The sequence below is a fragment of the Puma concolor genome, chromosome C1 (assembly GCF_028749965.1).
Source record: "Puma concolor isolate L17-30 chromosome C1, mPumCon1.1.hap2, whole genome shotgun sequence".
NCBI lineage: Eukaryota > Metazoa > Chordata > Mammalia > Carnivora > Felidae > Puma > Puma concolor.
In genome coordinates this window covers 181,432,003-181,504,091 of record NC_141674.1, presented here as the reverse complement: position 1 = coordinate 181,504,091, position 72,089 = coordinate 181,432,003, and positions in this window count along the sequence as shown.

The following is a 72,089-nucleotide window of genomic DNA, read 5'->3' as shown; positions in this document are numbered from 1 at the left end:
AAGGAGAGAAGCTTAACTCAAATTTACTGAAGTCAAAATAGCAGCTGCTTTGTCCACATTGGTTAGTGGTTACAAACAGTTCAGCTAATCATTTCTGAGACAGGGAATGGGAATTTATAGTTTGTATCTCTCTGATCTTGTCCTAAGTAAATTAGGAGACATCAGTGAATGTTTACTAATCATTGAAGAGGAATGGTTCTTTGTAATAAGCCATTTCCTGGAAGACACAAAGAATGGGGAGATGGCTCAGGTTTAGACTTAGACTTTAGACTACATTTACTTTAGACTTTAGACTACATTTCCAAGCATTTGTTTGAATGAAAAACACCCAAATAATTATATTAAAGTTATTTAAATTATTATTTTTCATAGCTAAATTTATTTTAAATTTGAAATAGTAAACATTATGTAAGTATTATAAAATGAGACCACCACTGGGGAGTACAGAATGGTGACGATAGTTAGCAATACTGTATTCCATAAATGAAAGTAGCCAGGAGCATGGATCTTGAAAGTTCTCAATATGAAAAACTAATTTTGTGGTAACAATATAGATTGATGGATGTTAAGTAGAATAATGGTGATTACTTTGCAATATGTACAAATATCGAATCATGTGTATACCTAAAACTAATATAATTTTGGATATTATAGCTCAGTGTTTAAAAAAAAAATTAATGTTTATTCATTGAGAGACAGAGAGAGAGAGAGAGAGAGAGCATGAGTGGCGGAGAGGCAGAGAGTTGGAGACACAGAATTTGAAGCAGGATCCAGGCTCCCAGCTGTCAGCACAGAGCCTGATGCGGGGCTGGAACTCACCAACAGACAGATCATGACCTGAGACAAAGTCGAACCCTTAACCAACCAAGCCACCCAGGATCCCCTCAATATTTTAAAAGTAAAAGTATATTTCAGTATTTCTATCCATAGTATAATAAAACTTGACAAATGCATCCAGTTGTTTTTGAAAGTAAGGTTAAAATAAGATAGGATAAATATATTCTGATGTGCAGGCCTATTTTAGATATGAGAAGAATATGAAGTTCTTACTGAACAACTGTTTTTTGTTTATTTGTTTGTTTGTTTTCCAGTAGGTGATTTCTGAAAGGGTTTTGAGGTCTGAAATCCAAACTTTCATGAAAAACTGGCTTAACTTTCAAAACATAAATGTACACCTCATGTTACCTACTGTCACTACCAGTAGTCAGATCAATATCGATTTTTTCAGAACAATTTATCCTATAAACTGTACAGAAATTATAAGTGAATAATCGTTGGAATTAAATGCTAAAATGTGATATGACTCACTGATACACACAATAAGATTTCTTTTAGGAAAAAAAGTAAAAGTGAAGGGAAACATTGACGGAAAGCCAACTGATAGAAATGAACATCAGTTTGTTTGTTTTTTAATGTACTGAAATATCCAATCTAGGTTGGACAGCTTCCCTAAGAAATCCTAAATAAGATGATATTTCAGCAAATTCAGGCATCCAAAAAGACATGTTGCCAAGTAAATGGATCACCTTTAAACTATTTGAACATGTTTTGAACTCCCAATCACTTAGCTTTAAAATAAATTGTCAAGTTATAAAAAGGAAGTATACTTCTGGCTTCAAAACTTTTCTGAAGACACTAAATTTCAAAATAGATGACCAAATGCTAGCAACGTTTTTCATTACTTATATTTCATATGCTGAAAATGTAATAGTGGAAGGCAATTTAGGAGATAATGATCATGAATTGGAAGGGAATGAAAGAACCAGGAAAATGGACTTTAAAAATGTATGCATCAGCAGGCTCAGACAACTGGGTGGAAAGAACACATTGACAGAAAGTCTATAGAAAAATTGGATGCTGGCAGTTTCTAAGATGTAATAATAAGGGCAAAGAAATAAACTATACCCATGAAAATAAAATATGAAAGAATCACCTGGCAGATGATTTGAATAAGGTGTGAACTTGTATAAGAGGATTAGATTGGGAAAATCACAAAGATAAGTATGTCCATGTAGTATAAGAATTTGTGGACGGTGTTGGGAGAACCTAAGTCAAAATAAATTGCTGCAGGCATAGGGTCTTAAAAGTAAAGAGAAACGAAAAGTTAAATTAGGCATGGAAAGATAGGTAATTACGTATGGCACCAGCAAAGAAAACCTGCAGTTATAAAATAAATAGCTAAAACTTCTATTGAATTAATAGTTTTATCCTTTCTCCTAATTAAATTCCTATGGTATATAGGATCAGACACATGAAAATTACTTCTTACAAAGGAAGCATTTAACAATTTATTTATCATCACTTAAACTCTCTAAAACATCAAGTGTTTACATCATATGTTGTGCAATTAAGTGCTAATTTTAAGAACATTAAATGCTTGATGAGTAGTTAAGGTGGAAGCTGGGAAAGGCAGAGAATAAAATTAAAACCTAATTAAAGATTACTTCTTAGAAAAAAAATGTTGTATATGATAATGAAAGATAATGAAGATTTTAGTTCTAATTAAAACAAAACAATTAATAAATGTCATTTGTCATTACATCTCTATACTGTATAAAGTTATAGGGAGAACAAATGAATTAAGCTTGTCAATAGGCAATTCATGTATTTTTCCTTAGCTGTCTTGCTAACTTTAGAAATTGTAAAGACTATGGGGCATACAAACAGTTTAGAGCCTGGCAGTCAATTAGCAAGGCCATTGTATCCTGGATAATTGATAATTGAAAACTGACCTTAAGAGAAAACTAAAGGATTGAGTATCTCAATGCTTTGTGGAACACAAACCAGAAGATCACTACCTAAGTCAAAATCTAGAGTCGGACACATCACTGACTGAGCCACCAGGTGCCCTGAAATTACCACATTTCTATTAATTGCTGGGGATAGGAACCTTGTGACTGTCCCCGAATCTGCTCTCTACACATGATCCTGTTTATAGAGAGAGAACTTAGAAGTAATATGTTGAATAACTTGTTAAAATGATTTGACTCATCACGAAGCATTCTAAATATTATTTTTATTGACTTTGCCTTCTATACACTTCTAGCATATCAAATTCCAGAGGTGATTGTGTTTCTTTCATTTTTGTATCTTCAGAAACCAGAACTATGCATTTTCAATGAACATTTAGAGAATAAAAAAGTGAGATGTAGTAAATTGGAACAATGTTTAGAAAAGTTAAGATAATGAAATCTCTTTAAGTAATCCAAACTGTACAGGAACACTTCTTTAGATGTTCATTTACAGGCTGATTAACTTTTAATGAACATACATATTCATTCATTAATTAAAAGGTATCCGGGAAGGGGCGCCTGGGTGGCGCAGTCGGTTAAGCGTCCGACTTCAGCCAGGTCACGATCTCGCGGTCCGTGAGTTCGAGCCCCGCGTCGGGCTCTGGGCTGATGGCTCAGAGCCTGGAGCCTGTTTCCGATTCTGTGTCTCCCTCTCTCTGCCCCTCCCCCGTTCATGCTCTGTCTCTCTCTGTCCCAAAAATAAATAAAAAACGTTTGAAAAAAAAAAAAAAAAAAAAAAAAAAGGTATCCGGGAAAACTTGTTTCTAAATATGGCTGAGGATTAGAATCATTTAGGGAAATATTTTCAAATGCTGATTCTTAGGCCACTGGGTTTAAATTTCAAGATATGTGGCCAAGAAATGAAACTTTGAATAAAATAAAATAAGAACAAAAACTTTTTTTTCAACATTTCTATTCGTTCTCAATGCCAATAGAAACTGATTTTTGGAAAAAATGACCCAGGACCCTTATATAGAACAATTTTATTAGTGTATTGAAGTGCTTATTTTACTTGACAAGAAATCTACTTTATTTCATTTGAACTATTCCATAAGTTTCATTTTTAAACAGCTTTTAATTTCACTTCTTCTGTTTCAGGTCCTACAAATGGATTTTAGGACCTTAAGAGATTTACAACATCAAGTGTCTAATATAATGGTTTTGTTTTGATATCAAGCTTCCGCATCTGAAAAAAAAAAATAGAACTGAGTTTTGAGGGGTGGTTAGAAGTTTTCTAAAGAAAAAAAAAATCGCACTAGAGAGCAAAGGTTCAAAGGTATGAAAGAGCATTACATTTTCAGGGAATGTTGAGATGTACACAGAACACACGGCCAATGGGAAATGGTAGCAAATGAGTCTCCAATGAATTCTGTGAAACCTCTAGTCATCATCAGACAATATAATCAAGGTTTTATGTAGGGGAATATTGTGTATATAGCTATAGCTATACATGTAGGTGATACAGGTATAGATAAAGATAGAGATCTCCAATTTAACACTAGATTGGGCAAACTAAAAATTTTATACGTCTTTGTTCAGAAGACTAATTAATTTTATTAGGGCATAAGTAAATTCAGCAGTGAATGAGAACCTAATGACTTTTTGATTCAGAATGAATTCAGCAATAAAAGCTAATTAGAGGGGAAATGAATGCCTAAAATATCCCTTGTGTGCATAAAAGAAAAGTGTAAAGATTATTAATTGAAATTAAAATTTAACAGTATACTAATGTAACATGACATAAAATTCCATCTGTTATACAGCATCACAAAAACAAAAACACATAGGGAATAGTTCATCTTTCTTAGGTTTTGACTGGTTAACTGCTGGTTCATAAGAACGTATTTGTATAAAAAATGGTGTTGAGGGGCGCCTGGGTGGCGCAGTCGGTTAAGCGTCCGACTTCAGCCAGGTCACGATCTCGCGGTCTGTGAGTTCGAGCCCCGCGTCGGGCTCTGGGCTGATGGCTCAGAGCCTGGAGCCTGTTTCCGATTCTGTGTCTCCCTCTCTCTCTGCCCCTCCCCCGTTCATGCTCTGTCTCTCTCTGTCCCAAAAATAAATAAACATTGAAAAACAAAAAAAATGGTGTTGATAGTAAGAATTCCAATATACATTTTATTTGAATTTAATTCTAGTGTAGTTAACATACAGTGTTATGTTAGTTTCAGGTGTACAATATAGTGATTCAACACTTCCATACAGCACCCTGTGCTCATCACAGCAAATACACTCCCTAATCCCCATCATCTATTTCACGTTTGTCTCCACCCATCTCCCCTCTGGTAACCATCAGTCTGTCCTCTGCCCTTAAGAACCTGAAGAATTCCAACATACATTGTTGTAAAATTTTTTCTTTCTCCTTCTCAAGCCCAGTCTCTTCTAAGAAAAGACATTCAGTTAGCAAAGTGTAAGGATAAAAAATAATTTTAACATTAGAAATTGCATGCTCCCCAATAATATATACATATATGACTGAATATTATGTACATTTATATGCATACATATGAATTTTATATAAATGGTAGACCTTAACATTGAAGATACAAATGAAATCTAAATATTTTTAATGTTTATTTTTGAGAGAGAGAGAGAGAGACAAAGTGTAAGCAGAAGATGGGCAGAGAGAGAGAGAGATGCACAAACACAGAATCTGAAGCAGGCTCCAGGCTCTGAGCTGTCGGCACAAAGCCTGCGGGGGGCTTGAACCCTCAAACTGTGAGATCATGACCTGAGCCCAAGTGAGATGCTTAACCAACTGACTCAGCCAAGTGCCCCAGATTTAAAATATGGTCAATAAGGAAAGTATGACACCGTTTTTTTTTTCTGTTCATAAGGCATACGTAGATTATTTGAATTAATAGACTTTCTACATTTTTCAGTTTTATATAGTATCATATGAAATATACCTCAAATTTTCTGCATTTGCAACATGACTAAAGTGTAGCATTTTCGTTTTTCTGGCTGTATATAATAACAAACTGTAGAGCAACAAATACGTCTCAGTATGAACCATTATGGGAAAATAATCAATCATATTTAGAATCAATAAGAAGTTGCCAGATGATTTGGTGCTTCCATGAAGCACTCACATTACGTTTATTTAAGGAGGAAAAATAATTTTTGAATCTCCATTGTGTTGGACATAAGCAAAGTATATGTTCTAAAATATTAGGCCATATATACTGGCACCCATGAAAACATGGCATCAGTTCAGAAACAAATATTTAAAGGAAGATCATACCTATATGAATAAATATGTTAGTTTTAAGATCCTTTATAGCTGCTAAAAAAACAAATAAATAAAAAGAACCAAAACCCAAATAATAGAAGCCCACCTAAATTTCCAGTCACAGGAAAGTAATCACCTATGTTAGTAATACCTAACATAGGTATATAGTATTTTAAGCCATTTAAAATAGGTATATAATATTTCTATTCCCAGGTATATAATATTTTAAGCCATTTAAAATAATAAATGTTTAAATATGCTAACATACTAAATACTAAAACCTGGAAGTAGAAAAAAAAATAAGCTACTTCATCCTGAACGTTTGAAATGCAGGAAAGAGATAGAAACTGTACTATGATTGGAATTGGTATAAGTAATTTAAGTTACATGTTACAAAAACAAGCTCTATGGAATACAACGAAATAGAATGTATTTTGGTCTCCACCTGCCCTTCATTACTCCCATCTTGTTTCCTTCCCAGTCTGTATTTTTGTGCAGTGTTTCAAATGACTCCCCACTTCCACTTTCACATAGCTCACATTTCTTGCTTTCCCCGATGGTGAGAGTGCACTTTTTACATGTAGAATGTTATTCTTTCTTTTTTCTTTTTGTTCTTTTTTTTTTTTTTGGCCTCCCAGTAGCTGCTTTAACTTTCTCAGGAGTAAGTCCAACACAGGTCCTGACTGTCCTCCGAAAGTAGAGAACATACGTTACACTCTCCAGGTGGGCCGGTTGCAGCCTGTCTTTACCTCCACTGGACTTAATGCAAGGGTCAGACTCCCTGCCTTGGACGTGGGAAGCACAGCCTCATCCAAGGAAGCCCTCCCTATAGAATCCTGGAACCTCTATACATTGATTCATCTTGTACATATCTGTATATCCTTGACCTACCTGAGGGGTACCAGAGTTAGCCCCTACAACCTTATGAATTCTGCACCTCACTTTAGTATTCAACAAGAATGTTTTTCAGAGATGCTGCAAGGTACTCATGAGGACATAGTGAGAGATTAATATCTCCAAGAACTGTGTGATTTCCAGAAGCACTAAACCTTTGAACTACCTCTTGTGAATCACTGGGCATTTCCTAAATTTCACAGAGTTTTAAGGGAAGTTAGATCTCCAACAATTTTTCAACTGGGACTTCAGCCATAAATATACTCTTATAATTCAAATGTATGCCTGTGAAAACATAGGGTACCCATTTTAATGACAAGAATTTTCATGAATTCTCACAATAGCATTGTGGGCCATCCTGTATGAGTAAGAATCCCATTTACTTTAGAAGATAAGCTAGACTATCATAGGGACAGAACATTAGATGACTTATCAGGTGTCATGGATTTATCTCCTATTTCCAATATGCAGTAGTTGAGGAACAGAGACAAATCACATAATTGCTTTAAATCAAGTGTATCTACAAAACATATCTAATAATTTCTTTTTTGCCTATCTTAGAGGTTTGTTTCACAGGTCACAAAAGAAAATGTATGAAAGTGATTTGTAAATTGAGTTACTATATAATGGATGCTCCCAGGTATATAATTAATATTGGTTGGCAAATAATATGGAAGAAAAGTATATAATTTAACAGATTTCCAAGTTTAATTTGTCAACTAATTATACTAGAAATTTAAAAATCTGTGCGGCATTCATCTGATGCTGTTTTCATTAATGGTATGATGAACTTGAGTGTCCTGCTCTCCTGTTCTAAATTTAAAACTAATTCTAACAGTGGATCGATGGTCACCATAATCTACTAGTTCTTTATTTTTCATTTTGTAAAAATCTTCCCCAGTGTTCTGAGGACTTCTAATGTGCACATGGATTCACAATACTGCAAGTTCTATGAAGACAGTGTATTTGCCTGACACATAGAATTAACAATCACAGGTAAGAATCACCTTGACTTTGTCAGTCACCAGTTTTCCCCAATACCTAGCATAATGTGCATATGGTAAGTGTTTAATAAATATTTATTAAGTGGCTTTAAAATTGATGATAAAAATTAACATGAAAAAGGTTTCCCTTTATCTTTAATTCTAAGAAATTTTACATACACTATAGCAGTTTTAGTCTAAATTAAACTTTCTTAACTCAAAAAAGTATTAAAGTTCATAATATATTTCATTAAGACAAAATTGTTTTTTACTGAACTATTTTCTTGGAAAGTATTAGGTATATATATAACGAATTCAAGTAAGTTACAGACTTTGCCATATAACTTGCCCTACTTTCACTAAAGAGGGGAGTCCTTTTTTTCTTCCCATGGATCTGTGCTGCCTTATAACTTGCAATGGCCGTTATAATGTATCAGAAGTGATCAATGTCCAGTTCTGAGCCTAGCGTTCAGAGGCTTTGTATGTGTTCACTTGCTTGTACATGTTCCTCTACCTCAACACAAGAACATGGTTAGGTTGGCCTGTTGAAAGAGTCCTCATCACCCTAGACAGTCTAGACAATAATCAGACAATAGGCAGCCAACAGACACCCAGACATTAAATGTGTGAAGTAGCCCATCTGAGATCAGAACAACTGCCCATTGAGTCCAGTCTATGTGATTGACCTGCTGCCCTTTGTGTTACATAATTAGTTTTAAGCCATTGCTTTTGATATTTTTTTAACAGCGTATTTATTTATTTTGAGAGAGCGAGAGAGAGATAGAGAGAGAGAAAGAGAGAGAGCCAGCATAAGCAAGGGAGGAGCAGAGAGAGAGGAAGAGAGAGGATCCCAAACAAGCTCTGCGCTGACAGTGTGGAGCCCCACTTGGGGCTTGAACTCACAAACATGAGATCGTGACCTGAGCCGAAATCATGAGTCAGACACTTAACTGACTGAGCCACCCGGGTGCCCCAAGCCATTGATTTTAGAGTAAATAATTATATAGTATTATTGTGGTAATAGAGAACTGATACACAAACTCTACTGCTTACTTTGATTTCTCTTTAACAATCTCTAGATATTAATCAGTATCTAGACAAAGTATACATATGCATGAAATTTATTTAAATGAACAGTAAAAAAAAAAAAAAATAGCAAATGACTCAGTGTTCCAGGGGAATTGGAAAAGTACCCTGCAATAAAAATCATCTGTTCCAAAGTGAGATAATGAGCTATAGGGTAGCAGACACTGTGAAATGAATATTCACACGAACAGAGAAATATATGCTGCCGAGTTACTGCTCATTTTCTTGCTCAAGTTGCAGGACATTAATTCAACCTTTACTTTCCACTGCTGTGTTTGGTTTCATTGTGCACAGTTAAGTTCAAATAAATATTTCTTTAGCAAATGACTTTCAAGCATTCAACTAACATGCTTTCTAAATTTGGACCTGCAAGGCTTGCAACTCTGGTCTTTGTAAATACTATTGAAAAAAAAAAAAATTTTTTTTTTTTTTTTGCAATATACGAGGTTGCACTAACATCTCTATTTCTATAGAGTATTGTTTTTTTTTTTTTTTATTTTAATCTACTTATTGAGACAATCATGTAGAACACCCTTGATGGTAGAAAAAAGCTAGTATTTTTTTACCCATTTCAGTGCTTTGGACATCTCCAGAGATTTCGTGCTAAGAGGATTTGCTACCTGTGGAAAAGAGAGCATTGCAGTTATATGGCAGAGAAGACTTGACTGAGGAGAAAAAAAAATTAGCCACGCTGTCATCATACTAATTTATGTTTAATTTCAGATCAAAGGAACAAGGAAAAAGCTAGGGCATGGGAACTGAAGCTGTCGGTGCAGCGATTATTACAAGTAATGGCATGGAGGCTATTGGTTGATGTTTGAACTCTGCCTCAAGCCTCCCAGTGGCCAGCTACTTGACCCCCCTGAGCCTCAGTTTCTTCAACATTATAATGAGCTGTGCAGCCTTAGAGATCGCTAAAGTCCCTTCAGTTATTATGTAGAGAAAAAAAAACAGAAGATGTACGTTTTGAGAACAGAAATATGAATCATGGCTGGCATTCAACCAGCTATGTGACCTTGTATAGGTCCCATTTTCACATTGAGCCTCAGTTTTGTCATCGATTAAATAGATCAAAAAGTTACTAAAACAGTTGTATAATTAAAAAGGTGTACTGAAGCAATGTAACCAGTAAAGCTCTACATAAATATTAATTACTGCCATAATTTCTGTATTTGAAATGATCTGAAAATTAGCAAAAAAAATGGTAGCAATTTAATGACAGGATATTTCAGATTCTATAAGAAAAAAAAACAAGGTTAAATAACTAAATAGCAGATTGACTATGACAAATTGTCACAATGAAAATAGTGGAACTAGTAATTTTACTTAGCACTTTGTAAAAAGAAACTTTTAATTTTGAAGTAATTAAAGACTCACAGGAAGTTGCAAAAGTAGTTAAACTAGTATACCTAATATTGTTTTCTTTTCTTTTCTCTTTTAAAGAATTTTTAAAAGTTTTGATTTATTTATTAGAGAGAGAGAGAGAGAGAGCGAGCGAGAGAGCAATCACAAGCAGATAGGGTCAGAAAGAGAGGGAGAGAGAGAATCCCAAGCAAGCTCTGTGCTGTCAGCATAGAGCCCAATGCACAGTCCCAAGGACTGTGAGATCATGACCTGAGCTGAAATCAAGAGTTGGATGTTTAACGGACTGAGACACCCAGGGCCCTAGTATATTGTTTTCTTTTAAAATTGCATCTCATTTATTTCACGTCCTTCTATAAATTGTAGGTTTGCTAACATTTAATGGAATTCTGCTTCCACGTTTTAGATGCTACAATGCTGGTAACATCTGACGCCATCACCCAGTCTGTGCTCTCTCATAAAAAAGGCTCGCCTTTTATAACAGACCCCCTTAATCACAGGCACAAGGCTTTGGAGAGATAGTCCAATTTTAAGAGATTCTTCTTTAGCAATAGACCTCTTCCATCTTGGTTATGATGAGTAAATAGATTACTATATGTGAAACCAGGCCAGATGAAGTCTCTGCTCGTGGAGATTGACCTGTCACTAAACATCAGAAAATTGAGAAAAAAGAAACACGTATGTGCACACACATGCATACATAGACACACACACAAATAACATAGAGAAACTGGTAAAATACACGATTCATTTGCCGTGTGAAATGTTTGAACTCCTTGTGGTGAAGAGTGAGAAGGTCATCTGCAAGTTTCTTTAGGAGCGAGCAAGGTCCCATACAGGGTTGCTCGCTTTGGCTCTTCAGCGGGATTTCTTGGGGGAAGCTGACATCAAGTAAAACCAAAAATATCCTGAATCTAACAGGGTAATTTGATGTTTTTGTTGCCCATGGGTGACAGGAGGACATGCCAATAATAGGGCAACGTCACTTAGAGTTACCTTAAAGCCTAAGCTTTTTTTGAAAGTTTTTCTCTCTGTTTTAGTGATGTGAGATTAAGAACACACAGGGATCAAAACACACACACACACACACACACACACACACACACACACACATACACACACATGCATGCTCGCACGCACGCACACATACCCAGGATCCTTTCAGCCAAAATTAAAACTAGGCTTTTCGTCAACTTCACTGGCCTCATGGCATTCATTGAGACAATGTTTTTAAGTGAGATTGTTGTACTGTGGTAGTGAAGGTTTGATTGTGTTAACAGTAGCAACAACAGAAAAGGCTTTGGTGGTAAAGTCACTTAATGAAGCAAAGTGGGATGGTAAGGAGACTCAGTCCAAGGAGACCCTGTTGTTGTTGTTTGGGTACCAAATTCAGACCGGGACTTATGAGCATTACTTCTCTGTGATGCAGTGAGGAAGGAGTTTCACCAGAGCCTGAGACAAGAGTGTGTCCTCAGTTCAGGTCGCGGGTATAGCTGTGGTGTTCTCAGTGCTTCTCTCCTTTTCACACATACAGGTCACCCGCTGACTACTAAGGAGTTAAAATTCACTGCAGAGATTGCTAACCCGTAATATGCCCATCCCTTTCTGCTACACTTTAATGTGTCTCAGCCATGTACAGCTTCAGTCCAAATGAAAAGAAAAAGTTTCCTTTTTGAAAAATGCTTATCATCATGTGACTTATTAAGCCTTCTATCTAGTGGTGGAGACCTTCTCTCTTAGGCCAGCCTACCTACACTGCTGCTTTGAAACTTCTTGCTAATGGAATTTAGTTCTGCTATTCAAACACCCAATACATGCACCAGAATGCATTTTCTTCTATAATGGAGCTTTGCTTCCATATTGATGTGGTCTATGATTCATTTCTTATCAGTCACGACAGAGTTCGCAGACACTGACAAGACTTATCAGTATGTTTGTAGCCATTAGGTCGTTCGAAAGATGACGTTAGTACACTTTCTAACCAACAAGCATGAGAAGAATCAAGGATAAACAAGTTGGAGATTTTAAATGTAAGGCTATAGCGAGTATCTGTAAGCGTGACAAACCTCATCATATTCAAGAAATATATGAAAATGAGAAAAGCAAGGTATGAGAGAAGAAGCAAGCATATTTACAAAACTAAAAAGACAAAATCCATGAACTGAAGAAAAATATGTATATATGTTAACAACTTGGATTTAAATAAAATGAAAAAATAAAATAAATAACAAAGTAAATATACCATTGAAAAGCCTTATAAAGAAGAAAATTGTAGATAGAAAGACATGGGTATATGTATATATAAATATATTCATAATGCTTATGATTTAATCACAGTATCTGAGCTTAATTCTTCGTAGCAAAGGTCCTTAATGAACATGTTGAACATTTCTTTTTAAATAATATTTAAACTTCCTGGGTTTTTTTTCGCATCAATGAATTAACTTATTTACTACTGGGGGTGCCTGGGTGGCTCAGTCAGTTATGGGTTTAACTCTTGGTCACAGCTCAGGTCTTGATCTCAGGGTTGTGAGTTCTAGTCCCATGTTCGGCTCTGCCCTGGGTGTGAACCCTACTTAAAAATAAATAAAATAAAGTAAAATAAAATAAAATAAAATAAAATAAAATAAAATAAAATAAAAAAATAAATAAAACATATACTGCTGGTTAGAGATCCTAGGAATACCACAACATAGGTTGACAGCATATTTCAGATTTAGCAGTGGAAAATGTTGGGTACATAAAACTTAACTGACTCGTTCCATCTTATTCTTGTATGATTTTTGAGCCACTTAAGGTGAGCTAGTCAGATTCCTCTATGATGAGAAATGAAAAATAAATATATGAGTAGAAACCATTACATTATACTAAGAATTTAAAGCAATAACTATCGGAATGATTCTTCAGAAAAAAAAATAATAGTCAATGGAAAGGAAAGACTTTGAGAAGGAAATAAAAATGGAGTATAAGACAGCACTTTAAAACCAAGGGTTTGGGGAGGAAATGGACAGGTTCCAATACCATTTCTAATCAGTACCATCTGTAGGACCTTAAATAAAATCCATAGGCATTCCTAACTTTATTTCCCTGTTTGAGGGATCCTTATCTCATAGAACCCTGTGAGAATTAATAAGATAAGAGCCTTTGCTTAGCACAAGCTCTGACAGATTATAAATATATAGTAGATAATAAGTTTTATTATCTAGAAATCAGTTGATTGGATTATCTAGTCTTTATTCATTCATTTTTTTCCAACAGAATTTGTTGGGTACTATCTACAATATGCTAATCAGTGTTCCAGCTTCTGAAGATACCAAACCGTAATTGAAGCTGCTTTCAGAATAAAACCTTAAAATTGCTAAATAGAAATACATCTGATTTAATCTTGTGAAAAGATTGAATGTGAAAAAACATTTATCTATTTTGATAAAATTTCTCAGATACTCTCCATTTATTTTTAAAATCTTTTAAATTGAGAGCTTGCCCTTGATTCAATTATGTTTCTTCTTAGAATTTTATTGCATCAGTAGCTAATTAATAAGAATAGTAATTGCTTTTGATATTATGGGCTTTATTATATTAGTAACTTCAAATTGACGATGTACAAAAGTCATTAATGTATTTGTAAATATTGTTGTTACATTAGAAATAATTAGCTTCTTTTATTACACTATTGATGGCAAGCTGATATGTCACCATTATCTGTATTCATTAATATATGTACATGTAATTGCAATTCATTAATTAGTTTCTTATGAAGTATTTACTTAGTATAAAAGTTAAGCATTGGGTACTATAGAGAATAGAGAAGCTATATAAAATATTATCTTTTTTATTATTTATTTAATAACCTAACTTCATATAATTACATTATGTATTTGAACTTCAAAACCCCTTGCGGCTGAGTTTGTTTTTACTTGTTTGTTTGCTTGATTTTCATATTTTTCCTTCTTATATTTCTTCTATAGACCCAAAGAATAATTTGAGAGGGTGATGGTTTATGGAAAAAAATAATTAGAACATCAGCCAATCATAGGGGCGCCTGGGTGGCGCAGTCGGTTAAGCGTCCGACTTCAGCCAGGTCACGATCTCGCGGTCCGCGAGTTTGAGCCCCGCGTCGGGCTCTGGGCTGATGGCTCAGAGCCTGGAGCCTGTTTCTGATTCTGTGTCTCCCTCTCTCTCTGCCCCTCCCCCGTTCATGCTCTGTCTCTCTCTGTCCCAAAAATAAATAAACGTTGAAAAAAAAAATTAAAAAAAAAAAAAAAAACCATCAGCCAATCATAAATGATGGCTCTTCCGTACCCTTCTTCCCACTCCTGGGGTTTTTTTTTTGTTTTTTGTTTTTTGTTTTTTGTTTTTTGTTTTGTTTTTTTTGTCTGTTTGTTTTGTTTTGTTTTGTTTTTGCAAGATCACAGTTTCAGAATATAATACCTGGACTTCATAGTCCCAGCTATGCCATCCTTTCCAATTCCTTTAAGTGAACTGCCTGTGATGCTCTACAGAGGCTCTCCAAAACTCATCAGATTTCCCTAAGGGAATTAACCCTTCCATCCCAGTTTCCTGTTGATAGCACAGTTCTCCCACTTACGCAGCCTAGAACCATCTTTGATCATTTCCCTCCTGCCTTCTTTACTCAGTTCAGTCAGACTTCAGATGACCTTTGTACCTGAAAAATTCCCATGATGGCACCCAAGTTTACCCTTCATTCTTGCCTAAATTACTAACGGGTTGCCTGATCTGTTTTGTCCTATTTCAAATTAGCAAGCTTACAGTTCTAATGAGATCACCTCCCAAAATAAAAGCATTATTGACTCTTCATTGATTAGCAAACTGAAAAGAGCATTCACATTGTTTTTGATCCTCTTGCATTAATTCCAGCCTATGTGTCCAAACATTTCTTTCACTTGTTAATCTACACTGTCCACAAATCTGACTGTAGCTTTGCTTTCCCTCAACATGCTGTGAACCTTGATCATGATTATATGATCTTCATTTATGAAAACCCCATTAAGGGCCATCTTACCTGAGGTATCTCCTTTTATGCATTTTTTCATGTAATTGCCCTTGACTGCAATCCATGTGAACACTATTCTATCACTGACCGTACTATAATGTAAATAGTCACTTGCACACTTATTTAAGCACCCTCCTCCTCCTTTAAAGGTATTATATTACCAGGTACAAAATTCACTTAATTTCATGGCTTATAAGAGTTACAGAACATTTTGAAACAAAGGTCTAGATTATTACTTTAAAGTTGTCAGTTTATAGTCAGCAATTAATGTGCGTCGATTTGCCTATGTTATGAAAAGTTTTACAATATTTTCAAGAAACTTAAATCCATATGAAGATGATATTTGCTTCCTTTCCCTCTGTTATGTTTTCTCTGAGATCATTTCAGCACTTACAGTTTGGTCATGGCATAATTTTATAGTTACCACTCTGCCTTGTAGTCTAGACTTAGTCAATATGAAGTGTCACTCTGAGGTCCAATTTCCGTAACTATTATAATACTGATGCAATGGCTAGGTTTATTTTGCTATCAATGCAGATCCTGAAGAAAATAATTGCCAGTTTGATTAGATGCCTAAGTGGCAGACAAATTTCCATAAGTCTAATGAAATGCATTCTATAAAGTGCAAGGATGACTTTGATCATTCGTTATCACTTTAGGCTTTTATATCATTTCTTTCTATTCTGTCTGGTAAGAACTGTGTGAAGTCTGTTACAGAAAACTACAAGTCCATTTTATATCTGCATATTTAAGTGATATGAGAAATTGAATCATTATTAAAATATTAGCTCAGCATTCTTTTCCTTTTGAGTAAAAAAGAAATTATCAAAGGGTAATTTATAAAGTGAATCAATTATATAAAGTGGCATCATAAGGCAAAAGCAGAAAATGGTTTCAGTGCTTTGAGTAGTTTTTGAAATAATCGTTTAGTCAGATATTTGTTGAGATGTAAAAACAAAACAAAACAAAATAAAACCCAGAAAGACTAGAAAGTGCTTAACTATGATTTTGATGAAGACTTCCAAGTCTCTATCCTTAGGTCCAATGGGAGCTTCTAGATTATACTTTTTCCAAGGGTGAGAACCAAGCTGTGATTATTTTTGTAATCCCAGGTCCTAACGAAGTGCTTGCTACCTAGAGTCTTCAATCTTCTATTTGTTTATTTATTTTCTTGTTTATTTATTTATTGGCCAAGATTGAAACTCACTGATAAGTTTTGGCCAAACTTTATCAAACTTTTAACCTGACATTATTTAAAATTCTACCAGAATCTCACACTCATTTTTCTACAAGCAAATCACCTGTTCTATCCACACTCTTTACCAAAATTGGTTTACTTTACTGTCAGTGTTCCCACTAGATATATTTTTTTTTTTTTTTTGAATTATGAAGTACTTCAAACATACTATCAGTTAGGGAACTAAAATAATCAACTCCAAAATGCCCATCACCTAAATTCATCAGGACTGTTATTTCATCTATCTTCTCTCTCCTTTTTCCTCTCTCTCTCTCTTGCCTTCCGTCCTAATGAATTGTTCCATAGCAAATGCCAATCATTAGGTCATGTCATTTTACTGATACATACTTTAGCACACATCTCTAAAAGCATGGGCTTTGTTCTAAAGTCCCGATGAGATGTAGGTTTCACTAAGCAAAAATAATCTATGCTGTATACTTCATATTGTATACTTCAGGGATATAAATCTTGTCCCACTTTTGGTTAAAGTGGATCAGGGAATTTAGGTGGTGACATCCATTGTTGTCCATTGTAAAGCTTTCAACTAACAGCTTTACGCACTGAGAGGCGTTACCCAAATCTCTTATTAAGGGCTATAAAATGTTGATTTTCTAAGTTAATTATGCCTTCTATATTTATTAGTTGCAATGTAATTATAAAAGAGATTTTTACTTATCAACTAAATGATGTTTATTCTTTTTTTTTTTTTTTTTTTTTTTTCAACGTTTATTTATTTTTGGGACAGAGAGAGACCGAGCATGAACGGGGGAGGGGCAGAGAGAGAGGGAGACACAGAATCGGAAACAGGCTCCAGGCTCTGAGCCATCAGCCCAGAGCCCGAAGCGGGGCTCGAACTCACGGACCGCGAGATCGTGACCTGGCTGAAGTCGGACGCTTAACCGACTGCGCCACCCAGGCGCCCCTAAATGATGTTTATTCTGTAGGGCATGGTATATACTGTAAATACAAAATTAATGCTTCAGTTTTTCCATTTAATTGAAAATGTTAGCTTATGTAGTTATTATTATAATTACTTAAAATGGTGTTCCCTGCATCTGTTTGGTTACCTTTTTTGTCTTGTGTGTGTATTAATATGAGCTCATGGAGTTTTTTTTGTTTTTGTTTTTGTTTTTTTTTTTTTAGTTCAATGCATTTTGATCAATTCATTATTGTTATTATTTTGATGCTCTACTTTTTAATCTTTGGTTAATGAGAACCCCTTCAAATGGACTCACTTTTTAAATTTCACCCCATTATTCTTTGCTTACTTTGTTTTCTGGTACAACAAAATGTCTCTGGGTCTCTTGAATCTTTCTTGCCCCCCTGGATCAGGTTATTTTCTGTCTTGGTTTATTTTAGAGGGAAGTGATAGAGAAACCAATTTCTATGTGAAGTATCCACATCGGTATTATGTTCCCATTGCTTCTAGACTTTTTCAGTTGATTAAATTAGAAAATAGGTATTTTTGAAAAGAAAGAAAACTAACATAAATTCATATGTGAAATTCCTAATTCAAATTTAATAGTATGGTAGCGTATGGCTGGTTCAGTCGGAAGGGCATGTGGCGCTTTGATCTTGGGGTCATGAGTTCAAGCCTCATGTGAGTTCGAGCCTCACGTTGGTGTAGAGATTACTTAAATTAAAAAAAAATTAATAGTACAGTATGTTTCTTGATTTTTTTATTTGATATACCTTTTCCAGTTTTTACTGAGGTATATGTTAGTCCCTCTTAATGTTACTATACTTATTTATACGTTCTTAGTTCAGAAAAATATTCACAGTATTAATATTAGCATTACCTTGTAATGATCGGACTAATAAATTAGATGTAAGTTTTCTTTGCAGCTGTGTGTTTATATTTAGAATCTATTTTATTAGGATACATAGTTAAAACAATATCTAAAGTCATCAAAAAGTATTCTGTTTGTGTGGTTACATCAGTAATTTGGGATACAAAAAATTCTTTTCGTTTTAGTTTATTCTCGATATTATGAGATTGAGAGATCTTTTTGAGAGGAGAGAGAGAGAGAGTGCATGAGCAGGTGAAGGGCAGAGCGAGAGAGAGGGAGAATCTTAAGCAGGCTCCAGGTCCAACGCAGGGTTTATAGCAGGGCTCAAACTCATGGACCTTGAGATCATGACCTGAGTTGCAATCAAGAGTTGGGTGCTTAAGGTGCCTGGGTGGCTCAGTCGGTTAAGCGTCTGAATTTAGCTCAGGTCATGATCTCATGGTTTGTGAGTTCGAGTCCTGCATTGGGCTCTGTGCTGACAGCTCAGAGCTAGAGCCTGGTTCAGATTCTATGTCTACCTCTGTCTCTCTGCCCCTTCCCACTCATGCTCTCTCTCTCTCAAAAATAAATAAACATTAAAAAATTAAAAAAAAAAAAAGGATTTGGATGCTTAACCAACTGAGCCACCCAGGATCCCCAAGATTGAGATTTTTAATACAACTTTACCTTCTGAATGTTAAAAATCATGATCAAAAAAGTGAAATATATGTGAAAATGTATGCAGAAATGTTAGTCTTCCATACCTGTCCCTTCGCCCTGTTCCGTTTCTTCTGGTAAATAACCATTTTCAAAATCATTTTTATTTCCTATTCCCAGTGTTTATATTTTTATTAATTTATTTTTTACAAGTAAAAGAAATGCATATATGTATCTATATATATGCTCACCCTTGTTTTAAAAATGGTAAAATATTACACATACTGTTCTGTAATTTGCTTTGTCACACATACAAATATGTATATATGTACTTGAGATTGTTACGTATTATCACATAAACATCTTCCTCTTTTCCTATTGCAGACAGATAATGTTCCGTTGTGTTGATATATAGACTCTCTGATGGTGCAAGCTACTTCTAAACAAAAGACTGAAATAAAATCATGTGTAACAGAAGGTGATAAAACATTGTTAGATGCCTAAGAAACAACTTTGAAATTAGTAACACGAACATTCAAAATTCCTAAGGGCTAGGGGCGCCTGGGTAGCTCAGCTGGTTAAGCATCCAACTATTAATTTTGACTTGGATCATGATCTCACCTCAGTTCATGATCTCACATTTCTTGAGATCGGGCCCTGTTTTGGGCTCTGCACTGACCGTGCTGAGTCGGCCTCAGATGATCTCACTCCCTCTCTCTCTCTGCCCCTTTCCTGCTGGTGCTTGTTCTGCGCTCGCTCTCTCTCTCTCTCTCTCTCTCTCTCTCAAAATAAATCAACTTAAAAAATTCCCATGGGTTAAAAATTTCTGAGATTCAAACTAAAAATACTGCAAATTCATGATTCTGATCCCATCCTTTTATTGTCAGTGATTAAATGTTTGTCTTTTCTTTCATTTAGCATGAACGTAGTGAATAATTTACTATTTGCTAGTAGCATATTAACCCTTGGGATTCAAAAATGAAATATTTGACCTTGGTTAATCTAACATTTATCTTTGTAGATATAGAAAGGCATGTTTACTAAGAAATTTAACTATAAATGCAAAGTTTCTTAATCTATGAAGTTCACAAATTGCTGTAGAATTCAGAAACATGGACAGAAGACTAAAATACATATTGTCAGTTGATGGATACTACGATTAGGATATTTTAAAAAGGCTATGTGAGCAAAGAAAGGTGTTACTGACTTTCACTAAGGGAGTTGAGATTTGACAAGTGAGTGCTCTCTGCAGAAGTTTTCTAGAGTGAGACTTGTTAAAATTCTTGCATACTTTCACATAGATAAGCTCTGCTTACATACACATATAACCCAAGCATCAGTCACCCTTCCTACCCTTGCAACCTCCCCATTTAAGAGCACTCCATGATCCATTGGCTTATTTGTCTCAGATCCATTCCCCAGTGGCAGTTAATTATGATGTTCACATTCGTTCATGCTTCTCCCACCTCTGACACTGGCCACTTCTCATTTTCTTACTGGTAATTCTCTCTCCTCATGCACCACTGCTACTCTTCCTCCCCATGTACCACGGCTATTTTCAAACAGACAATTTCTGTATGTAATTACAAAATATAAAACCAAAAGAAATTGGAGGAGGGAAGGAATTAAATGTATATAATAGATACAACTAACCCATTACGTAGATAAGCATCACATACACGAAGTTAACCCTTAGAAAAATATTTGCAAGTTTTTGCAGACATGGTCTTATGAAAGGTTACGGGTGACCGTTAAAGAATTTTAGTAGAAGCAGGAAATAAAACCTGTCTGACATGGGTTAAAAAATAATTGGGGGGCGCCTGGGTGGCGCAGTCGGTTGAGCGTCCGACTTCAGCCAGGTCACGATCTCGCAGTCCGTGAGTTCGAGCCCTGCGTCAGGCTCTGGGCTGATGGCTTGGAGCCTGGAGCCTGTTTCCGATTCTGTGTCTCCCTCTCTCTCTGCCCCTCCCCTGTTCATGCTCTGTCTCTCTCTGTCCCAAAAATAAATAAACGTTGAAAAAAAAATTTAAAAAAATAATTGAATTTGCAGAACAAAATTGAAGAAAGAAATATATTTAACTTTTTTATTACCTGTTAAGGGAAATGGGAATGGAAAGCAGTAAGCACTTACTACACACTGATAATATTTCTAAAAATGTATTGACTTGGTTAATTTCTATCTCCAGCAAAGCCTCACAAGGATAAGGAGGTAGTGTGTCTTCCCAGTGTTCAGCACAGCAAATGCATACCATGTAAGTGATTCAAAAATATTTGTTAAATGAATATATACATTATGTACAACACTTCTGATGCAATCATAATGTATTTTGATCAATAAAAGATTAGTTGGACACAAAATACCTTAGGATTTTTATACTTTGAAAATACAGATCTTTGTGTATTCGTACCTATTTTCTGCTCAGAATATTGAATTGAATGCTTCTTGTTGTCAGCGAACAAAAATTAGTATTTCTTTATGAAGAGGATGCTTCTGTGCAGCAATTCCGACACAATAATTATGTTATCTATTGCACAAGAATTGAAAATGCTTACCCTCAAAAGTCTGAGTAAAATATTTACTTTGGATTTCATTATTTTTTTTTCTTCTCTGTAATTTAAACTTTACCGATAAAAAGAAAAGGTCAGCATGACCAAAATAATATTTTCTGTTAGTAGTTTTCCACATTTAGGGCTCAACCCTAATCTCTTTTTACTACTCTAAAAATCTTAGTGAGCTTGCTTTTGGCAAGGCAGAATGTGCCTTTGACATTAGAAATTATACACTAATGGAATAAATAACTTTTTTAAGAAAAACAAAGTGAAGCATGGAATTATATTGGAAATTAGAAGCCAAGGCATTCAAACAAAATATTCCTGGCTTCTACGCTAGACCATTTTTATGGAAGCTTCTAAAAACTTTAAAAGGTAAATAAAGAAGTAAAAATAACCAAACTTCATTTCTATTCCGCCGGCTCACTATTACGAACTGAAAGCCACTATCTGCTTCTAATAAATTCTATTTACCAATATTTCTCATAACCTGCCCTTGCTGCCAAATATAAATTACCATGCATGTAATGTACTTGAAGCAAAGATAATAGTAAAGTCTCTTAAAATACTGTTTGTTGGGGCGCCTGGGTGGCGCAGTCGGTTGGGCGTCCGACTTCAGCCAGGTCACGATCTCGCGGTCCGGGAGTTCGAGCCCCGCGTCAGGCTCTGGGCTGATGGCTCAGAGCCTGGAGCCTGTTTCCGATTCTGTGTCTCCCTCTCTCTCTGCCCCTCCCCCGTTCATGCTCTGTCTCTCTCTGTCCCAAAAATAAATAAACACTGAAAAAAAAATACTGTTTGTTGTGGCAGCTGTTATTGGTGAACAACCATAATGCATAAAATTTGGGAGACCCAAGATTTGAGGACTCACAGGTTTCATCATAGATCTCAATTTCCTGTGTTAACAATGGCTGGCAGTGACTTTTACTTTCTTCCCCTCTGTTATTATTACTTGGATTGTCTAGATGCGTGTACATTATCTTTAACATTTCATTAGTATGTAGCATACAACAGACACAGAGGAAAGGAAGTAACAGCCACAATGGTGGTTGGACGAGTGCTTCTACCATGGAAGGAATTCTCAGTCTCTTCTCCTCCCCCTAATAGAATCTAATTCCCTTTCCTTTTTTTTTTTGTTTTGTTTTGTTTTAATATGTATTTATTTATTTTGAGAGAGAGTGAGAGAAAGAGGAGAGAGACAGAACACGAGCAGGGGTGGGGCAGAGAGAGACGGAAAGAGAGAATCCCAAGAAGCCTCCACACTGCCAGCGCAGAGCCCAAACCGGGGCTTGAACTCACAGACTGGGAGATCATGACCTGAGCCAAACCCAAGAGTAGGAAGCCCAACCAACCGAGCCACCCAGGCGACCCTCTCTTACTTTTCTTTTTTGTCAAGATTTACGTATAAAGGGACTGTGTAGAATGCAGTGTCGTTGGTTGCCTATGTTTTCAAACAACAGTCATTTTTGTTAATAGTGTGGATGCAGGTGAGTTCACAGAAAGGCATGAAGGAGGCAGGAAAATACCTTCTTCCACAAAGTTCCAGGTGTAGCCATTGAGTCGCAGGTTTTTGGTGTGTCGTTGGTTATTTGGTAAGGACAGCAAATACTTCAACATTTCCTTTCGGTTTCTTTTCATCTCTCTGTATCTTTATGTCTAGATGGGATTCTCCTTAAAGGATAGGGCCCAGGGGCGCCTGGATGGCTCAGTCGGTTAAGCGTCCGACTTCAGCTCAGGTCACGCTCTCGCGGTCCGTGAGTTCGAGCCCCGCGTCGGGCTGATGGCTCGGAACCTGGAGCCTGCTTCCGATTGTGTGTCTCCCTCTCTCTCTGCCCCTCCCCCGTTCATGCTCTGTCTCTCTCTGTCTCAAAAATAAATAAAAAACATTAAAAAAAAGATAGGGCCCAATTTTTCTTTTTTTACATTTTCTTAACATTTATTTATTTTTGAGAGACAGAGAGAGACAGAGTATGAGCAGGGGAGGGGCAGAGAGAGAGGGAGTCACAGAATTCAAAGCAGACTGCAGGCTTCGATCTGTCCGCACAGAGCCGGACGCAGGGCGCAAACCCACAAACCGCGAGATCATGACCTGAGCCGAAGTCAGATGCTTAACCAACTGAGCTGCCCAGGCACCCCGGGGCCCAATTTTTCTTTTTTTCTTTCTCTTTTCTTTTTAATTCGGTCTGGTACTTTCCGTCTTTTAGCTGAAAAGTCTCATCCATTTACAGTACTATGATTAGAGAATTAAAGTTTGAGTTCATTTCCAAACTCTTAATGTTCAGCCTTGGACCTTCTCATCTGCAGTTTGGCCCACTCTTTACGTTTGGCATTGCAAATACACACACACACACACACACACACACACACACATTCATTTTTAAAGATCGCACTTGATACACACACACACACACACACACTTGATTCCCGTTCCAGACGGCGTCCTCAAGAAATGCATAATAGCCAGATAGAGTTCAGGTGTTTTGAGGAAAGGTTTTGGAAGCAGGACTGGGCAGGGGACAAAATGGGCGTGTAAACGCAGGCCTGTTGAAGATTCGGGCATCCTTCCCGGGGAACTCTGAAACAAGCCTGGCCTGACAGAATAGCCCACGTGGAGCGGGAGCGTGAACCTTTACGCTCTCACCTTGACCAGCCAGCAGCCTCAGGTTAACCCAGGCAGAGGTAACTTCAGGTGAAGCTGCTCTGTCTGCGGGTGACCAGACCTCAGCTGGAGGCTGTCTGCTGACCTAGTTCCCCCCACCGGTGGGCAGTGAGTCTGCAGAGTATCTCCGCAAGCCATCTCTGTGTCCCGAAAGAAAACCAACCCCAGAGTGGGTAAGTAAACACTTTCTTTGTTGTCTTCCCGAGGACAGCCTTCCCGGGAAACGGTCTTTCGGACCGCTCCAAAAAACTGCTGCAAAGTTTGGTGGTCACAGGGAATTACACACGCGAAAGTGGAGAGTGGATATTTGTGCTTGCCAGCCGCTCTCCAAATACTTGTATGTCACAAAGCAGAATTTGTTACAGTTCTAGAGATTGAGGTTTACTGATTTCCACCTAGACCTGACAAAGACCCTTTAGGTCATCTTAGTACACGGGTTTTCTGGCCCTTCCCATTTCTGATGTCTTGTGAGGTCCCTTGAGACATCGCAGACACTTCAGTAAGGGCCGTTTCAGTGCTCAGTTAGGTGCACAGTCCCTATTTAAAATTTTGGTAGTCACTTGTTCCTTTGTTAGGCATTTCTTTTATTTTATTTAAACCCAGTGGGGTTTTTTTTTAATTTTAATGTTTATTTTTGAGTGAGAGGGAGAGACAGCGCGAGTGGGGGAGGGGCAGAGAGAAAGAGAGAGAGAGAGAGAGAGAGAGAGAGAGAGAGAGACACAATCCAAAGCAGGCTCCAAGCTCTGAGCTGCCAGCACAGACGCGGGGCTCGAACACACGAACCGCGAGATCATGACCTGAGCTGAAGTCGGACACTTAACGGACTGAACCACCCAGGCACCCCGGCATTTCTTTTATTTTAAAAATCATACTCTTACCTCAGTATTTCAATATTTTAGTTTTTTATGGTTATGATACTGTAATTTATGTTTTCCCTTATAAGTGAAGGATGTATTCTTATTATTAATTTGTATTTCTGGAACCTTCATCTCAGATAACTTTTTGAAGGCTGGATCTCAAGTACAGTTATTCATATAGAGTGTTTGCTTCTTCCACAGGCCTGAAGTTAAAAACCTAAAATTTAGGACGACTTTGTTTTGTTTTGGGGTCTTTATCAGAGACTTTGAGTTATTTTTTAGCTTTACCAAGAAACAAGACCCAGTCTAGTGTATATATCCATGCGATCTTCTTGTGGGGAAGCTTTCTATCCATTCATATCTAGAGAGCGACTGTACGAGAGAGGTCCTGATCTCCAGCTATGCTGGTCTCACTCCTTGGTCCTGTTGTATCTGTCACAAAAATTCGTCTCATCTCTTATTACTTTCATCAGACAGAACAAAATCAGACTTTGAAGAATGTACCTATATTTCTCAACTGCATACAGCATCCTCCTCTAACGTAATATTCCAGCTGACCCTTGAACGGTGTGGGGTTAGGGACACTGAAGGCCTTGCAGTGAAAAAAATCCACGTATAACTCTTAACTCCCACAAAACTTAACTTCTGATATCTTAATATTGATTGGAAGTCTTGCCTATGACATAAACAGTTGATTAACATATATTTTGCATGTTACATGTGTTATATACCATATTCTTACAATAAAGTCGTCTAGATGAAGTAAAATGTTTAGATAATGATGAGAAAATATATTTACACTGATGTACTGTATTTACAAACAAGAATGCATAGAAGTGGACCCATGTGGTTCAAACCCATGTTGTTCAAGGGTCAACTGTATAATCTTGTGAAGTATTCACTGAATAATTTAAAACATTTGTATGCCAGAACAAAGAGCATGTTAACACAAAATAAAGGTTCATGAAGAAAAATGTCAATATGCCTTATCTCCTTCAATCTGTGCCCTATTTGCTAAGACTATGAGGGAAATTAACATCTAGAGAATGGATATCAAAGCTTCCAAACTTTTAGAATTCCTTTGTCTCTGGTATATACCCCTTCATTGCATGGTCTGAATTCCAGAAAAAAAAAATCTCTTTAAAAAGTAAATATCTAGGGATGCCTGGCTGGCTCAGTTGGTAGAGTTTGCAACTCTTGATCTCAGGGTTGTTAATTCAAGCCCCATGTTGGGTGTGGAGCCTACTTAAAATTTGAAAACAAGTATCTTGAGCCCAAATTCTCATAGAATATTTGTGATATACACCTCACGCCAGTCAGAGTGGCCAAAATGAACAAATCAGGAGACTATAGATGCTGGTGAGGATGTGGAGAAATGGGAACCCTCTTGCACTCTTGGTGGGAATGCAAATTGGTGCAGCCACTCTGGGAAACAGTGTGGAGGTTCCTCAGAAAATTAAAAATAGACCTACCCTATGACCCAGCAATAGCACTGCTAGAAATTTACCCAAGGGATACAGGAGTACCGATGCATAGGGGCACTTGTACCCCAATATTTATAGCAGCACTCTCAACAATAGCCAAATTGTGGAAAGAGCCTAAATGTCCATCAACTGATGAATGGATAAAGAAATTGTGGTTTATATACACAATGGAGTACTACGTGGCAATGAGAAAGAACGAAATATGGCCCTTTGTAGCAACGTGGATGGAACTGGAGAGTGTGATGCTAAGTGAAGTAAGCCATCCAGAGAAAGACAGATACCATATGTTTTCACTCTTATGTGGATCCTGAGAAACTTAACAGAAACCCATGGGGGAAGGGAAGGAAAAAAAAAAAAAAAAGGTTAGAGTGGGAGAGAGCCAAAGCATAAGAGACTCTTAAAAACTGAGAACAAACTGAGGGTTGATGGGGGGTGGGAGGGAGGGGAGGGTGGGTGATGGGTATTGAGGAGGGCACCTTTTGGGATGAGCACTGGGTGTTGTATGGAAACCAATTTGACAATAAATTTCATATATTGAAAATTAATAGAATATTTGCGATATGTATTATGATTTGTTATTCACTTCATAACAAAGAAAATATTATAGCGTAAGTTTAAAATCCTGCCTTAATCAATTGTGGGCTGTGTGGCCTATTCAGATTGCATAATCTCTTTAAGACTCAGTTACTTTATCTAAAAAAAATAATAATAAAAACAGTTCCTTTCACTCATTGCTATTTAGCTTCAAAACTGGCAGGATATTTAGGTGTAAAATATACTCTCTAGAGGAAAGCATGTGTGGCTTCACTGAGAAATTGAATTTGGAAGATATAACAGGACCATGGCCATAAATTTAGTAAGTCACATCAAGTTTGCTCTCACTCATATGAATATGTCTTTTGGGGCAAAGCTTTCATGATAAGATAAAGATTTCAACCTTCCTGTAAGTTTCCTCCTTTAGGAAAGTTCACCTTCCCTAGCACAGCATCAGAATTTTACACATTAGCAAAAACTGACACAACAGGTACACATTTAAGTAATATATCTTCTCTGTTCCTAATCGTGTGATAGGGACTAAACTGTAGTGATGATCAATTAAATCAATCCATTATAATATCTCATTAAACATTTTATTCATTTTTGAGATAGCAGTGAATTGTTTTATATCATGATGTTTGTATCCTAATTTTTATAGTCCTCAATCAGGGTTTATTTACCAGGAAAATAAAATGAATGAATGTTGCAAGTATGCTGCAAATATTAATATATTTTAAGGTACAAGTTAGTTTATCATTAATCTATCATAGACATAAATGACAGATGTCTAAAAATACCAATAGTAAACTAATATCTAGAAAATGATGTAACCTCTAACTTCTCTGGGAATACCAATAACTTTTTGTGCCTGATGAATTAATAGAGTCACATCTGCAGATGGCCTGAGATGAAAATTATCTATTCAGTGGCAATATTATTTTACTGTCATTGTGTTAGGAACAGTAATAAGCATTGTTAGTTATGAAAGCTTTGCTTTTTCTTCTTTCTTTTGAAATTCACACACACACCCAAGGAAAAACCTCCTGTTTTAGTAGCTTCTATAAATACACGTTGTTAAAATAAATTATGCCTCTGTTTAAACACTAGAAATCATATTCACTTCATATTCACTAGAAGTGAATTCACATATGAAGTTTTCTTTCTTATGTAAGAAAACAATCATTTCATATTTTACCATCATCTGCATTATTATCATGCAAATGAATAAGCCTATAATTTTAATGATGTAAATGTGCTAGATATTTTATATTTATAACAGAATTGGAATACAAACCTACACTATTCTAGGAATCCCCCAAAATTCAATAAAACCTTACTTCTCTGAAAGATACCTATTCAGAAAAAAAGGAGGTAAAAAAGAAATTTTCAAAATAAATGCTCCCATATTAATGTTAAATGTGCAGATGTCCAGGACAGAACTGAGCATTGTTAAAATAGCATTTTATAAGGCATTTTGCCTTCCCTAGTGTTGTTTACTCTGAATAACCAATTACGTTTGATAAGAATTAGGTGGACTTTGTTTAGCCCATGTATCTGTCTGAAAGTAACTTGCAATTTTATGGATGGGAGAGAAAAATATTCATTACCTAATAGACTTTTGAAAAAAAAATCCTCTCTTCCTCTTAAGTTATTCATAGTATATGTGTATTAAAGTGCTTGTACAGTTTGTGGAAGAATTTATGAGATCAATACAGCAATTATAATTGATAATATAATGATATTACAGTATAATATACTAATAATATAGAATGATAAGCATAAATACTGTTAAGTACATTAAAACAAAAGGGTTTGTTTTGATGCTCTAGCATGTGTAGTCTAGAATTCAGTTTCTAGTATTTCTTTCCTTAAGTTACTTTTGCATATCCTCTGTGAGCGTGGCTAAGAGGATAATTTCCTTTCCTGCCAGGGTTAATTCTTACCAGTTATTATTTTTTTTTGTTATCTAAGTTTTACTGAACCTCTTCTAATGTTTTTCCCCTACTCATAGATATCAGCCACACTATCATTTTTCTCATTCCTGGCTTTCTCTACATTTTCAGTAAGTTTTTAGTATTTGCTTTAAACGCAAAGTTATTTCAGAATATACTCTTTAACACTGCTCTCACTATAGAAGATTCATTATTCCCTCAATATCCCTTTCAAAATATGAACAGCTAATTTCTCATCAGTCTATATATGGCTTTCCCTTGTGGTGAGGGGTTGGACTTCAGACTGGTTCAAATCTGAACCTGCTATATTTTGTGCTCAGGATTTCTGCTCTCTTGGAGGCAAGGAATATCAAATATCATATATATATATATATATATATATATATATATATATATATATACACACACATACACACACACACACACACACACACACATATATATATATATGATAAAACCTTGTCTTCTATTATAAAGAAGTGTGCAAATTGTTTCCTATGTTACATAAAAAATGTGCTCAGAGGCTACCATTTTTACCAGGTAATGCAGCTACAAATAACTAATGTGTTTTGAATGCATAACATGTTTTAGGTAGGAACGTATAAACTTTGTAGATGTTTCTTCTTATAATACTTTCAAATATCTTTCAAGGTAAAGAAAACACACATTCTTTCTATAGTAGGGGGACTCCAGGGAGGAAAAACAAAAACAATTAAAGGTTTCTTACCTGCATTATTAGAACTTCCTCTTAACTACCCTGCTTTAGAATAGGTGAACAAAAGTTATCTGTTTTATATAGTGTAGCAGTACAATTATTCCTCTGGCATTCAGGATTTCCCAATATCTATTGTTGGTTATGGTTATCAAGGAGCTAACTGGAATCAGAGCCCTTTTGACTTTTTTGAAGCTATATGGAGAAAATTAAACACCTATTGAGGTGCATTTCATAAATATTTGATAGATTTTCTAAAAACAGGAAAGCTATCCTGTACAAGTTTGAATCATTTGACACAAAAAAGTAACTTACTTAAAGAATTAGACTCATATCCAATCTATTCCCCTTTTCCTTCTACACACAGCTTTGGGACTTGAAAGGTCTGGAAAGAAATAGTGGGTGGTAAGGCTTTAGTCTGCCTCCTTTACCTGGTCTTGCCCTGATGTCAGCGATGGGACTGAGAACTGGTGAGGCCACTGGGAAATCTCCTTGCCCTTCTGGTCACTCTGGAATGGGAGTGGAGGGAAGAATGAATGGGAGTGGAACAAAGGACAGATGTCTCTCATTTAATTTGTGCCTTAATAGTTTCTCTATTAATTGCTGTTGTTAATCTGACCGTCATCTGTTCATCCATGCCTGTTGACAGGGTACCATCAAAATGTTATCTGTCTCATGGGTGTCTCATACGGATTCTTCAAAGGGCTGTCATTCTACTGTGTCTTAGTATGAGAAATACAGCACAAGTTTTGCCTCCATTTAGTAGTAATCCTTCAGTAATAGTCCCAGTGGCCTCTTGCTCCTGAAGTCCCCTTTTGGCAGATAGTTCTCTAGAATGGAAATGGTAAGAGTACTCAAATATAGCTGTCTTCACTTGCTCCACTTAATCCTTGGAAACCTTACTCATCCTTGTTACTCTAAACTGTAGCGGTTGAGACCATTCATCTACAACCCCATCTCTTTTCTTACCCTCTCTCCTCAATTCTCTTCTCTTTGCTCAGGCTAAGCATCCAACAACCAATAGTTTTGCTTTCTAGGAACTGTCCAACCAGAGAACAAATGTGAAATACCCTAGATGGTTATGAATGCATGGAGCCTGGAACTAAGTATCATCTCGAGGACACCCCATGTTTCCTACAACAAGTTCGGTAATGTGAGGTTCAGGACCTGATTCCATAAACCGAGCAGACAGAATTGACTTTCAGTGTTATTACAAGGCCTGCTAGCATAAATGTGGGTGGAGCTCAGGAGACTAATAATGAAGTGATAAAAGTGACAAGGTATGCGAATACCAAACTGACTGCTTGTATCTGAGTTTGAATGTTCTAGTTAATGACTTGCTCATCATTTCTTTAGAAATTGAGCATCTGTGGATGAAGAGAGGCACGTCTATTTTTCTTTGGTCTCTCACCTTAAGTTCCATGGCAAAAGTGGTGAGCTTTCTATCTAGATTGGACACTATTACAAGTAACCTGTGAATAAAATACACGTTATTCCTAGTTCTAACACATATGTGGCTTAAATGCCTACGTGAGTGCAGGTGGCTTAATTCAATTAAGTTTTTTTTGTTTTTTTGTTTTTTTTGGAATGGTAGAAAAATGCTTCAAGTCCTAGTTTAAATGTTATCCTCTCAGAGAGACTTGATTCACCTCAGTTTCTTTTATATTATCTCACTGCTTTCTTACATCATACAAATCAACATCCATGTTGTATTCATTTATTTACTTACTTATTCACTGCCTTTCTCCTCCATTTAAAATATAAACTGTTTGAGGACAGACAGATACCAAATCTAATGTATGCAATATAATATACTCAGGACAGTGACTCACATATAGCTGGTATTCATTAAGTATCTGTTAAATGAATAATTATAAGCAGGGATAAATGGACAAAGGCTGCATATCGAACTCTTAAGAGTGTTAGGAAAACCAAGAGTGTGATTCTGTCAAGTAGGAACTCAATAAATATTGATGTAGTCTCTTATTTCACCCCCTAATCTTACTAAATAGTCAGTGCTCTGTGAATTTGTGCTGGTTGAATAATCGAAGTGCGAATGATTGGGTGAATATATTCTCAGCTTTTGTCTGTTGAATTCTCTTTTTCCTTGCATTATCCCACGTTTGTGTGTATAGTTTGTTCAAAAATCAATCAAAAAATCTTCAACTTCTCCCATACTTCAATCATATTTGATAATGGAGTTAATGATATATTCCTTATTTACTTATTTGTTTGTTTGCAGACTCTCTTGAAATGAGTAAGAGTCAATTTTCTACTTTTTTTTTTGAGGAGTGGGGGTGCATTAGATAGCATTCATATTTTCAGCAACTAATTTTACAATTAAATAAAATGCAACTTCTATTATGGGCGGAGAATAAATAGGACAATAAATAAGAGTAAATATATTTCTCCCATATATAGTTTTATTTTTTTTTAATTTTTTTTAACATTTATTTATTTTTGAGACAGAGAGAGACAGAGCATGAATGGGGGAGGGTCAGAGAGAGGGAGACACAGAATCTGAAACAGGCTCCAGGCTCTGAGCTGTCAGCACAGAGCCCGATGCGGGGCTTGAACTCAAATGACTGCGAGATCATGACCTGAGCCGAAGTCGGCCGCTTAACCGACTGAGCCACCCAGGCGCCCCTCCCACATATAGTTTTAATATATTGTCTACTTACTGTTTAAAAATTATAAGTTTTTCTCTTATTTGGAAACTGGTTGGGATCTCTCACTCTAAATTAGGTAAACAGTATAACAGATATAATAAAAATATGAAAACATATTGAGAAGTCATCTGTAATCCTCCTTCCCTAAATGACTTTTTTTTGCTTAATTTCTTCTAGTTTTGACTCATATATATGCATATATTCTTTATAGTTATAATCACTGGGGCGCCTGGGTGGTGCAGTCGGTTAAGCGTCCGACTTCAGCCAGGTCACGATCTCTCGGTCCGTGAGTTCGAGCCCCGCGTCGGGCTCTGGGCTGATGGCTCAGAGCCTGGAGCCTGTTTCCAATTCTGTGTCTCCCTCTCTCTCTGCCCCTCCCCCGTTCATGCTCTGTCTCTCTCTGTCCCAAAAATAAATAAACATTGAAAAAAAATGCTAAAAAAAATATAGTTATAATCACTAACTGTACATATATATCTATCTTGCTTTAAAAAAATTACTATTACTGAACAGTCTACCATGTGGACACATGGATTCTAGAGTTATTGCCTAATAATGATTCCAGTCACTGGATGTATTTCTATATTTCTAAGTAACTATTTCTATACTGTTGAAGTCTATTGGCTTAAATAAGTACATGATGAACATACATATGGCTTTTCCTATTCTTTGAATTATTCTCACAAGTTCCTATAAGAAGAACACGATAGCAAAAGACTAGAAGCAGCAAATTAGGTCAACTAAGCTTATAAATATCCTATTGTTGCTAAAGTTTTACTTTTTAATATTGGATACTTCATCTCTGATCCTAAATAGAAATATAAGTTCTATTTGCTAATTATTTCAAATAACATAATTATTTACATCATTCTGAACTCTAATGACCTGATCACTTTACCAAGAGCAAACGAGTTTTATATTCTCTTTATATTTAAGACATAGCAAATGGACATTTTACTTTTACCAAAAGACAAGGGTTTGATATGAAATAGGATACACTCAGAAAAATTAGAATTCTACTTATTTACTTAATGGGACTTTGAGGAGAACTAAAATAATTAATTATAATTTTACAGTAAAGTAAAATGAGGAAAAATCCAAAGAAGTAATTTTATATATATAAGTGATTTCCAAATCTATTCTTATGAATGAAATAATTGAACAGGTGATCTACTTTATCCAAGTGAAGAAGCTAGAATGTATTTATTGGGAAGTTAAAAGAAAATTTATCTGTGATAAATTTTAAAACATCCACTAATAGGAACACCAATCCAATAATCCAACTTCATAATAGACAAAAACAAAGCAACAGAAATGACCTTTTACTTGTAAAGTCTTCTCTGGTGTATGTTCAACTCTACATTTTATTTGATCAATTAAAGATATTTTACCATGAGAAAGCAATTAATGTTTTAATTCTTGTGGGTTTCTCACATAGGATCCAAGGAGACTTAACATTGAATCTATCACTCTCAATTTTACTAAACATATTATTGCTCAGAGCATTCACCCCAATCCTCCATCACAGCTAGATCTTTTTTATTCTTATTTTTAAAATTTATTTTGAAGGAGAGAGAGAAAATGAGAGTACAGAAGCAGGGAAGAGGGGCAGAGGGAGAGAGAGAGAATCCAGAAGAGGTGTGGAGCCCAATGTCGGGCAAGATCTCACAACTGTGAGATCATGACCTGAGCTGAAAGGAACATTTTTGTTAGTATTTTAGTACCTCAAAGAGTTGGCAAGTTTATATTTAAAACATTACATAGATAAAGGACAGAAGAACATAGTGAAATTAAATAAATTTGGCCTAGCTCAAAAAGCATGTTATTAACAGAGCAAAAAATAGAAAGTTACCACGTTTATGGCTTTTTTCATTTTACTAATACATCATTATGCATGACACATACTAAAGTGAGATTTTATTCACTACAGAGTTTTAGTGAAGTTTAACTTTACAGGTATCTGTAAATTCCATTTTAATACTTGGAAGGAAAACTTAAATCCTATGTGAAATGATTAAGAGACAACAGTAAAAACAACCAAATATTTCATAAATCTAACTTTCAAATCTATTGGGAAAATGTCCTGTTTCAAATTGTATACAGCCTTTTGACATGGAATGATACTGCTTTCTTAGATCTCATGTTTTCCTATATATCTCTAGAAAAAAAAAATGATAATTCCCTAGATCTGTAATAGGGAGGAAAGCCATCAAAATAAGGGTAATTAGATGTTTCAAGTCTGGAGAATAAACTTAAACCTTCCTGTTTGGGTCAAAGAACAATTGACCCCATCATAGCTTTTGACACATCTCCTCTTGTGTAAACAAACATGTTTCACAAATCATGTCAGAACTTGTAAAAAAAAAAAATAAGGCTATTTGGAATATTCTGAGAAAACGTTTTTTCTCTAGGGTCATAATGAGGAGAAAAAGAATGAATATTGGACTCCAATGAAGTCCACTACTTATTGTATGATACTGATAAGTGACTAATCCAGTGTTTCTCAAAATATGGGCCACAGTCACCTGTATTGGTATAATCTATGATATGTGTTAAAATGCGCATTCCTATGCCCCATGACAGGCCTAGAAGATAAGAATTCCTTGGGGATGAGTCCCCAGATATATTTCAGGTGATCCTTATGCAGTATCCTTACTTTACATTGAGGAATAAATCCTACTTACAGATTTGTTATAAGAACTAAATAATGTTGATAAAGTGATTAGTAGAGAATAAGTCTATACTAATTTAAGTAATATTTTGTTACACTTTATTTCCTTGACAGAGATTTTATTGTATATATTTTCCTTGCTCCTTTTTAAATCATGCATTTCTCTGTTCAATTATCCAGTTTCCGGGACAATGTTTTCCACATGTAACCATGGCAGTGAAAGTCCAGAGGGAAGAATTGATTGTGAGATCATTGGGCTTGTTCTTCCTAATTTATGAGAGAATGGTTTGGTCACTGAATTAGATAAACATTTGAAGGACTCATGGGAAAATGGCATCAATGTAGAAAGTAGGGTAGTTTAAGCTCTGTTGTCATTGATCTACCCAAACTAGGAGCTAGGAGTTCTCCACAGGATCAGATCATAATTCAGAAAGATTAGTAGTCAGGTTAATGGATGAGATTGGAAAATTAGGAGGAAGGTATGTGTGTGATGCATATTCCTTCTAACTTGTTTTCTGAGGATACAAGTTCTACTTTGGAGAGGAATTATAATTTTATGCTTTTGTCCATGAATTCTTCTCCAGTCACAAACTTATTCCCCAACCACATCCCATGGCTCCCAGGGTCTCTCATATGCCTGAAAATAAACTTTTTTAAAATTTTTATTTATTTTCTTTTGCCTAACATTTTATTCCATCAAACACAAACTGCTGTGTGTGAGCTTATTAAAATCCTATTCATTTCTCAATATATTTTAGAGATCACCTATTTAGAAAGCCTTTTCCATTGTTTCCCCAATTTAGAATTTACTATCTCTTCCTTTTTGATCACATCCTCTTTTGTGTCCACATTGTATTACCAAGGTCTTTATTTTCTGTATTCTAATGTTTTGACCACTGGGACCTTGCTGACCCTGGAAGGACGAAGCCCCCAGGGTAAACCAGTTCCTAGAGACACTAAGCAACTTACCTGCCAGCACCCTTTTCAGATACATATCATTAAATCCAGAGCCCCAAACACCTCCTCCATGGGCTGGCTCTCACTCTCTGGGCCATTATTTTCCTTCCTTAATCACCTCGGTAGTATTTCTAGCAGACTTTCTAATGTTGCTGTGATACTGTATTGCAATTTTACATAAGCATATACACACTTAAATTTTTATTTAAAAATTTAACATGTAATCCTTACATAATTATAAACTAAACATATATCATAAATTAAAGACAAAGGAAGCTCCAAATGGAATAGAATTCAGCAACATAGATTTACTATAAAAAGTGTTGATTTATGGAAACTAAATCACAAATGTTAGATTTAAAGCAGAAATGTGTTTTTTGCTGCTATCAATTTAGTTCATTACTAGACCTGGTATGCTTATCGCTGACAAAATGTTCTTAACAACTAAGCCATTGTTTTAAAGGGCAGTCTCCAAACAGCACACATTAAATAAGTCATTTATAGAAAATTTTTCATTGAGATTTTGTTGCTGAATTAATGAGCTCCTCTTACAAATTGATAGCTATGACATACGTTTTCAAACTATGAATGTCTAACAAAATATGTACGTATTTTGCTTTTGGAATGCCTACATGTCTACATTCTTTTATTAGGCCTCAGTTATATAACATGTTTCCCTATTCATGTATCAGTCAAACCAAGTTTTATTTGGCCTAATATGCATGCATGTGTGTATATATATATATATATATATATATATATATATATATATACACACATATATACATACATATATATATACATACATATATATGTGTGTGTGTATATATATATATATAACACATTTATATGTATATATGTATATATATGGCATTCATATATTTAAATTCAAATATATTAATTTTCTGTAGTTTACCTACCAATTAAAAATACTACTAAATGACATTTTGATTTTAAATATTAACATGAAGTTAAGCATGGAATTATATGGCAGCACTTATAAAGTTTGTGTTAGGGGGTGGGTTGTGTAATATTTTTTCAAATGTGAAGACAAATGGAAATAATTTTGATAATTCTTAAACATCTAAGAATAGTGCCATAAACCAACAGAAATCTTCAAAACCCATCTGAAACACCAGCCTATGGATTATGGGAGTCACTGACCTATTTAAGAAATGGAAGGATAAGAACAGATATGCCCTAAATGAAGGATGAAAACTATAGGTGAAATACGACCAGCATTAGCATTTCTTACTTTACAGCACAACACTCCCAATTTGCAAATTTAAGTACTGATGAACCTGAAATCATTAATCACATTGACTGGGAAATGACCTCAGATCCTTTTGGGTTAATGCTTCAAGTTTGTGCTTTTGCCATTAAAAAAAGAAAATCAATTAATGTAACCATAAGAACCGTGGTTAGAATATTTCACTCATTTTGAATTATTAAATTGATTTTTGCTTATTCTGTCTGGTGCACTTGCGACTTATTAGAAAGGCAGAAGGTTATAGTAAAGGCTTCCAGATCTATGCACTTTGAAGGCTTCAATAATCATTTTTCACTCAATATCAATTAATCTCACTTTTCTGTTGATGCCAACTTTACTGTTACTTTAAACATATTTTAAATTGTAGTGCAATCATTAATATAGAGAGAAATAATAAGACTTTCCAGTAAATGTTGCACCATATAAGATGTTTTGAATTGATCTGTTCACCCATCTTAATCTGAAAACACCGTACAGTAAACAGAACATACCCTATGGCAGATTTGTGTTCTCTCTTTGATAGTTCTCAATAATAGATATATTTATTGCTTGAACACAACCAGAGCTTTAATAGATGTTTATACCTTACCCAAAACAACACCCCTCCCAAAATATATAGTTTAGTGAAAGTTTAACTATAAACTTTGGAAACAATTTTTAATATATGATTTTAAAAAATCTGCTTTAGTCCATTATCACATATGAATTACTTATATACTAGAGTTTGAACATATTTAGTGATATATTATGGTTCATTATTGAGAATTATAAAAATTAATTATGTTGAATTACTACCATTAAATCTGTCCAAATATTATATATTTTTCTCTCAGTTGGTTTGATATTGGTAAACTGACCCAATAGTGTCAGTAAAGATTAATTTTTATTTTACTTTGAGATATTTACTTGACTTAACGTTTCTTTGTCATTGAATATTTTGCATCTCCTAAGTTGAAAAACAGAAATATATTTGCTTTCTCTCAGTTAGTGTTCAATCTCACAGGTCTTTTTTTGCAATGATTTCAAACCTCTAGTTGTGCTTGAAGAATACAATTAATTACATTTTGGTGCAATATAAGAAAATAATTCACCTTCATACTATTTAACTTTTATTCCTTTGCCCACAGAGCTCTTTTAAAAATAAACATTATTTTAGAATAGTCTTAGATTTGAAGAAAAGTTGCAAAGACTATATGTGTCTGCGGGTATCTTATATAGCCCATATTTAATTCCCCCTACTATTAACATTTTACATTTGTATGGTACATTTGTGACAACCAAAAATCTGACACTGGCCTGTGATTATTAAGGAAAGCCATTTGTTTTCACCTAGTGAGTCTTTTTCCATCCCAGGATCCCATCCAGGATGCTATATCCCTTTTAGTTGACATTTCTACCTAGATTTCACTATACCAAGATTGTTTGTCAGATTTTCGTTGCTTCTGATGACTGTTGCAGATTTGAGGAGTATCAGTCAACTATTTTGTAGACTATCCTTCATTTTGGATAGTCTGATATTTTTCTAACGATTGGACTAGAGGAAGGGGTTTGAAGAAAAGGTGCCATTCTCATCACATCATAGCAAGGATACCTACTATCAACATGACTTGACCATTGGTGGCATTAGCCTTTATCAGCTGACTAAGATAGTGTTTGCCAGGTAAAGTTACTCTTTTTCTCTTTTTTATACTATAGTTTCTGGTAGCAAGTCACTATGTACAGCCTATACAAAAGCGTGGAAAATTGATAACCACGTTCTTGAGACGCTAATATTTACATAAATTATTTAAAATTATTCTGCACAAGAAATGTGTCTATTCTTCTCCCTTGCCACCTCATTTGTTCAATTATTTATGTATATCAGTATGAACTCCTAGGTGATTTATTTTATGCTTTGGGTTATAATCTAATATTATATTTTATTATGATTACCATTATTATTATCATCACTATTACTATTATTATTAATCTGTATCCATTGTTTCAGCTTTGGCCATTAGGAGTTCTTTCAGTTAGCTTCTGTGTCCCTTTATCATATCTTCAGTTTCTTTTGTTTGTTTGTTTGTTTGTTTGTTTGTTTTGAGTACTTCCTTATTTTCTGGCACTACAAGGCTCATATACTTTCTGCCGTAACCCTAGAAATAGCCATTTTGCCAATAAGACTGGATTCCTTTCATTGAAAACTGGCATTAGAATCCAAGAACTGGGCACTGGATGTCCCCATTCCCACGGGAATGTCATTTCTTTTAGGCCTTCTCAGTGAACAAAGATAGGGGATTTACATGTATGTATCAACTCATGTCTACATGTGTTTTGGTGATTATTTCTCTCTCTGTTATATGTGTATAGGTCTGTGTTAGGATAAACATAAATTCATACTGATGTTCCAGTTCTACTTTAGTACCCTATAGTTTATCCTAGCCTTCTTACTTTCTTATAATCTCTCACTCCAATTGTAAGATACCTGGCTCCCACATCATCCATCCATTTATTTATCTGTTTATTCCCAGTATACATGGATAGTAGTTTCAGAATTGTTAATCTATATCCTCTTGAGGGAATTTTTTCCAGAGTGTAGTACTTATGTAGAGTTATTTCATTTTAGTCCTCAATTCTACACTCATTTCAGCACCGCCCAGTCAGTGGGGTTGTCTCATACATTATAACTTAGTTAAATTATTTTACTGCAGCCTACATTACATGCTGGGATGCCCTAATTGATTTTTTAAATTTGCACACATTAAGGTTCACTATTTTTTCTGTAAGGTACTAAAGGAATTGACAAATGTACAGTGCTATGTAACCATCACTACATTATCACATCGAATAATTTCACCTACCTAAAATATCCTTTACACTTTATGTATTCAATTACCACTTTCCTTCCTAAACCCTGGCAACCATTGATCTGTTTTCATTTCTATAGATTTCCCCTTTCTAGAATGTCACACCAATAAAAACATTCAAGTATGTAGCCTTTTCAGACTTTTTTTTTCATTTACCAATATGCATTTAAGAGTCATCCAAGTTGTTGTGTGTGTTGATTATTCAATCTTTTTCATTGTCATATAGTATTCATTTGTATGGATGGACCACCATTTGTTTATCCATTCACATAGCAAAGGGCATCTTGGTTGATTCTCGTATTTGGCAATATGAATAAAGCAGCTATAAATACATATGTGCAGCTTTTTATGTTGAAATAACCTTTCACATCAGCTCAGTTAATACCTAAAACTCCACCTGCTTTGATGCAACTATGGCTAGGATGAAGAGACTGCTAGATTTTCCAGGCTCTCTCCTTCAATGATATGTTTAGCTATAGCATCTCTCTATTGAAGAAATTCTTTGAATGACAGAAACACCAGGGCTCTCATGTTAAAGTAATGACTTAATTTGTTAGCAAAATAACTATTGACACGTAGCAAAATAGACATAATTAATATCTATTAAAATTAAACACATTTTCATAATAGCTTTAAAGTATCTTATGAAACTAAGGGAGGAATCCAAGATAATTTGGTCATTATATTAACCCAAAGCTAACTATGATATTGAAAAAAATGTTTCCTTTACATGTAGTACTACCTATCACAAGAGTTCCTGTGGTACAGAATAGGTAAAATAGTCCTGAATACCTAAAAATATATATCATTCTTTGGACAATCACTATACAATATTACAGCAATGTTTCTGATGAAGAAAGTGTTTTGTAGGCTACATTTCTCTGAAAAGAGGAGATTAGAGTATCTATACTGCTCTGTGATGAATTGAAGCTATGTACTTGCCAATTTACTTTTTCTCTAAATTTATTAGCTCAGAAAGGATAAGGGAGAGCCAATCTACATCTGTTCAGGACATATGAAATTGGAGAGGAAATCCTTACTGTAGTTTTTTTTTTTTTTTTTTTTTTTTTTAATATCCTACCCTGTCAGAACACATATATACCACTTATTTGAATTTATTCAGTTTTAACTGGTTAAAAAAAACCTATTAAATATCACCTTTTAATTTTAAATTCACACCTAGAAAATGATTGACTAATGTGTAATATTCAAACTTATATGCATTTCAAAATTAACCAGTAGAAATCCTCTTCCTCACAATTTTAAGTATTTCATTTTGTAATTATTAGAGTATATTTATTTTATATTATGTGTCAGACCATAAATATTTTGCATTCATTATCAATATTTTTATTGATATTCAATATTTTTAGCTGTTGTATAAGGCAAACATTATTCCCTTTAACAGAAGAGGAAAATGAGGCATAAATACAGAGGTTAGATACATTGCTTATTTTGCAAAGCTAGAAATTTATAGAGACAAGCTTGTCTGTTTCCAAAGCAAACTGAATTCTTACCTCAACCTTATAATTACACTAAGCATGTTCCAGAAAACATAACAGTTTACCTTGATTTATAGATAATTATTTGGGGAGTAAAATACACTCTCGTGCTTTTCTTGGCTTTTGATTTTCTCTGATTTTTTTTTTTTTTCTGTGATTTCCAAACTCAATTTTCTGGAATCATACCTACTTATCTAGAAAAATATTAAAACAAGAAAAAAATTTCTTCTTTCTTTTTTTCTTCCCTAGTTTTCCCTTCCATTTGGTATTTAAAACTCTCATTTTGATTATTGCAGATATTTAAAAATATTGATACAGTGTTTGTCTTTCTTGAGCTAATAACATAGTTGGGGAGAAAAAGTTTACAAATATTTTATAATTCAGAATCAGCATAAATATATTAAAGTATAAATAGGATAGTTTAATATTGTGTCATGAATATATAAGCAGATACATGGAACAAGAAAGAGAGATAAAGAATACATAAACAAATATAAAACAAAATAACTTCTGAGAGATACCATCGATCATTGGGGAAAGATAGATTTTTAAATTTTTAGCTGTAACATTTCCCCTCCCTCCAGGGAAAAATTAAAAGCATATTTCTCTTCAAACTAGATTACAAAATAAAATTTTGTATGAATTAGAGGTGTGTAAAAGATAATTCTTTAAAAGTTTCAGAAAGAAATAAATATAAAGGCTGTGTTTATAATTTCAGAAGGTGAAAGGATTTTTAAAACAGGAAATATCAAATCATTAAGGACATTATTGAAAAATGTGATTATGATAAAATTAAAAATGTCTATATAGTAAACAAAGTCAAAACACTAGTCACAAATTTGGTGAGGATAATTACAGAAAAATTTTACATACATTAGATATCAAAAAACTAAATGTGAAAAATCAATAAGGAATATAACAAATTACCTAATAGAATATGGGTAAAAACCTGTGAATAAGCAAATCATAGAAAATAAACTGGGGGTGTCTGGATGGCTCCGTTGGTTAAGAGTCAAACTCTTGGTTTTGGTTCATATCATGATTTCTTAGTTCGTGGGATCAAGCCCTGCAGCCCTGTGCTCTCAACACAGAGCCTGCTTAGGATTCTCTCTCCAACTCTCTCTATGCCTCCCCTGTTCACTGTCCCTTGAGCTCTCTGTTAATGTTATTTTTTTTTTAATTTTTTTTCAACGTTTTTTATTTATTTTTGGGACAGAGAGAGACAGAGCATGAACGGGGGAGGGGCAGAGAGAGAGGGAGACACAGAATCGGAAACAGGCTCCAGGCTCTGAGCCATCAGCCCAGAGCCTGACTCGGGGCTCGAACTCACGGACCGCGAGATCGTGACCTGGCTGAAGTCGGACGCTTAACCGACTGCACCACCCAGGCGCCCCTCTCTGTTAATGTTTTAAATAAACATTAAAAAAAAATAAACTGGAATAAGTATATTCAAATATTTTCAATTTAAGTAGAGGTGAAAAATTGGAAAAAATACAACATGAGACACCATATTGCACCCATAAATTTGAAAAAAATGATATTCTGACAGTTATTTGAGGGTTGGCAAACATGTAAAGAAAGATGGACAATTATATCCTGATAATGGGAAATAAATTAAATCAACTAATTTGGAAAATCATTTGGAATTATCCAGTAAAACTGAAGATGCAGATACTCAATTATTCTGCCTATATAACCTATAGGAAAATTAACTGCACATGTGTGCACAAGAAGGTGCTCATGAAACATGAAACAGAAGGTTGTATCAAGAGTTTGTATTTTTTTTTTTAAAGACACAGGTAATTACATCCAGCTGCTTCTGTCAAAACACATCACGTTCACCAGAGATGTTTGCTGTTTATAGCCACCAAGGGGCCATTTCTTTAGCCTCTTGACCTCGTTTCCTTTCTTATTCTTGTGTTACTCAGCCAAATCTACAACTCTATCAGTGGGATTTTATAGTTTTTGTTTTTGTTTTTTTGTGAAGATATTGTTTCTTAGCCTTCTATTAACACTGCAAGTAATGGTTTGCCTGTGCTATCAGAGGTCAAGGGAGAGGATTGGTATCTGCCTGGTTCAAAATAGCAGATCATTGTGAATGGAAGATAATAATTAAAAACATAGCACTGGAGGGGCACCTGGGTGGCTCAGTCGGTTACGCGTCTGACTTTGGCTCAGGTCATGATCTCACGGTTTATGGGTTCGGGCCCCGCGTCGGGCTCTGTGCTGACAGCTCAGAGCCTGGAGCCTGATTCAGATTCTGTGTCTCATTCTCTCTTTCCCTCCCTCACTTGTGCTTTGTCTCTCTCTGTCTCTCAAAAATAAATAAATGTAAACAAACAAAAACATAGCATTGGAACTTAAAATTAACTTTTTTTTATTATCTAGTCAAAAATGATTCTCAAACTATGATTTTTAGAATCTAAGGCTTCTGGTGGGATATTTTAGGAAGTAACTGCTGGTCTGTGTTACCTTCAGGTATCTTTGCTTTCAAATGTCTAATGTATTAGAATCACCTGTTTTGAAAAAGGCTGTTGAACAGTTTTAAAATCACCGATACAATCAACTCACTCCTTATGTGTCTGAGGAAACTGATAGAATCTAAGTGACATGAATAGATAAAACTTAAGTTTATTCAGGTCTCCAAGTGAGCAAGGAGGGCAGTAATCATATGGCAAATACTTAGTGGAAATGCAACTATTGAATCCACAGAAACAGACTTTTGCAGGGAAGAGGACATTGCCTTATTATGTGGCTGTCATGGACAAGAGGCCTTAGATTTATTTTTAATACCCAAGGGAAATTAATTACAGATGGGTAGAACTTTCCCTTTCTAATAATAAGACCTGTAAATAGCAGATGAGTAGTATTTGATGGTGATCATCTGCCTCCCATTGGGTTTCAAGCATTGGCTATACATTCACTTAAGAGCTGTGGGGTATGGTAGAAATTTGATGGCGGTGCAACTTTGTTAAAATTTACATTTACATTTTCTACTGATAGAACGATTTTTTTCTCATAGCAAAAATATGTTTTAATATTTTGTCATAGCCAAGGAGAAAACTGCCTGTGCCCTTCCGAGCTTGAAGAAAAGGATTATATTAAATGGATTTTGCATGCATTGAACCTGTTTAAATGATCTTCCTGAATTATTTGAACTTTTAAATACATACACTGATTTTTAAAAGGTCCAATCCCCTAAATCATTCTATTGAATTTATTTATTTTTTTAAATGTTTTATTTATTTTAGAGAGAGAGAGAGCGAGAGCGTGCGAGCGTGCTGAAGTCAGACACTTAACTGACTGAGTCACCCAGGCACCCCGAATTTATTTTCCTAAACCTTTCTCAGCATACTGTTTCCTTACTCAGAAATGCATAAATGATTCTGTTGTGCAGAGGAAAAAGCTCAAAGTACTTACTACGGCATTCAAGGTCTACCACTGGAAAATGACTTTTCTAAAAATATTTACCACTCAGCAGCATGAACACTTCACTCCTAACAATAATCCATCCATAGTCCTTCAGATAAGTCTTGTTCTTGCTCATTTCTCTATACTTACCTCTATCATTTTCTATATTTCTGTCTCTATCCACAAATCTATCTCTCACTTTGTTTCTATGCTTCATACTAAGGTGCTTCATCTCTGTGTTTTTTTTGTTTTTTTTTTTTCTTTTCTATTTTTTTTTTACTTCTCTACCTGGAGTTCCTCCAGGCTCATTCCTGGTGTGTATTTCTTCTATTGATATACTATCTCTTTAAGCATTTTTTTTTCTTTCCATGCTTTAAATACTACCTAAATGCTGATGTATCGTAAATTTGTATTTCCATCGATGACATCACAACTGAGCTCAAGCTGCCAACTTGTCTTCACTCCCATGTCTCTCAGGTGTCTCATCAAAGTCACAAGATACACCGCTGTGCTTTTGAAGTTCTTCCCCCCAAATTGTTTCATCCTAATTATTCCCCCCTCTCTGAAAAAGGATCGCCACACAGCCATTTTCTCAAGTCAGACACCGATGTGTCAGATGTTGTGTTGCTACCCGATGTCTAGCTTTCAGAAAACTTCACTTATTTGATCTCCAAAACATATTTGAAATCTGTACACGTCTGTACATCTCTCCTGCCAATGTCCTTGTCCAAGCAGCTCTCATTGTTTGTCTGGAGTACTAAACTAAATTTATATCTAGCAGTTTTATGAAGCTATGATTTAAATAGCATAAAATTCACTCATTTTAAGTGTCTAGCTCACTGATTTTTAGTAAATTTACAGAGTTCTAAAACCATCACCTCTATCCAGTTTTAATCATTTCCGTTACTCCCTAAGTTTCCCTTGTGCCTATTTGAAGACAATTCCCATTCCTGTCCTGGCTCAGCCAACCACTGATCTGCTTCCTGTTTCCATAAAATTAGCTTATTTTTATATTAAACATAAATGGAATGATATATTTTATGTGTAACTTATTTCATGTACCATAGTTTTTGAAGTTCCTGCATGTTACATTTTGTTCATTTTTATTGTGAATAATATTCCACTATATGAATATATCATAGTTTGGTTGGACACTTGAATAGCATCCACTTTTGGCTGCTTTAAAAATTTATGCATAATTTGAATAATGCTGCCATGATTACTTACATAAAATTTCTTTGTGTGGATATAGATATACACTTACCTTACATATTCTTAAAAATGATACTACTGTGTAGTCAGGTAAGAGTATATTTAACTTTTTAATAAATTGATAAAATATTTCCCCAAGTGTCTATACCATTTACATTCTACCCAAAAATACATGAATTATCCAGATTGTCAATATATATGCCAATATTTTATATTATGCTGTTGTGGGTTAAATTGTGCACCCCTCCAGGAAAGATATGTTGGAGTTTTAACCCCCAGTACATCAACATGTGGCTATTTTGGAGACATGGCTTTTACAGAGATAATCAACTTAAAATGAGGTTCAAGAGTGAGCCCTAACCAAATATGACTGATATCTTTAAAAAAAAGGAAATTTGAACGCAGAGACAGGCACACAGTGGGAGAAAACCATATGAAGATGAAGGCAGAGATCTAAAAGTCAAAGAAAGAGGCTTAGAATAGAATCTTCCCTTACAGTGGACAAAAGAAACCAACCGTGTTGAAACATTGATTTCAGACTTGTAGCTTCCAGAACTGTTGGATAACAAATTTCATTTTCTTAAGGCACACTGTTTCTGGTACTTTGTTGTAGCCATCCTAACAAACTAATACAATCCGTCTTTTTGATTAGAGGCCTTCTAGTAGGTTTGTAATGATAGCTCACTACAGTTTTACTTTGAATTCTCCTAATGATTAATGTTGTTGAGAATCTTTTCATGTACTTGTTAGCCACTCATATAATTTCTCTAGTGAAATGTATACTAAAACATTTGGCCATTTTAAAATTGGGTTGTCTTACTACTGGGTTGGAATATTTCTTTTATATTTGGGATACAGACTTTTATTAGATATATGATTTGTAATTATTTTCTTCCAGTCTGTTGCTTGGCTTTATAATTTCTTAATGATGCCATTTTTTCCCCTACTGTTTAATTATTTTCACTATTTTTCAAAACAGCTTCATTGAGGTATAATTGCTATATAATGAATTGGCCTTATTTAAAATGTATAATTTGATAAGTCTCAATAAATAGACACCCATGGAACCATCACCACAATCAAGATAATTAATTTATGCATCACCCTCCAAATGATTCCTTGTAATCTTTTCATTCCCTAATCCTGCAACAATGCAAGACAAGTATTAATCTGTTTTCTATTACTATAGATAAATTTGTTTTTTTCTAGAGTTTAATATAAGTGGAGTCACGCATTATCTACATCTTTTTTTTTTTTTTTTTTTTTTTTTTGCAGGGGGGAGAGTAGGTTTCTTTCTTTATTTTGAGATTTATCTATACGGTTTAATTTATTACTAGCTTTCTTTTTATTATGGAGTAGTATTCCAGTGTACAATAATACCACAACATGTTTATCCTTCATATATTGGTGGTACCCTACCAGTGATGTCTTGTTATACTGGGTCTCCCAGAATAATAATAATAATAATAATAATAATAATAATAATTTTAAAAGCTCTGATTTATAGTGCATATTGACTTCCATGTTGTAAAATGTTTCCAACATGGCTGACTTCAACTGGTTAGCAAAACTCCTGAATACTTAGCTCTCGGGAGCTTGTAGGAGCTGTCTCCACCACACCATTGTCCACTTCAGCTGCATCCCATGTGTTTATGTTGGAAGTCGTCCCCAGTTCCAGCTCTAGTATGGCTCCAGTTTGACTCAAGCTAAAGAGCTATAAAAAGAGAAATTATACTTTACAGCTGGCTAAATAAAAACAGAAAAGCATATAGCCTTTAAAAGCTGTAGACAACCAAACCCTAACAAGAAAGAGAGCTGGCCTTAAGATGAAACACACATTCTGTATGAAGAGATGGCTAAAGAAAGTCAGTGACTAAATGAATCCTTGCCTGAAACCCACGTTTTCCCTGACTTCTCAGTTACGTGCACGAATCGTTTGTCCACATTGTTTAAGGCAGTTAGTTTAGAGTGTATTTTGTGACACGTCCAGTTGAAAAATTTTTACAATGAAAGTTGAAAAATTTTTACGGTGAAAATATAGTGACAAATTCTAAGATGTTTTGCAGGGTTATGCTGATAGGAGTGACTATCTTTTGAGGCTTACCAAATGCTGGGTATCGGATCATTATGAATCCTTTCTTATGATACAAAATTTGTGATGAGAGATTTTGACACTCTTAAACTTTAGAATTTGAAACTTCATTTCTCTTTCATAAGATCTGGCTCTTTCATTTAAAGACGTGGTTTTCGGGACCATGGTTTTTAAAATCAGTTTCTTTCATTTGGAAATTGGAAGCCAGGAAGATAACTTTTCTGTAATAAACCTTAAATTCAAAATCTATATTAAAAAGCAAACAAGGAATCCCACAAAATCTACATTTAATTGTGGAAAGGTTTCTGGGTAGGAAGGAATCACCACGAGTAAAAACAGATAGATTAGAGATATAAATATAGATAAAGAACTGATATGAAAATGCCTCCTTATTTTATTAAAGGGGAAATTTTAAAATTTATGAGACATCATTATAAATAAATAGCACGTATATTCTAACATAGCTGAAACACGTGTTCTTTAGATTCATGGCCCAAAGTCCATTTTCTCACCTTCCAATTAAAAACAGATCTGGCCCTCTTTAAATCTCAGGCCAGAGTAATTTGCCTCTCTTTTGAAAACAGCTAGTACTTTCTGCAATTTTTAGTTGACTTTAATAATTCATTATCTTAGATTGATATTTTGTTTTGTCTTCTATTTTCAAATTGATTGTGACTTGCTTGGAAGGTTATCAGATTTTCTTTGGCATTCACTTTAACATGTTTCATAGTACATAGTAGGCGCTAAGTTTTTACCTGTTAATTTTAGGTATACTTATTACTTTTAATTCTGATCTACTCCATGAAAATCAATGTTTTTTTTTCTTTTTAATTGCAATTCTTATAATCCATGTTTCTCTGCCAATGAAGTACCATAGATTGTAACAGCCAAAATGTAGAAAACATATTTTAAGGGAGATGGAATCTGGTAAACTAGTTTTTATAGAGTTCTAATACTTGTAAAACAGTCTTTAAATACTGTGAATATCCTTTACTCAACATCTATAAGGACATGAATACTATTTTTAATAACATCATCTATAATTATTTTTGTTTTCATTTCATCCACCCTGTATACCAGTATCCTTTTATATCAAACAATATATAAATACAGTGAACTTCTCTTAGAAAGAGTGTTAATGACATCAAACTGAATAATATTTTTGGTAGTTCCAAGGATATTTATGCATATAAAATTTTATCTGTTATTGAAAGAATCATCATATTTTATAATCAGCAAGTGTTAGAAAATATTTTTGAACCACTTGTGTTAAGTGAATTCTTTGCCATTTCCTAATCATTTGGCACCAAATTTAAATTAAAAGAACTTTTAAAGAAAGACTGCTTCTTTCTCACCACATATTCATGTGGATATTATCTTAATGTTACTTTCCAGAACCATTTTGTATTCATGAAAATCTCTTATGAAAAATAATCTTTTTTTTTTTAATTTCTAGCTTCTTTTCTCTAGGTAGGATCAGCATATGTTCACAAATATTTGTGGCTAAAAATTTTCAAGGTGATAAGTTTCATTTATATCTTAAAGGAATAAACACCTGAATGTGAAGAACTAGGGATTGCCTGAAGATGACTGATAACGAAAAGAAAATTGAATAGAACAGAACAATTATCTATTTATTTCATACATGAAATCTACAGTGCACAAATAACCTGAAATCTGATCTTTTAATGTGAGGGTTTTAGTCGTTAACCCACCACATTGACTACACAAAGCTCCTGATATTGGAATACACTGGAGAGAATCATACAGTAATGCATATCGTAGTGATTTGCTGTCGAGCAAAGGGAAGTCTTCCTCAGGTTTAGCCATGTAACCACACTGTATTACCGCACATGGGGTTCTTCTCAGCACTTTGCCATCTGAAATAAACATGAGGCCAACTCCCATAAAAATGATTTATTTTCTTTTTTAAAGAACATGCTTATCAGAAACCAGCATACTATAGCATGTTGAAGAGGAAGCCTAGGTTTCATTTCCAGTAAGAATGGAATAGTCTATCTGCCTTATCATATTTATGCTAAGCCCTATATAAAATATAGAATTATTATTTATGGTCCCGTCAAGCTCAGAAGATGCCAAGAAAAAAAGAAAACTCCATGAAACTCCAGAAATTGAAATCATTGTGTTGAAGGTTGTCCTTGTTAGGTTTTAGAGCCCAGGCCTCTTGTGCCCATTCTGTTTGTTATGAAAGAGGAAAATGCCAGAAAGGCAATGCTAGTGGTTTTATTTAGCTTGTTCTGATTGCTTAATTTAATATTGAACGTTTGTGATTCTTTCTTTTGATATTCATTGCTTAGAATATATGTTCCCAATGTTTTCAATTAAATAGCTAGCTAAAAGAAACGTGCAAAATGAGTGACAAAACTTGGGGTGCACTGGAAAAAAGTTAGGCTTCATTTTTGTCCCCCTTAATTTGGGTGAAAGCTTCTATTAATGCAAAGAATATTCTGGAATCCTTTAACATTAATGAAATCTCATAATTTAATGACATGAATAAAAAACTTAAGGCACTCACTCATTAAAATGAAAAGAGTTTACCCACTCCCTACTGTAGGATTATTCTATGTGTGCACTGGGTTCTCTCATTCACCATTTTACTATTTTTTTTTTTTTTTTTCTGTCTCGGGTATTAAGGAAATGAAGTAAATTGGGTTTTCTTTATTGTATTTTATTGAAAACCAAATTGGTGTTTTCGTGCATATGGCTCTTTTTTATTAAAGGATGTTTAAATATATTCTCCATATCTTTTTTCATTTATGTGCACCACCAACTTAAATGCATATCATTGGTTTTGAGAGAAGCCTAGTCCTTGTCTGATCAGAAGGTAACAGAGTAAGCAATTTATAGTGGAGAGGCAACATGCTGGGCATTCAGGATTAGGTAGTTATGAAAGTGAAACTGAACTGTATCTTTAACACCAGGCTGTTGATTTAAATACATTATGGGTATGCTATTATAATGTGGTATGATATAAACAAGTGGTCTTTAAATTGTTGTCTTTTTTTTATTATTATTATTTTGAGAGAAAGAGAGTGTGGGAGGGGCAGAGAGGGAGGTAAAGAGAGAGAATCCCAAGCAGGCTCTGCACCATCAGCACAGAGCCCAGTACAAGGCTTGAACCCATGAACCGTGAGATCATGACCTGAGTCCCAAACCGAAAGTCTTACACTTAACTGACTGAACCCCCCCCCCCATGCGCTCCAGTATTCTTTTTTGAGCAGACATCATATACATTTCAAACTTCTTGAGATTTAATTTTTAGATTTTGTTCTACAGTTTACATAAACCTTAAGAAAAGATAATGGCAGATTCTTTCACTGTTTGTTTCTAAAAGAGAAATGGAAGTTGATTTTTAAAACTGCTACTTATATGTAGTGTTTGGAGGTAGGTTTTCTTTTCCTAAGATGAATTATGGAAAACATTTGAGGTTCATAAGGTACCCTAATATTTGGTTGATTTTCTGGGTTAGCTTTGAGCATTATAAATTCAGTAAGGTAACACTCTTCAAAGAACATGAATAAATATATTAAGCCATATACAATTGTATTTGAAAAAAAAATGGAATGAAGATTAACCCCCAAACAAACAGTAGCCCCCAAACTAAAATAATAATTTGAAAATATTCTAGGGAACTAATAATACAGACATTACTAAAAAATATTCTAGGGGCACCTGGGTGGTTCAGTTGGTTAATCATCTGACTCTTCATTTCAGCTCAGATCATGATCTCATGGTTTGTGGGTTCAAGCACCGCATCTGGCTCTGCACTGACAGTGTGGAGTCTGCTTGGGATTCTCTGTCTCCCTCTCTCCCTGTCCCTCCTCTGCTCATGATCTCTCTGTCTCTCTCTCTCTGAAAAATAAATAAACATTTAAAAAACATTCTAATACTCATTTGAATAATTTTTGTAAAATGATTGTTTAGCATTTTGTTATAAAAATATATGAATAAAGACTATTAGAATCAGAAGTGCACCTATAGTCTTACCATTAATTTTTTTAATACTTCCAAAAGGCCATTTTGCAAACTTGTAACACTGGGGATAGTGTGGCATGTATTAAATAATGTTAGCATATACATGGGTAAAGGAAAGGGCTTATAAAATCACCCTTATTTCTGATCCTGGTAATTTTTTTAAAATTTAAGTGAAGAAAATATAAAACATATAATTAGTATTTATATTATTCTTATAATTAAAGAATAATTATGAATCATTTTATTCCTTTCTGTGAACCACTGTGTTAATAGACACAAATATGTTATTAATGATACTAATAATGTGCCAGAATGGATGTTTTAATGTATATGGCCCTTTTTTTATTAATAAATATTTAAGGATTTTCACATTTCCCACAAGATATTTGGAGAAACACTGTAGAACCATAGTTTTCATTTAATTGACAAATAGTTATTGGGTACATAAGTTTGTGCCCAGAACTATGTAAGGTACTAGTTTTTCAGCTATGAGTAAGACCAAATTAAAAAACAAAAAACAAAAAACAAGCCTCTTCTAAAGGGAATTTGTATGCTGTGAAAAGTGTGATGCATATTCTTAGAGGAAGGACAGAATTAAAAGAGAGATCTATAAGGAAAAAATATAACAAGATAACTTAATCTGGCCTAGGTTAGAAGGAAGAAGTAAAGAAAGCCCGAGGGAAAAATAATTAAACAGGGACTTGTTGGGTGCGTAAGTATGACAAAGATTCTTTGCTTGATCAAGTTCCTGAACCTTCTAGTCCCATCTGTGTAATTCCTTGTAGAACTCAGTTTTAGCAAGAACCCTGATAAATCATTTTAACCAGAACCCCCAGTCTTCCATATCTGACCACCCTCCATATCTGATGAAGTTCCCCATCCTTTAACATCCCCTGTGCAATGTCTGATCACCCTGGCTTGCCTTCAGCAAGAATCCTGTTAGGTCTGGTTAGCAATAATCCCATCATTCCTATTTCCTCCTAGTAATTTTCCATCCACTGACTTTCACCCTGACCCTTGTCTACAAATTCCCACTTGCCTATCCAGTATTTGGAACTGAGCCCAATCTTCCCCACTGTGAAATCCCATTGCAGTGGTCTCTATATACCACGATGGTTCTGAATAAAATCTGCCTGCATATGCATTGAATATGTGTGTGTGTATATGTGTGTGTGTGTGTATTCACATATTCACACATATTCAATACATATGTATATATTTTTTCTTTAGCTTGTATTAGTGAAGAGGGACCCAGAGAGAGAGAGAGAGAGAGGTAAAGAGAGAGGTAAGCCTATTTCAGAGAGAACAGAATGTTTAAAGCATAGGAATGAAAGGGAACTTGGTGAACTCGGTAAGAGAAAGCCCAGGAAGATATTAAAAGAGATACTAAATGAAAATAGAGAGCCAAAAGAGCCAAACATTGATTTTTTTTTAATGTTCATTTATTAATTTTGAGATAGAGAGAGAGAGAGAGAAAGAGAGAGAGAGAGAGAGCACAAAAAGGGGAGGGGCTGAGAGAGATTCCCAAGCATGCTCTGCACTACAGCACAGAGCCTGACATGGGGCTCAATCTCACTAACCAACTGAACCAGCCAGGTGCCCCCCAAGACATTGAATAATTTTATAAGTCATGTTAAGAAGCTGGGAATAGTTCCCAAAACAAAAAATTTGAAAGGTTTTATTGAAGGTTATAATATAATGCCATGTTGGTTTCAACATGTCCTCTGATATTTCATGTGCATTGCCATTGTACTACAGATTGTATCCAACTCTTCTACAGTTATTAGTTTTAATAGTCAAGAATCTGAAAGGGTATGTTAGTCATTGGTTTTCAAGGTATATATTTAAAAGGAGTCATGTCTGGTTGAGTTTCAGGGCCAATATTTCCGATGCTCTCTGTAATAGTGTATTTGCTTCCTGGGGCTGCTGCAAAAAAGTACCACACGCTTCATAGCTTAAAACAACAGAAATGTATCGTCTCACCTTCTGGAAGCTAGAAGTCTGAAGTCAAGGAGTTTTCAGAGCCATGCTCCCTATAAAACTTGTAGAGGAATCCTTTTTTACCTCTTTCTAGTTCCTGGTGATTTGTCAGTGATCTTTGTTGTTCCTTAGCTTACAGATACATAATTCCAATTTCTGTCTTCATAGTCACATGCTGTTCATCCTATGTATTTCTGGGTCCTTATATGACCATCTTCTTCTAAGGATATCAGTCATGTTGAATTAGTGCCTATCCTACTCCAGTATGACCTTATCTTAACTAATTGCATATACAGTGATTTTATTTTCAAATAAGGCACATTCAATAAATAAAGGTACTTAATACTAAGACTACAGCATATTTTTTTTTTAGAGGGACATAATTCAACCCATAATGGTAAGACCATTATATCTATTCACATTCTTCTTGACCTACTATATGAATAGGTATATGTATGTATGTGTGTGTATATATATATATATATATATATATATATATATACATACACACATATATACATAATAGGAATGATATAAATGATATAAATACTATATATATATATAATAGGAATGATATAAATATTAGAAGCTACAGTTTTAGAAACACTAGTTGGGGAGGAGCAAGAATGTCTTATATTGCCAACTATTTGGTATATCACTAGAAACAATGAATCCAAGTAGTGTAAAAAGTGTTGTTTTTTAAATCCCTTCTCCCTCTCAGTCATGCTGAATTTTATGATAATTATTACAAAAAATAATTAATTGCAAACATGTGAATGGCGTTGTAAACATTAAACTAAACTACATTATAAAAATTATGGATGGAATAATATTGAGAGAATATTGGCTTATAAATATGCAATGGAAATGACATTACCTTATAACCTCTATTCATGAGATAAAGTGACAATGTAAGGTCAAGGTATATATCTGTATTTATGAGTAATAAGAAGATTCCTAAAGTAGAAGTTATGTAGCTAGAACGACATTGAAAATATGGTAATTAAATTACAATTGTGTTATTCATTTTCAATGACATCTTAAGGACCGTTTTCCAATAAAATATTGTACTCATTGATTAAGGATTCAATCCGTTTTTTTTTTCCTAACAACATACTAAGGTTAATGTTCTCATCAAGAAGCTTCTTAGAAAATTTCTTCTGACAGTGATTTGCTATCCTATTAGTTTTTTAAATCAAAAATATATACAACTATTGGTGTCTCATTTACTGCAGAAACTAAAAATCTTACTGTTAAGAAGATTCAAGGATATTTTCATATCAAATCTTTATAGGGGACAAATACAATATTATCTGACTTATATATGAAATCTTGAAAGGAAAAAAAAAACATAGAGAGAACATATCAGTGGTTGCCGGAGGTGAAGGGGTAGGGAATGGGTAAAACTGGTGAAGGAAGTTAAAGATACAAATTTCCAGTTAAAAAATAAATAAGACATTGGGATGTAATGTACAGCATTGACTATAGTTAATAATACTGTCCTGCATCTTTGTAAGTTGCTAAGGGAACACATCTTACAAGCTCTTATCACAAGAAAAAACAGTTGTAGCTATATATGGTGGTGAATGTTACCTAGACTTTGGTGATCATTTCACAATATGCACAAATATTTGAGTCATTACATTGCACAACCAAAACTAAGATAATGTTATATGTCAGTTATATCTCAATGAAAAAATATGCAAGGTAGAAGTTAGTTGAGCTTTGGTGGGTGGTAGACAAAATTCTTAATTCTCAACCAGAAAAGAAACTGATTAGTAGTTGTTGACCATGAGAAAAATCCAGTGAAAAGTCTAACACTTTTGATCCAAACTTTGATTAGAATTCTATCTTTACATCTACTAGCTGTATCAGACAAGGGTCTATGGATTTTGTCTGCTTCATGGCCATGCTTTCTTCCTCTTTTAAGCAATATCATTTCAATTGAGTTCTAGTTTGCCATTCTGGTTCTCCCATTCATTTCCCATTCATAAACCATTTTGGCGGGACTGTTATTCAATGTACTCTGCCATCCCCTAACCAGTGGTTGAATATATGATGAAGGTGTACCTATTGCTTAGGAATTTAAATCCTGAGTGCAGAAAGACTGAAACTGTTGGGAGCTTTTTCATCCCCAAACCAGAGTCTTCAGAAAACCAATAATAATTCTATCTACCTAACATTCTATGTGTATGTGTAAGCTCCCATCTTTAATGGATAAATGTTTCACCCTTCCATTGTCTTCTGTGAGTTACCTTATTTCCTTCTTATACTCTTTGCTGAGGTTAGTCAGAGTTATGAATTATTTGTAGTAATAATGATGACAACATCACTTTAAAAAAAGAAATATTTTGATCAACCTGTTTGGTGTTCGGAAAAGTATATACACTTGTTGAACTTCAATTTCTTCACCCTCAAAATTAGAAAAAATATTTACTTGTCAGACTGATTATAAGAAATAAATGAGATTGTCAAAAGCTTTCAGGACAATGACTAGCAAGTAGTAGATTCTCCAAAAGTAATATTCCCTCCTACATTCTTTTCTTCTATGCAAGTCAAGAAAAATACTACCTGTTGAGGAAGCAACATAATTATTTTAACTACTTATATATTGTTTATACATTGCATTAATTCGTAATTACACACACACACACACACACACACACACACGCTGTTTTTCTAGAGAACTCTAAACCAGATTTTATTCAGTATGACTGGTGTTTTTATAAGATGAAATATGGACACAGACATACACAGAGAAAAGATGATGTGAAGACACAGGGGAAGACAGCCACCTACAAGCCAAGGACAGAAGCGTAAAGACACCAACACTGCAAATAACTTGATCTCAGACTTCTGGGCTCCAGAATTATGAGAAAATACATATATATTTTTCAAGCCCCAGTCTGCAGTGCTTTGTTACAGCAGTCCTAGAAAACTAATACAGATTTTGGCAGCAGGAAGTTGAGTGTTGCTATAACAAATATCTAAACTTGTGGAAGCAGCTTTGCAACTGGGTGATGAGTAGAGACCGTATGAGTTTTGAAATGCATGTCAGAGGAATGCCTTATAGAAAACTGCAGGAAAGGTGACCCTTGTTACAAGGTGGCAAAGAACCTAGCCTAATTGTTGTAGTGTTTTGTGAAAAATAGGACTCAGTAAGAGATGAACTTGAATATTTAGCGGAGATTTCTAAGCAGAGTGTTGAAGACATACCCTGGTTTCTCCTTGCTGCTCAGAGTAAATGGTGACAGAAGAGAAATAAATTGAAGAAGGAATTGTGAAACAGAAAGGAATTAGAATTTGAAGATTTGGAAAATTCACAGCCCATTCATGTTGCAAAAAGGGAGAAAACATGTTCTCTAGAGAATACCAAGGTGTATCCTAGCTCATTTGCTATTACAACTGTGGTTCATGGATCCAATCAATCACTTTAGCAGAAGCCAAGAACAGAGATCAGATTTTTCAGAAAGAGGCTTGGATAGCCTTCTAGTCTGAGGGTGTCAAACCCCTCCCATTTGCATGGGAAGTTAAGGTTTTGAGAATTTTATAAGAGTAGGAACACTACTAGTTTGGCCTAAAAAGGACAGAAAAGGGACAAATGAAGGAAGACTGTTGAACTTCTGGGATTCTGCAGATCATCCAGTGTTGTTCTCTGACTGCAAACATGAGTTATTCTTCAAAAAAAGGGAAGAATGTCCCCAAGGTAGCTCAGAACTTGGCTGCAAGCACCACTATCCCAGACCTATGCAATGGAAATTCTCCTTTTGGAATGGAATGTCTATTCTATGCCTATCCTATTCCCACACTGGAATAACTAAAGCAAGTAATTTGGTAGTTGTAGATAATACTTGCATAATTCTACTTTTCCTCTCAATTCCAAAAGCCACAGGTATTATTCTAGCATTATATTCCTAAAATTACTTCTCACTAATCTTCCTATTTCTTTTGTCATATTTTCTTCATGAAAAAAATAAATGAGGGCTTCTATCACAGTATAATATTGAATGGATAATCTTTTTTAATGTTTATTCATTTATTTTGAGAGAGAGGGAGAGAGAGAGAGAGCACATGCACAAACCTAAGTGGTGGAGGGGGGAGAGAGAGGGAGAGAGAGAGAGAGAAAAGAAAGGAAGGAAGGAAGGAAGGAAGGAAGGAAGGAAGGAAGGAAGGAAAGAAGAAAGAAAGAAAGAAAGAAAGAAAGAAAGAAAGAAAGAAAGAAAGAAAGAAAGAAAGAAAGAAGGAAAGAAAGAAAGAAAGAAAAAGAAAATGAGAATCCCAGGCAGGTTCAGTAGGGCTCGAACTCACAAACAATGAGAGTGTGACCTGAGCCGAAACCAAGCGTCTAATGCTTAACTTACTGAGCCACTCAGATGTCCCAAATGGATAACCTTTAAATTCCAAACCCTTTAGTGGTGACATATCTTTTCACAAATTAAATAAAATCTTCCTATCATAGTGTTTAAAGCTTTCCTTGATGGCTCCTTTCATATCTAATTAGCATTCTTTTCCTGGTTTGCAGCACTCATGCTGTTTCCTCCAGAGTAGGGAAATATATTTGTTTTATGTTTATATAACCTACTACATTTCTGTCTGTTATGTAATACTCCATTGCTGGTTTCTTCAATGTGATCATTTAGAGTGATATAAAAGAAAGAAAATAGACAAATTTAAATAAAGCAATAATCTAAGTCAAATTGGCAATAATTAAATGTTATTAATAGGACTGTGTTTTTATGGCCCAATAAGCAAAATTTAGCTAATATTTATATAACTCACTGAGCACCAATGGTTGCATTTCAAAAAATATCCTAGAAACTTCTTTCTTGGATTTAGATTTAATCTGAGTTTAAGTTGTGATAATTCAAAAAAGTGAACATTTTGTTTTGGGGAGTCAATTATTTTTCCATAGGAATGCTTATTTCCTGAACTGTGGCTTCAGAAAATTCTGTCAGGTTATTCTCTTAAGTGTGCTTTTAATTCAGTGTTTTAATTTGTTTAGATCCTACAGTAAAATAATATACTCATTATAATTTAGATCCTATGCTTACATAGACATTTTGGAAGGGTATGCTCTACAGAGTGAATTAACAAACATAAAAAAATCTAAATGTTAATGAAATATTCCTAAAATGAAAACATAAAACATGTAGTGGTTTACTCATACTTAAGCATATGATTTTTTTAATTAAAAGTTATCTTAAATCTAAATTCTACAATGACTGGATTACATTTAAAATATAGTAATGTTTACTTAATACCTTTCCAAAGTCTTGGACCCCTTAATAAGTTTAATGATTAGGTAAATTCAAGCAACATTTGCAGACTTTACAGGTTTATGAGGTATGTTTATGGATGCCATGGGACCACAACTTAATTTTTTTTAATTTAAATCAATAAATGTTAAATTATTAATATTTATTTACATTTAAATTGTATAAAAGAATGCAATTTTTAACTACTTTTAAATTACCTGATAGATTTGTATGGGTAAGTTGTATGTATACATATATAATAAAATCACAAAGATTGAATAGCAGTTCAAAGAAGATATAGGACTGGGGTTGTTAGTATATCATAAAAAGTTTATAGATTACTCAAATTCTGAAAGAAATATATTTTTATATTTATATCTTTCTTTTCTTTTAAATTGTATTCAATCTTTCTTATTTTTATTTGATATTTTGAATCTTTTTTGCATACATTAACTCTTTAAATTGGAATCACAGAGTATATTTTATTGAATGAATATTTGAAAGTCTATAGATTAGAAAATTCAATCATTAATAGAATTTGATGAATTATTCTGATGAAGAGAAAGTATTGCTGACAAAATTAATGAACAATTTGAAGCATCATTGATTGCTCTATTTGCCTTATAGATGAATTCACAGTAGAAATATATTTGTAAGACTAAAATGCTTGTAGATAGTTTATAGATACAAATAAATTCTTTTATTTAAATGTTATATAATGTTTAGTAAATAAATTGATCATTTAGATATTTTCTAGGTATGTATTTGGAAGTATTTTTATTGAAATTGCATAATAATTATAAAAATATTCATAAGCAAATGTTCTCAGTCTGGATTAGCACAGCAAATATTTTGAGATTTTCATATCTTGGAAAAGCTTCTGTTTATACATATATATTTATCTAAGAAAAAGATACTGTAGAATAATTTATCCTTTAATTTTTCCTCTTCCACTTCTGTCTTTTTACACAAATCAGCGGCTGCACAAAATTGTTAAGATTTTCTACTTTCCCAGTCACTTCCTTTCTAATTCTCTGTGGCTATCAGTGTTGTGTTCAGTCAAAATTATCACTAAGTTTATTTTAGACTCTATGACCACTTTAGAACTATAAAATAAATTTATTATGTAAATTTTAAACTGATTAATTTGCATAATACTTGTAGCAGGGCAAGAATTCCTGTTCCCTGTTAGAGTCCTTCTGGCTGGACTGAGAATCAAATTGACATGAGACAAATTAACAGGAGAAAATCAAATTTAATAGATGTGTATGTACAGGAAATCCACACAGACATGAAATCAAAGACAGATCCTGAGCTAAGCAGACGGGGGTAGGAGCCTGGGACTTCAGAGGAAAGGAGTGTATTCATAGTGCCATCAGAAGAGTAGATGTTGGGTAATCAGATGTTTGCCCTGTCATTTAGATGGGTCACTCATATAAAACTGATATTTGCTAATAACCCTTATTCTGGCAAAAAGCCCCCAATTTAGATTCTTCTTTGTAGTTAATGGAGGGAAAAAAGGTTTTCTTTGAGCACATGGGGGTCTCGGTTGCCTTCAACCCAAAATCATCTTCATGCTATTGTGGCCCATCTTTGGGCCCCTATGTTTATATACTTTGAAAATTGATAATTTTATACATGTGCAGCAAAAGTCTCAGTCACATTTTAAAGTAAAATTTTATAGCTTTCTCAGGAATTTATAACAGAAATAATAATGGAATCTTGATATTGCATTCTTTTTTCTTGTGTGGAGTTTAGTATAAAACCTTGGAATCCAGCAAAGCATAATGAACTATTGAAATAACTAAACTGAGTCTTTGCAGGCACATTTTTCATGGGGAGTATTTTTTGGAATAGCCTTCAAGGTGTTTTATCTAAAGAAGACAAGATAATAACATAGTTATGAAATATTTGTTCATAAATAGTTTTAGATTTCTGTTTTAGAATTGTTAAAACTGGAGATTTAAAAAATGCTCTTATAATGATAAATCAATGTTTTTCTGCATTTGGGTCATTTCCTTAGGTCATTTTGCACTTGAATAAATTCCTGAACTCATCCATTTGACATAGAAATGGCTTGTAGTCTGGTGAATTGGATCAATATTGTTTTAATATTTATTCTAAATTATTCAGTCAGATTTGCATACAGAGGTAATGAAAAATAAAACCCAATAGATGAAGTCAATGTCCATGCACATATTGGATTGTGTGGGCTAATTTGTCCAAAGATGATTAACATCAAAGCTAGTCACAACACCTGACTAGGCAAGGTAACAATTGTCAGTAATCAAGGTAAGGAATAGGATGTTTAAACTTATTCACATGAAATATTTTGAGCACCATTTGGCTCCAATTAATCATTGCATAAATGTGCATACCTTTGTAGTCTGATTTGCTAAAAAAGAATGTAATAGGAAAGCAGCCACCTTTTCAATAAATCCTTGCAAAGTCAGTGGTAGTAAATCCAAAATTAGATATATCATACTTGACAAAAGAGCTATGGAGTAATTTCAGCCTCACTTTTGTCTGGTCTATGCCAAAAAAAAAGAAAAAAAAAAAAAGAACACAAATGCCTTTTTGAGAAGAGAGTATAATGAAACAATAAAAATCCAATGCTAACACAATCTGTCAATTGTTAACAATAAAATATTCAGAGCAATCAGGGTAGTTGCCTGACATTGGTAAGGAATGGAGGAGGGAAATCAATATTTATTTCTCTGAGAATACCAACCGGGCTTGTGGTATTGATGTTTTCAACGGGATGCAAAAGCTTTTCACTGAAAGACTTTTCACCTTTTAAAAAATTTCACCTAAAAGTCAGTCTATGCATGAGGTTGATCATTATATCATGACCATAGAAATTTTAAAAGAAGATAACGTTTCTCATGTTTACTGTGAAATGCCTAGATTCTAAGCATTACTTAATTGACTATGTTGTGTTATATAGATTGATCAGTTCCAAATATATACCTTTACTTCAACAGCTGTGCTTAAATAGAATTTTTTTTCTTCTGTGAGGAGAACAAAAAAGCTTCTTATCCTCAGTTCTCAGCCTAAGATGCTTACTGATCACAGCACTTATTGTTAGCACCTTTAACCAATCTCTGTTTTCTTCTTTGGCCTGACACCCTTGGGGACAAGTCTATGGATTAGAGAGACACTGCTGTGGGTGACTTTTGGTTGTTATTTAACTTTGATGCAGCTGAGACCTCTTTAACTAATGCTAGCTTGCTGACCTTTGGCTCCAAGTGGAAGGAATTCATTTGAAAATGAAATGCTTCTTGGAACATTCCCTGGTGTTGGAACCTTGAACTAAAAGTGAATTGTTGTTTGCTCCCCACTGACCCCTGTTTTCAGTGTACTCAATGACCTAACAGCATTTAAATAGCTATCATTTCCTTTTGAAACAAACTAGGGTTAAAATGAACAGATGCAGCATACTTGTTTCTCTATTCATTTTATTTGAAATGACTCTGCAATTGACATCAATAAAAATGTTCACTTTCTGTGAAATCTTTCCTACCATTTCATTTTAATAACTAACGTAAATTAGTTTTTTATAAGTTACATACAAATTATATTTTTAATTTCTTTTTTTTTTCCTTTCAATTAAATGGTAGATTCTCAGAATGAAGAGTGATTGGTTAAGGCAAAAAAATAAGGTACTTATGTAATAAAATAGAAGAAAACATTTTTCTTAATAGAGACATGGCCATAAGAGGAAAGTGACCAGATTAATGAACTCTACGGGGTGATATTTTGGCACTTACAATAAATACAGTAGCTAAACTTTTACTAATAAATGGCCAATGACTATAGTATGTATTGTTAAATTTTAGTACATGTGATGTAATAAAGGATTTTAATGCTAAAATTGCCCCTTTTGAGAGGATAAATTATGTATATAACACCATCAATTGGTAGACACACGTAAAAGTATTGTGTCAGTCATTCTGCATTCCTGAAGTCTTTTTTAAATTGAATTAGACACCAAGACTCTACCATAAATATGTTTAAGTCACTCATCCTTTTCTGCTTGTCAGACTGTTGGGTCTTGGGGTGATTCTGATTGGCCATAGGCCCATAAGGAGGTAATCCTGGATTTTCCACTGGATTGATTGTGATCTTGGCTCTATGATGACATAAGCCAGCACCTGATAGACCTCGTTCTTCAAGTGGTCTCTTTCACTCTCCCTACAGTCCAGGTGAAATAAAATCCCTCATGGCAGGGACTTTTAAGCTGCAACATGCCATTCCTGCATTTTTTGGGTTATGTTTATAATGCTAGAGAATCTTGAGCCAGATGTCAATTAATGAGATCCCAGTTTGGCAGGCAACAATCCAAGATAGAATCACTAATTGTGTACGACTAAAACAACAACAACAACAACAAAACAAAAACAAATAAATTTACCACCCTAAATAACAAAACCAAGTATGCGTGCAAACCTGGATGAATGTGGTGTTTCTGTTACTGTGGATGCAAGTCTGGACCACTGTTAACTAGGAGAACTAGAGGAAATTGCTTTGATTTGAAGGCCCAGGGATTGTCTAGCTGTCATAGTAACACAGGAACACCCTTTCCATTCGAAGTAGGTAAAGTTCCTAATCTGTTTTGGAGTCAAGAAAGAGTCAGCAAAATTCATGTTTATGTTTGATGTACCCTGAATACTCAGTTTCTCAGAATATCATTTTATTAAAATTATTTTTACCTGTTATAAAAATGTCATTTTCCCATACATTTTCCTCGTTTCATGTAGGTTTATGCTTAAGATAAAATGTATATTAAGGAGTTTCCTGCATTTCCATTCTAGCTGAAGTGCTCACTCTGTGTAGAAAACCAAAAACAATAGGCAGAAAATAGTTGTAACTAATTAAGAAAAATATATTTAAGGGACGACTGGGTGGCTCAGTTAAGTGTCTGACTCTTGATTTCGGCTCAGGTCATGATCTCATGGCTTGTGAGTTTGAGCCCCACATCAACGCAGATCCTGCTTGAGATTCTCTCTCCTCTCTCTCTCTCCCCCTTCCTACTTGCTTCTCTCTCTCAAAATAATAAACATTAAAAAAGGGAAAATATATTTGAGTTACTAAGTTGGTTATTAAAAATAGTCATGTGGTATTTATAGATACATGAATCAATGGTACAAGACATTTCATTTTACTGTTAATTTATAATATGAATGTAAGCATGTATTTACATTTAAAACCTTCAAAATTTTCCAGAGTCAATATACTCACTAACCAGTTTGACAGTTTGTATTTTCAGGTTTTTATTGTTTTTAAAACTGCATATGATTATTGTGTTTTTTTAAGCTTATTTATTTTGACAGAGAGAGGAAGAGTATGAGCAGGGTAGGGGGCAGAGAGAGAGAGAGAGAGAGTGAGAGAGAGCTGTCAGTGCAGAGCCCAAGACAGGGCTTGATCTCAGGAACCATGAGATCATGACCTGAGCCAAAATCAAGAGTCAGATGCTAAACTGACTGAACCACCCAGGTGCCCCTGCATGTGGTTATTGTTATAGTTCTCTGATTATCTGTGGGACTATCATCGTTCATTTCAGTTGGGTAGGAAATCATCACATTGCCTCCTAACTGTTCCCTTTCCACCATTATCCCTTTAACTCAATATCAGCATAAACACAGTGTGAACCTATTAAAATGTCCGTCGGACCATATCAATTCTCTGCTCAAAACTCTCTGATGCCTTCCTGCCCCATCTGGAGTAGAATCACAAGTAAAACAAAACAAAACAAAACAAACAAACAAAAAACTCACAATGTAGAAGCCCTCAAAGTCTTGGACCCTCTTACCTCTTCGATCCCACCTCCTGCACCTTTTCTCTCACTTAGACTACAACGGCCAGTGTACCCTTTTGTTTCTTACTAAATTGTTTCTACTTTGAGGCATGTGTTCTTGATATTCTCTCTAGAATACTCTTCCCCCAGACAACTACCTAGCTTACTTTCTCACGTAATTCAAGCCTTTATTTAAATATCACCTTTTTAGCACTACTTTTACCAACCTTCTTAATTAAAATTTTATGAATGCCATCGTGGGATTGCCTATCCCACTTTCAGCTGTATTTTTTTCTATGGCACCTATCACCATCTAATAGGCTAGTATGTGTCTATTATCTGTGTAATTTGTCTAGTTCAGTGAGAGCAGGGGTTTCAGTAAGAGTTGTAATTGCAGTCCCTAGAACAATATCTAACACACAGTACATACTTAGTAAATATTTCTTGAATAAATTAATGGGTGATTGACTAAATGCCATTTTATTTGGATTCCATCATGATTTAGCAACTTTATCTCCCAGGTGTCCCAGCACTCTTGCTTAAGCTGATGAATTTTCTTTTGTGGATACACTCCAAATTAGGAACCTCAATCCTAGTAATAAAGCTTAGTCAACACTATGCTTCCAAAACATGGGCCAAACAAAATACATCATGATGTAATGATATAACAGAAAGAACAAGAACCGGAAGCTAGGAAATCTTGACATTAGTTCAAATTATGCATTATCCTCATAACCATATGATCGACTGTTTACAGCCTTACATCTTTATCTCTGAAATGAGGACACTGATTAGATCAAACATTCTGAGTCCTAGAAATCAGGAGTTTTTGGGGTGTGGATGAATTTGGGAAATTATTCCAAGAAATGAATGCATTGATGTGTGCTTCAAATATAGTTAGTGGATTGAATAATATTTAGGTCAATTAGGTGTGTATACTTCTATTATTCAAATATATAGATATTAATATGACATATTAGTATAAATTTCAAAAAAATATGAAACTGTCTCAAAATATAAATTTAATAAGATCCTAGAATGTGTTGAGTACTGTTCTATAAACAGGTTGTAAATGCTATGTGCAAGTGACAATAGTTTAGGATCCATCTTTGAAACATAAAATTGTTTCCTGAAATATCAGAAAGCAAAAGAACATTTAGAGAAATAGAATTTGCTTCCTAATTAACACTATGTACTTTTTTCAATTCACCATAGGGAGGAAAAGATTCTTTTCAGCTATTCTCATCTTTGTCTAATTTTATACTTTATAGTAATATTTCTTTATTTCCACGTGATTTTCACAAGCCTTTTAGAGATAAATATGAGTCTCACTTTTATACTTAAAACTCTCTGATCCTAATGGTTTTGGTTTATTATATCCCATGATCTCAATGTGCTTATAAATTATGGGTATTTAAATTGATCTAATAAATAAAATATAGGCAAATAATAGGTTAAAGTTTTAGATATTTTATCATTTTCTTAGTTTGTTAACCTCTCAGTCATCAACTGAGATTGCTTTTCCAAAATTCAATCAATATAACTTGACTTTTCAAAAGGTTCACATAGAATTATTTTGGCATAATTCACAAAAGTCAAGTATGCTTGAATTTCATTTGAGTTAATTTCCAGGCTTAAATGAAAACTAGCTATATTTATAAAAACATAATGTGTTTATAGCTATATAATGAATATATTCCCCCAACTTCATGTTTAGAAACTTACTTTCTAAGGTATTAATGAAGGTCTATATTTTGGAAGTGAGATCTACAACTGGAAGTTGCTACATTTTTATTTATAATGTTATTTCACTCTCTTTAGGCAGGTATTGGGATATTTATACTTCCTTATGATTGAGTGTATCTAAAAATAAATGTAGTGCTTATAGGATAAGTACATTTCAATGGCATTCATGTCTACAGGATAAACACTGAATATAATGCCTCTCAAGTTCTGGTCTTTTAGTTTCCTAGTCTCATTTCATTCATATTCCAAACACTAAACACTCATTCTAAAGGACTTACTGTCAAAATCACAGACTTCTCTCACACCTCCATGCCTTTAAACCTGGTAATCTTGCTGCTTAAAATGTCCTTCTTACTGATTTTTCTCTTCTTTTTTTTTAATACCCCACAATATAATAGATACAACTGATCTATTATTGAACTCACCTAGATTCTTTTCTTTTTTTTTAATTTTTTTTTAATGTCTACTTATTTTTGATAGAGAGAGAGACAGAACATGAACAGGGGAGGGGCAGAGAGAGAGAGGGAGACACAGAATCTGAAGCAGGCTCCAGGCTCTGAGCTGTCAGCACGGAGACTGACATGAGGCTCGAACTCACAGATTGTGAGATCATGACCTGAGCTGAAGTCGGACGCTTCACCAACTGAGCCACCCACGCACCCCTAGATTATTTTCTTAAATCAGATGGAAAATTATTATTTTTTTTATCACTTGATATAAGCATAGACAATGGCTCTGGATAAATTCAAATAGAAATACAAATGTAAGAATTCCTATCATATCAGTCACTATTTACTAACCATTTTTTTATGACAATGACCCTGAATAAGTTCAAACAGAAATATGAATGTGTGAATTCCAGCCTATCAATCCCTATTTACCAGACTATTTTTTATGAGTTGATGTCCACATCTTCAAGAAGCTTCCAGGCCAGTGAGAAGTTTCTGGAACTTCAGAGATGAATATGATTTGATTGCAGAATAAGGTGAAAATATATTAAAAAGTGCAGATTTGTAAGAGTGACAGCAGACAGGGATAGGAAGATAGCCAAGGTCAGGTTGTAAAGAACTTTATGTGAAAATCAGTACTGGTGATATTTTCCCCCCTGGGTAGATGATAGAACACCCCTGAAGATGGCCCACACTGTAGGAGTATTTATACTTAACATAGGAGATCTAGATTTCACCTGTTTACGGAAAACCTCACCCTCCCCCCACAACTCTGGAGACTAAGACTCTAAATTGTAGATTGTTATGTTTTTATAAGTGTTTTTGAAATGTTATTCTGACAAAAAGAGCCAATATATTAAGATTTTACATTAGTGAATTTGCCACTTATAAGCCTTGCATTTCTCAGGAGGAGGGGTTTGGGGAATATTTCTTTAGGACTAATACTTATCATTTATAAAATGGTATTAATTATACCTCTTATATTAACTTAAGATTATATTGTGATGATCAATTTAGGTGATTTACAAAATGTAAACCCCTATGTAAATATTGTTGAAATATTTAGATGTAGAAATTCAAAGTTAAAGCTCTGGAGTGGTGGTTGAAATATGGATTCAAAACCGTTTTTAACTGTTCTAAGCTTTAATTTCCTTACCAGTATGATGAAGGAATAAAACCTACAACCTACAGTTGCTTTGTTACAAAAACATGAAAATACAGAGTAAGTGGAAATAGTAAACAATCAAAAATATCACGTTTTCATTATTTTTATTATTAGTAGTATTACATTTATAAATAGTTTGATTTGTTCTAAGATATTTTCTTCTCTTTTTTCCATTTTTGTTCTCTATGGAGGGAAGAAAATCCCTCCCTATGTAAGGGACATTTGTATGACTTGTGTCCCTACTTATTATCATTGTCTTAGAGAGAGAGAGAGAGAGAGAGAGAGAGTGTGTGTGTGTGTGTGTATGTGTGTGTGTGTGTGTGTGTGTGTGTGTGTGTGTGTGCAAGCAGGGGAGAGGGGCAGAAGAAGAGAGAGAGAGAGAGAGAAAGGGAATCTTAACCAGTCTCCATCCACACTCAGTGCAGAGCCTTTCGTGGAACTCAGTACTGTAACCCTGGGATCATGACCTGAGCCTAAATCAAGTCAGATGCTCAACTAACCAAGCCATTCAGGTTCCCCCCTGTTCCTATTTTTCTTAAGAAACATAAACTTTACTAATTTGATATTATTTTCCAAAGTGATGGATCACATCATTTGAATGACAATTTCAATCTTTGCTCACATGAGGATAATAATTTTTTCATGCAATTTTTGTTATTAGGTCTGTTATTTTAAATTATAATAAAATCATTTTTAAATGATGTATGATTGTTAAAACATGTTTACTCCATGGAATAAAATAACATTGCAAAAATAAGCTATATTTGGTTATATGATTAAAGTTGACTTATGAGTTACTATGGAACCTCATATAAATGGTGAATGCAAATATTGTAATAAAGAAAAAAATAATAATTTTGCATGCCTCTCTAGAAAAGAACGTGGGAAGCAGAGTAAGAGCTATATAGGTATGTTCATTTAAAAAAAATGCCTTTTGTTTCTGGAAAGACCCTTACATATATATTTATTACTTTTTAGGAGAAATATGACCCATTGATAATTCAAGAAACTATAAGTTTAAAAAATGAGTTTGTTCAAAATATTCATTACTAATAGTAGTGTCTGCCTTATTCTCAAATATTAACATATTCACATTGTTAAGAACACTGGAGGAAAAATGTTTATGGCTTTCCATGTAAAAAAAAAAAAAAAAACTTTTAACTAATAACTGGACCTAAACTAATTCTAACAGCTCATGTTTTAATAATTAATGTGACATTTATACCTTTACATCATATAGCTCATGGGAATTAAGGTTGTTATTTGCATTAATTATTTGGAAGTATTTTATAGAGTAAGTGAGATAAAGAAGTCTTAAAAGACCCTTTTAGTAGCCTTAAGAATTCTAGTCACAGTTTTATGGTACCTTAATTCACTGTGGAAGTGACCCAATTTAGTAACTACATTCTTTCAAAAATGAAAGAAATCAAGAGTTGTGAAATATAGTTGGTACAACTCCGTAATTTCTGTGATGGTTAATATTATGCATCAACTTGATTCATCTGAGGGATGTCTGGCTAGCTACTGACACACAGACAGTATTTCTGTGTGTCTTGAGTCTGTGTCAGGAAGAGATTAGTATTTAATCAGTATGCTGTGTAAAGAAAATCTGCCCTTACCAGTATGGATGGGCATCATCTATTACTTTGAGTACCCAATAGAACAAAATAAGGCAGAGAAAGGATGAATTCCCTCTCTTTTTTTTTGAACTGGGATATCTATCTTCTCATGACCTCAGACATTGGAGCTCATGGTACATTGGACTCTGGCATTTACAGACAGCAAAGTTGTGGAGCAAACACTTCATAGTAGATTATATGAGGTAATAGTGAGATAAGACATTCCAGTTTCCACCCTTGATCCCTGGATCCATGAATTCTGCCGCTGTAACCAGCAGCACAATATGCTGGTAATGGATGTAGAATATATACTGCATTCCAGAGGGCCTTAATCTTGCCCCACGGTGTATGGCTATCCATCTGTGGCCATAAATAAGTCTTCTAAAAGCCATATCACTGTTACAAAGGTCAACTATTACAGGATAGATGGAAGAAGGTAAGACCAGTATGGCACCCAGTTTTCAAGATGGAACCCAACATGTCTGCCTCCTGGTATTACACCATATGTAGTTCCCTTTCATATTATACTACACCGTAGTTATTCTGTGTAAAAAGTAGAATATCATGAGTGATGGTATGTCACTTCTGAGATTAAGTTATATAAGTCTACGGCTTCCTGTTGGCTTGTCACTTTATCAGATAATTCATGTTGTAAGCAGCCCAATGGAGAATCCCAGATAGTAAAGAATTGAAGCCTGCAGCTAAAAGTCCTGTGGGTGAGCATTTGAAGCAGATCTTCCAGAATGACACTCACAAGAGACACCTATTAGAGACCCTGAACCAGAACTACCAGCAGTTCGTCAATTTCTGACCTCCAGAAAAAGTGTAGGATAATAAATGTTTGCCATTATAAATTTGTAAATTTGAGGTAATTTATGACAGAATAAATAAGCAGATGGAAGTAACTTCCATGATCATGAGCTATATTTCTTTTACTAAAAATACATTCTTTGGTTCGAAGCAATGCCCATGTAGATTGATAGGCCAGTGAATAATGCGTTATATAGGTCTACAGAAAGTGGTTTTGGCAGAAGCACTGAGGGCAGTGAAAGCAAATCCATACTGAGGGTAAGTTTAGTTCATTGAGAACAAAGTGCTACCGTTCACAGTAGAAGTATTCCTGTTCACTATATCCACCTCTCCTGACTCTCACCATAGAGCTGGTGCCATTTCTGCAGCTCACTGATGGTCAGTTCAAGGCTTTAATCAGTTTATAAAATTAGAGGTCTCCAACTCTATTTACATATGTTTCCTAGCAGCATGTAAGTGGAAATAAAAATGTTGGTTCTGTCAAGTTGTCTCTGTCATCTTGAAGATAAGTGTAGTCCTATTGCTATCAATAAGTAGTTCATCTGAAACATTAAGATTGCATCAAAATCCAGTTACACAATGTAAAGCAAAAATGGGAAGAATTTGACAAAAAAATGGTAACTAATCCATTATAATAATGGGAGATTTAAAATGATCTCCCTCAGACAAAAATCTCTGTATCCCGCAGATACAAATTAGGAAGGACAGGAAGGAAATTTACCTTCAAAGAAGGACGCACTTACCAAACTTTATCTGAAGTTTGTATTACTGTTATGAGTAGATAGAACTCTTGACAGTTTGAAAACCAAAAGATAAATAAAAAAAAGATTCTCAACAGGTTTTAATTTAGGAGAAACACACGCATACACAA